This window comes from Phascolarctos cinereus, unplaced genomic scaffold (assembly GCF_003287225.1).
Source record: "Phascolarctos cinereus isolate Bilbo 61053 unplaced genomic scaffold, phaCin_HiC Scaffold_2;HRSCAF=192, whole genome shotgun sequence".
Taxonomy (NCBI): domain Eukaryota; kingdom Metazoa; phylum Chordata; class Mammalia; order Diprotodontia; family Phascolarctidae; genus Phascolarctos; species Phascolarctos cinereus.
In genome coordinates, this window is record NW_027555625.1 from 285,222,461 (window position 1) to 285,294,549 (window position 72,089).

The 72,089-nt window shown below is 43.4% G+C and overlaps 1 protein-coding gene across 2 annotated transcripts; it reads right to left on the reverse strand.

Annotated features, from left to right (window-relative positions):
• Positions 1 to 3,448: 3,448 nt before the first annotated feature.
• Positions 3,449 to 55,142, reverse strand: GPT2 (glutamic--pyruvic transaminase 2). Of its 2 annotated transcripts, XM_020985097.2 has the most exons (12): positions 54,961 to 55,142; positions 54,439 to 54,734; positions 41,079 to 41,168; positions 37,229 to 37,337; positions 28,650 to 28,783; positions 24,900 to 25,143; positions 20,808 to 20,887; positions 19,320 to 19,456; positions 14,742 to 14,916; positions 11,783 to 11,938; positions 7,818 to 7,930; positions 3,449 to 6,227 (listed from the first exon to the last, which is right to left on the reverse strand). In XM_020985097.2, the coding sequence occupies exons 2-12, from the start codon at positions 54,697 to 54,699 to the stop codon at positions 6,137 to 6,139; spliced, it is 1,590 nt and encodes a 529-aa protein (XP_020840756.1). In that variant the 5' UTR covers positions 54,700 to 54,734; positions 54,961 to 55,142; the 3' UTR covers positions 3,449 to 6,136. The 2 variants fall into 2 exon arrangements, with proteins under 2 accessions (XP_020840756.1, XP_020840757.1); XM_020985098.2 differs by lacking the exon at positions 54,961 to 55,142 and having other exon boundaries at positions 54,439 to 54,767.
• Positions 55,143 to 72,089: the final 16,947 nt, after the last annotated feature.

Here is a 72,089-nt window from a genome sequence, read left to right on the forward strand (position 1 = left end):
TGGATTGAATTATCATCTTTATGCTGATGATTCTCAAATCTATCTTTCCCCAAACTCTCTGTGGACCTCAACTGACGTAGGGTAGGTAAAGCATTTTACAAACATGAATCATGTGCTGAACAAGTGACATGCGGCCGTTGTAGATGAGAAGGTAAACTTAGTCCCAAATGCCATCTAAGTTCATGTAGTCATCTGTAAACTGACTCACATCTTCCCTACAACCTCAGCTTTTAACATTTTTTAAACTGACAGTATCTACATCACAACTCACTGAATAATATTCTACGTAGACATACCTTGTAGTTCACAATGTACACTCTCAAACGTGATCTCATTTGATCCTCACAATAGCCCTGAGGTAGGGGTGCACATAGATTACTGTGCCCGCTTTACAATAAGAAGCCCAATGACTTGCCCATGGTAACATAACTAATAATTATGGAATTTGGAACTGGAAGGAGCTGTAGTCCAGTCTAGGGGTCACATATGGCCCTCTAGGTCCTCAAGTGTGGCCCTTTGATTGAATCCAAACCTCACAGGCCAAATCTTAATAAATGGATCTTTTTTTCTGTAAAACTTGGGACTCAGTCAAAAGGCCACATGTGGCCTCAAGGCCACAGGTTCCCCACCCCTGGTCTAGTCTAATTTAGGCAATTCAGTCCCCTTTCCACAAAAACAGAAATCTTCAGAAACAATTTAATTCATCTTGAGATTTCATAAGGGTGAAAAGTGGATGTTTCATTTACAAAACGGTCCACGGCTTTAGGACTTACTGGCCTGAGTGGAAGGTTAACAGGCAGGACAAGATTTATGGGAAGACTTGAGGGAACTAGATAATGGTGGGGAGGCTCAGATTCGGGGCCCAGCTGTTCTAGAACATCCTTCCCCAATGGAGGTAGCAATCTTTTAAGCTAGAGATATTTAACCTAGGGTCTATGAACTTAAAAAAAATTGATAATTGTGTATTAATATAGTAAGTTTCCTTTGTAATCCTGTGTATTTTACTTTTTAAAAATATAATTCTGAGGTCTGCTGGCTCTGCCAGACTGCTAAAGGGATCCGTGGCATTAAAGTTAAGAACGCTTGTTTTAAGACATGACCCACTAAAGCTTTACTCCTTGAAAAGGTCCTCTACAATAGGTGCTTCCACTTTCTCTACCTTTCTCCTTAACCCCTTACTACCCACCTTGCAACCTTATCATTCCACTGAAACTACTCTCCAACGTAACTAGTGATCTCTCAGTTGCCAATCCAATGACCGTTTCTCTATCCTCATTCTCATTGATGCTTTCTTCTCTAGGTTTTCAGGATACTACTGTCTGCTGGTCCTCTTTTTACCTCTCTGATTGCTCATTCTCTAAAGCAACCCCACTCCTACCATCCTACTTCTTGCCACATCCCCACACATCCGGAACCAAGGACAACCTGATGAGGTAAAATCTAAATCTAGTGAAGGATTCAATACAACAAAGCAACATCCTGGTTCTGGCCAATGGCCCCTGAAACTGCTGTTGCTGGCCTAATTAGAGCAAATCTTAACAAATAATGGTGAATGATTAAGACTTTCTCCAGGTCACTCTTTACCATATACCTATGTACAGTTTGCACTGGAGAAGAGGGATTGAGGGGTGGAAATAATCTTTAGTTCTTTGGTTCTACCATCAAGCAGCAGTTGGCCTTCCAGATCTCTCCCACCTCTCACAAATTACTCATTGATTCTCAGTCAAGCTACCTCAGACATCTAACCTCCCTGCCACCTCCCCCCCCAAAGACACATGTACTCTGGGGAAGCAAGGATGTGTCAATGTAGATGTCAAAGACACTTTCCTCCATTCTCTACTGGATTCAAAATACTTATTTTGAAAATACTTTACCACAAAGAAACTATCAGCTATTTTATGGCTGTTGTAGGAAGGCAAGGCAATTTATCAATTCAACTATTTGGGGAGGTAGGTGGGTAGAGTGTCAGGCCTGGAGTCAGGAAGACTCATCTTCCTGAGTTCAAAAGTGGCCTCAGACACATACTAGTTGTGTAACCCTGGACAAATCACTTAATCCTGTTTGCCTCAGTTTCCTCATCTGTAAAATGAGCTGGAGAAGGAAATAGTAAACCACTCCAGTATCTTTGCCAAGAAAACCCCAAATGGGGTCACGAAGGGTCAGACACGACTGAACCACAAGAAAATTCAAGTATTTGACAGACAACTTGGCTTAATGGAGATGGCCAGTGTTGAAGAAAACCTAGGTTTAAGTTCCATCTCTCAAAGTAATGGTTGTGTCACTTCTTCATTGCCTGAGCCAACTCTAAATATTTGAGCACATTAGCATTGAATCCTTGGGTAAGTGCCTTAATTTCCATTTCCTGTACACCTACCTGATAGGGTTGTAGTGATGATCAATTGAGATAACACGCATAAAGTGCTTTGCAAACCTTAAAAGAGCTGCAGAAATGTTAGCTATGGGTGGAGAACATCTCTTCACTGGGAGTTCCTTAAGCCGATGAAATCATCAGGTCTGTCCAAAAAAAAAGTATCCAGATGCTGCCCAGAGGGAGTGCCGGGCCTAGAACCTGGTTAGGGTGGATGGAGGCTTGCGGTCAGGAAAGCCAGGGTTCAAATTCCGTTTCAGAGACTTACTCAGCTATGAGACTCTGGGCAAGTCACTTAATCTCTGTGTCCCTCAGGCAACTAATTCCCTACAAATTTATCTAGTAAGTCATAGATGGGTTGTACTCCTCACTGGTGGAAAGAGTTCCCACACAAGGAAGCCCCTACAATGATGGAAATTTATAATAAACTGTCCATTACACGGAAATCCATGTAGTTTTTGACATTTTCTTGGGCCATAGACCCCTGTCCAAGTATTTGTGGTGAAGCCTATGGACTCCTTGGAATAATATATTTAAAGGCATAAAATAAGAGACATAGAATTACAAAGGAAACTAAAGGTTAGTGAAAATAAAGAAGTAATGTAATATTGTTTTTCTCCATCCAAGCTCATGGGCTCCCCGTAATTTATCAACAGAACCAGGTTAAAACCCCCAATAGTTTTCTTTATTTCTTCTTTTTCTTTTTTTTGGAGGCAATCAGGGCTAAGTGAATTGTCCAGGGTCACACAGCTAGTTGTCTGAGGCCAAATTTTAACTCAGGTCCTCCTGACTCCACGGCTCTATCTACTGTGCCTCCTAGCTGCTCCTCCGCAATGTAGTTTCAACATAATAGGTTAGCTGTGTTGCAGGAAGTGAAATTCCTTCTAGGAGACCACCCTGGGGGGTGGAAGGGGTGGGAGTGGGAATTGAGTTTAAGTAGATTAAAAAAAAAAAAGAGCTGAGACCAAGCCTAGCATTTGTATTTGGATAAAATCTCATTCACCTTTTTAGAACATCAAGACAAAGCCCTGCCTGTTGCATCAGGGGCTTCTGCAACAGACACAGTTAAATACAACCACCTATTTTGCATGTGTTTTATTGTTTAAAAACTTTAACATCATGAAAGACCTTATCAGCAGATCCCTGTGAGAACCCAAACTGGAAACATGCAGAATGAAGTCTGTATTTGCTCTTGGTGGCAAGCTACAGTTAACAATGGAAACAGCTCAACAATCTGGGCTTGCAACTCCATGGACTTACCTCTGAGAGTGGATTTTGTTATGTGTGAGGTTGGTTCCGCTGGCTATGATAGACAGATGTGGTGAAGGACACGGTAGAAAGACTTACATTGCTGATTAAAAGCACAGCAGTTGAGGAACGACCGGCTCTTTCCCCCTCCCCTGCAATTGGTGCCAAAAAAGTCAAGGCACCAAAACAAAAGGTGCATAAAACTCAAATCTCTAAGAGTTCAGTCCTTTCAAATGAAATTGACCTCCCTAGAATAGCTTGTATCTGGTTTTTTTAAACTGTATTTTCTCTGTGTGTGTGTGTGGGTGTTATTAAGTGTAACAAATGTATGGCACCTTTAAAAATCATATAAACCTTGCAAAGTTTTTAGGGCTGTTGTCTGAAGGGAAATATAAAAATCCATTGGGCTCCATAAGACTAAAATATGAACCCTTCCTCCCTGCCCCGCCCCCCATGAAAAAAGCAATTGTTACAAAAATATAAAAATATATACTAACTTCTCCACTGTTAAACCTTTTCTTTCAAAGAGAGCATTATTTAGTTCTAGCCACCTTTTCTAAGCAGCCAATCACAAGTCTCCAGTTACTTTTGTACATATTGCTATCACATACTGCATGTGTGAGTGCAAAAATTCTTAAGCAGGAAAAAACCTTCAACCCTTCCCTTTTGGTATCTATGAACTTGGCTACTTTCTTCAGAATGAATCTGATGCTTGTGAATAATGATAGATTAAAAGTCCTGAATCAAATTTCCCATTGGTTCTCCTCTCCTTGCCCTACCCCCCCTACCCAGTCCATGGCAACACGAAGAGGAAGAGTACTTCTTTGAGGAAGGCTCACTTCTTCAGTCTACTCCCTGACAGTCCCTCTTGGGGGGAGTAAATGATGAGTATCTGAGCTTCCATCCCAGGTTTCTGTAACTATACATCGAAGAGGGTTAGGATTAATAAAAGATAGCTGTGTCGTATGAGAACAAGACAGGGGACAGAGATCACCTACGTGAAGGCCCCTCTCCTAGCTGATTAAGCCTTTCTTGGCTGCCCAACATGAATACCAAGATGACTGAGGGGGGCTGGGAATCAGAGGAGGAAAGTGAGGGTAGATTCCTTGCCCACCAATCCCTAACTCTGGATCCTGTCTACACCTGTCTCCTGGGAGGTATCAGATCTGTGTTTTGCCTCAAAATTTCTCTCCATCCTAATGAGCTCCATCTGGAAATCTCCCAAAGTAAGGGAAAGCAGGTTATATTGTGTGAAGCACTGTCTAAAGGGAATAGACTTAGCCTCATTAATTTAAAAGTCAGACAAGGGAGAAAACAACAACCACCTTGTAATCATTTGGCCTGGGTTTTTTTTTGGGGGGGGAGGGCAAAGTTACAAGGCCTTCGATGCTCAAGACTTTAGCCAATAAAAAGGTGTTGAAGAGCCTACCAAACACAGCCTCATAACGGCATTCTTCTGGGTCCTATTTCCAGTTGTGCAGAGAAGGACGGACAAGTCAGTCTTTTACATCCCAAGACAATTTGCAAAGGAGAAGTGAAGGGGAGATCCTTTTGGAACAGTAAAATCACAGGGTGGCAGAATAGATATTCCCTTAAACCCATGAACTTTCCCAGTAGGAGTGCCAGGGTGAGTGTAACAAGAGTCCCTTAATCCATCACCCCAAAATCCCTAAGAAAAGCCTCCTATAGAACAGGGGTAATGGTCATCTGTGTCCAACAAGACATTTCAGGTTGCCTGAGGCTCTCCATGGGGACAAAATCTGTATCTCATTTTTCCCAAGTGGTATTCTGCTGAGTCAGAGCTCCACGAATCCATCTCCTTCCTCGTCAGCCCCACCCATCCACAAGCCTTCTTAGCCCCCAACCATTTACAGGGTGGATCAGTCAGGCCTTTTCACTTTCTAAACTCCATTGCCATACTTAAGGTAAAGGTTCTCAACAATTTCAACATCCTCAATCTAATCTGTGAATACCCCTCCTCTCAAATGACTGGATTCTTATAAGGATAAGTGTTTTATTTTATAGATAACATCAAGCATAGCCTCAAACCTCAGCTACCCAATACTTACTGAAGTTAAGACATTCTCTGGCACCTGCTTTTTGCCCTAGACCTGAAACCACTTAAAACAACATAACTTTTGTTTTGTTTTGTTTTGTTTTACAAACTCAAATAGGATTTTCAAAAGAAACCAGAGGGCACTGGTTGGCCACGTCTGCTGATCAAGTTCAAGCTCTGTGGATATCAGGGCCTACAGGGCTTTCTGAATTGTGACCAATTCCCAACTTGATTGGAAACAGAAACATGGAAGAGAAGTATTCTCATCATCAAGGCACAAAAAGTCTCCTATGACAAAACCAAAGATGGACATCACAAAGTCCCCCAGGCAAGATGCTTGGCAGAGTTGTTGGGGAAGAATTGTTTCTGGCCGACCAGCTTCCTGAGCCAAGGCTTCTGTGGACCCAGGCAAACTAGAAACACATCGCCAGGTCTCTGTTCCTCGGGCAATGCTGCCTTGGGCCTCAGGCGTACTTCTCAAGAAACTTTATGTGGAAGTCCTTCACCTTCTCCAGGACAATCTTTAGCTTCTCTACAGGAGGGAGGATGGTCATTCTAGAAAGAAAGAAAAGATTATAATAATTCCTGGTTATCCACAACCTTATAGATGTGAAGCTGGAAGGGACATTAGAGGCCATCTGGTCCAATGCCCTCACTTTATAGGGGAGGCTGGGACACAAAAACCCTTAGAGTGAAGGAGGGAAAGTCCTGAAAACTTTTGTCTGTCTTGCTAGTTGCTACATAGAGAGTAGTTTTATGTCCATGATCTCAACAGATCACAGATTAGAAAACAAATTGAGAAAATTCATAGGATTTCAGTGCTAAAAGAACCCTGAGATATTACCTAGTCTCACTCTTTCATTTTACAGATGAGGAAACTGAGGTTAAGGGGGGGGGAGAAGTGGTTTACCCCAAGCCATACAATGAATTAGTAATATAGCTGAGCTCAGGTCTTCTGACTTCCAAGCTTGGTCACAGGAAAGTCAAGTGACTCAACCCAAATTAAAAAGGAAATTACAGACATCCTTTTAGAAAACCAAACACATATGCTCTATGGGCCAAGAGTTCAGCAGAATTTCTGGCACTAGTTGACAAACCCACACTTAAAAATACGTGCTGATTGGCACTCATTTATAAGCAATGCTGCTCCAAAGCCAAACTGCTTCCTCCAGGAAGCCCCCTCTAAACAAACATATCCCACCCTGACCGCTTTTATATTCACTGTCTTTCTCAAAGCCTACAGTTGGTTTATGCTGTATTCAGCCCACAATCCTTGGACTCTAAAATCCAAACACCTGAGTTAGGGCTGCAGCTGCCACAAATTTTCAGTCTCATGAGCAGAAAGGGACCTTAACAGTTATCTAGCCAACCCATACCTGAAAAGAAACCCCCCTTTTACAAAATCCCTGACAAACGGTCACATTCAGTGATGGGAAACCTACTACTTCCTGAAATTCTTCAGTCCACTGTGGGCAGTTATAAATATCTGGAAGTTTTTCCTTCTATTGAGCCAAACATCCTCAGAAATCCAGTTGCATATTTGTGTATCAACAGAAGTAAGATACATATATATATTTTAAACTAGAAGCTATGCAAATGGAAGATGGTATTATTGTTAAGTTAAGAGAATTTCCCATTTCCATAAAGGCAGCACTAGCACCAGGCCTGGAATCAGGAAGACCTGAGTTCAAATGTGGACTCAGACACTCACTATCTGGGCAAGTCACTTAACCTCTGTTTGCCTCAGTTTCCTCATCTGTAAAAAGGGGATAGTAATAGCAACTACCTCCCAAGGTTGTTGTGAGGATCAAATGAGATAATAATTGTAAAGCATTTAGCATAGTGCCTAGCACAGAGTAAGTGCTATATAAAATGTTAGCTATTAGCAATTATTAACAGAGGGCAAAAATAAAGCAAATCACCATCCAGAAGAGATTGAAAATAATCACATTTTTGACATTTCCAGGTATAGGACATACATTCTTCTGACATGAAAAAAAATGGCAGGGGGGTAGAAGATGGTTTTTCTCCAAAGAAAGACCTCTCCCTGGCCTATAACTTCAGCTCATCTTGGGGCTATACATGAAACCACAGTTGCACCCCAAATTCAGAACCATCCCACCAACCACGGAGAGCATGGAGTACCTTAAGTGGTAAGTCCCTTCCCTTTGGCCAAAGCCACTGCCAGGTACCACACAGATTCCAGTTTCTTCCAGAAGCTTCATACAGTAAAACATGTCTGGGGCCATCTTATGGGCCTGAGGAGATGGAGCAGAGTTAATGAGTCATTATTTGCTTTTTACATACACATCAAACCCAAAGGGATACTTCCCTACTCTTACAAGATCGTAGAATTAAAGGTGGAAGGGACCTCAAGAATCCCTTCATCTAATCCAACCCCATCACTTGGCAGGTGAGCAAAGTGAGGACCAGGGAGGGACAGTGATTTGTTTAAAGTCACATGACTGGCGAGTGGCAGAGGGAAGATTCAAACTGAGGGTCCCTGGACTCCAAACCCAGCACACTTCTTTTTGTACCATGCTGTTCCTTCCCACACGGGCAAGTGTTAGGTCCTGGGAAGAGGTGTGGTGCAGGGAGTAAACAGAGCAGAAGAAAACATACGTATATACTCTGTCTCCCAAAGGCATCAATGGGACGCAGTGAGTTACAGTGGAAAGGGCCTTAGGCTGAGTGCCAAGTTCGAATCACAGGTCTGTCGTTAAATATTTGTGTGACATTGGGGCAATTCACTCCTCTCTGGACCTCAGTTTCTTCATCTGTAAAATGAAGGGCTGGGATTAGATTAACCAGTGATCCATGAACTTAAATTTTAAAATAACTGAACTTCGATATAATAGTCTCCTTTTAATCCAAAGCATTTTACTTTGGCCTAGATTAGATTGTCTCTCAGGTTCCTTCCAGCTCTAAACCCATGTTCTTGTGATTTGTCTTCTTCAAGCCTCAGTTTCTCCATCTATAAAAGAGGGAAAGTTAACACATGTCCTACGGACTTCACAAGATTATGGTGAGGCTCAAATGTGGTAACTAACGGGTGGCAAGGTGCCCTGAAAAGTAAACAACACTACCCACAAGTGTACCGTGCTCTCCTATGGCAAGAACTTAGCTAAAGATCTTGAGGTTTCTATGGGGAGGAGATTCTCCATGAAAACAGCAGCCACACATCTGAAAACAGCTCACATGAGGGGCAGCTAGGTGGCACAGCAGATACAACTCTGGTCTTGGGAGTTGGGATGACCTGAGTCCATGTCCGGCCTCACACACTTGACACTAGCTGTGTGACCCCGGGTAAGTCACTTAACCCTGATAGCCTCACCAAAAAACAAAACAAAACAAAAAACACGATCATGTGGGTCGTTAACTCCAACAAGAATTTTCTCCACAGATGAGAAAGTCTGTCAGCTTCGCCGCTGATAAAGAAAATTATCCAGCCCCCAAACATGCCAACACTTTACCACTAGACAACTGAATCACGCCACAAAATAAATGTTATTAACTTGGACTTTGTGGTCATTTGAACAGCTGTGGACTTCTGCATTAATCTAGAAAGAAAACGTCTGTAACCTTGACTCGAACAACAATGCAAGAGGAATGTTTAAATTATAAAAGAAGCAAACCATTTTCAAGTTCTGACAAGCACATCAGAGACATTTATAGGTTCATAATTCCTATCTAGTCACTGAAGTACCACGTGGTCCTCAACTTTCTAAGCCTAGTTCAAGTTACATAAATGTGCATTTCTTTAGAAAAGTTAGCCTGGGAATTGGAGAATTTGAATATCTGAAATCCACAGGTGATCTCCAACAGAATTTTGCCCAATCTCAAACTTCCTCTCTCAGCAAAATTCCCACCAGGACCGTCAAGGGCCCCTATTAACTAGCTGAATTTCATCTCTTTGCCCTTTCCCAAAGGAATTTGTAGTGGAAAAAGCACTGGATTTAGAATCAGAGGACCCAGACTGGAATTCCAATTCAAGATCACTGTGTGTGATCTTAGGTAAGTAATTTGACCTCTCTGGGCCTTGGTTTTTAACTCTTCTGAAATGCTTAAGTATGTTTCCATTATGTATCTACTCTTCTTTCTGGCTTTTTTATTTCTGCCTATTATGGTACTACTTTTTCACTCTCTCTGTATCTGTGGTTTTGTTTTATTTCAATTATGTCCTATTTTTTTTTTAGTTAGCAAAAAAACTGCCCCCCCATTCTATACAAAAGGAAAATAAAACAAATTTCCCCATCTCAGTCACATAAATGTGATACATACACACACACACACACCACACACACACGTTTGTGTGTAGATATATATATATATATACATTTGTCTACTTATTTTTTTAATTTATTTACTGGGGCAGCTACATGATGTAGTAGACACATCACTGGTCCTGGAATCAGGAAGACCTGAGTTTAAATCCAGCCTCAAATACTTACTAAACTGTGTAATCCTGAGTAAGTCATTTAACCCTGTTTGCCTCCATTTCCTCATCTGTCAAATGAGATGGAGAAGGAAATGGTAAACTACTCCAGTTACCTTTGCCAAGAAAACCCCAAATGGGGTCACAGAGAGTCAGACATGACTAAAATGATTCAACATATGTGTGTTTGTACGTAGGTGTATCTATAGATGTATGTATATATGTATATGTCCTCTGGAATTATGGTTAGCAATTACAATGATCAGAGTTCCTAATTCTTCCAAGATATTTGTCTTTACCACACTGTTGTCACTGTATAAATTGTTCTGGTACTGTTCACATCACTACACATCAGTTCATATGAATCTTCCCAGGTTTCTCTGAAAACACCCTTTGGGGTTATCTTTGACTTCCTTTCCCTTCTTTCCTCAGAACAGACCCTGTTGATTCTGTCTCTGCAGCATCTCTTGAATCTGTCCCCTCCTCTAAATTCTCCCCTCTGTCATCCTAGTACATGCCCTCATTACCAGTAACTTGGACTATACTGCAATAATTTCATTATAGTTTCCTTAACTCTACTCTGACATATCTTGTACTTACCCACACACTGCCCTACCCCCAACGCCAGCCTTCTCTACCTTTCTGAAACAGCTACCAAAATAATCCTTCCTATCTATAGATCTGACCATACCTTCCTCTGCCCCAAAAGAGTCAGCGGCTCCTTTCTACTTAATAACTTAAGTTCAAATTGCTTTGGTCTAGTACTCAAGCCCCTCTAGAAATTCACCTTTCCAGCTTTTGTTCATATTATATGATTCCTCTCCATACACGCAGCACCCTAGCCAAACTAGACTACTCTCTGCTATGAACACATGCTGTACTCTCCTGTCACTACGTGAGAATGTACTCTCCTTGAGGGCAGGGGTTGTTTTTGCTTTTCCTCTGTATCCCCAGTGCTTTGCACTTTTATCTCCTTACTAGAAGGCAAGTGCCGTGACAACAGCAACTGCTAACACAGTATTCTACACACAGTGGGTGTTGATTCAATTCAGCAAGGATTTACTGCTCACCCACAGTGCCAAGCATTGTGCTCAGTGCTACATGTATGGTTTATTTCACAATCAGTCTCTGAGAGTTAAGTGGAAAATCAACCTTCTCCACTCCTAGTAAGAGCACCAACCAGAAATTCACGCTAAATTTTAGTTTACTTTCATTTGGATTTGCCAAAATGAGATGGCAAAGTCCTGCACAGAGCCCTGGTTCTGGAAGCTAGCGCCTTCTACTGCAGAGCAAGTATAAGCCACTGACCTGATTCTTAATCCAGGGGCTGAGCCAGCAGAGGAACCCAGAGACCAAGAATAAATACCCTTTTTTCAGGGGTAAAACACACACCCCTGCCTAATAGTAGCACCTCTTCCAGCTACCACTGTAATAATAATAGCAGCTAACATGTATATAGTGCTTACTATGTGCCTAGCACTGTGCTAAGCACTTTACAATCATTCTCACATTTGATCCTCACAATGCTGGGAGGTAGGTGCTATTATTATCCTCATTTTACAGATGAGGAAACTGAGGCAAACAGGGGGTAAGTGATTTGCCCAGAGTCACACAGCTAGTGTCTGAGGCAGGATTTGAATTCAGATAAGAGTCAGAGCAGGAAGGACCAACACACCTTAGCTGTCTCAATTGCCTTCGTTGGGATGAAGATCCTGGGAAAGGCATACATTGCTCCTTGTAAGGGATTACAGTGAATTCCTGGCACTTGGTTAAACAAATCTTCTGTAAGCTTAGCTTTTTTTGCAAGATTGCTCAGGACAAACTCCTTCTCCTGTGGGAAAACAAGAGAGAAAAGAGAAGAGGTTAAGTTCACTTTGGGCAGTCATAGAATGACTAGTCTCTGGAAATGGTTCTTTCTGTTTGAATAATCCCAATAAAAGTCTGGAAGGGGCCTTTTCCTCACAAGGACATAAAGGTTATCATTCTACTGTAAGGTCACCTGAGGTTTAAGAGCTAGAAAGACTTTTAAGATCATCTAGTTATATCACCATCGCCATTTTACAAAGAAGGAAAATAGGCAGGGGAAGGACCCAAGAAGCTAACTGGAACAAGCCCAGAGACACCTAGTGGAGAACCCAAACCAGAATGCATTTGCCATATGTTACTTTCAAAGAAAGTTATTTTCTGGGCTGTCCAGCTCTAGCAGGAATCAAAGAGAAGGCGAGTATGAGGTTTGGGAGGTGATGAAACCATGCCATAGGGCTGTATGGCAGTGACAAGAGCACTAGATTTGGGCGTCCTAGAGACTTCAGTCTGATTCGTGGCTCTGTTCAAGGTCTACTTGACTTTGGGGCAAAGTCACTTCCCCTCTTTAGGCCTCAGTTTCCTTATTTGTAAACAAGGGGACCAGTAGAGGATATCTGAGGCTCCTTCTAGCTCCAAGTCTTCTGATTTCATGGGTCCCGGACTTGCAGGGCTGCAGTGCTGGCCAGGTGGGTTGCTGTCAAGCTTCCTTCCTCACCATCCCATGGCTTCACTCCACTCACAAAGAGGAGTTATTTCTTCATCCTGCTCCACTCAGGATGCCCACATCTTGCTCCTAGCTCTGGAATTTGGGCAGAAAAATCGTGTTTCTCTCCTCCTCTCAGATCTGCAGTTGAAAATGAAGCTACCGGTTTTTTTTTTTCTGGAACAGCCCATGATGTCCCTAGGAAAGCTTCCTGGTTCTCAGTATAGCAACCAGACTCCAGACTCAAAGGGTAAAGCCAGGGATACAGGGTTCCCATCACAGGAAAGCACTGATGCCACTGCAAGTGGATTTGAATGGACTTTGCTCTGAGATTTGACCTGTTCTAGCGTGTAATAGTTCCAAAATCTTTTTCTGTTATTTCTGACTCATAAGAACCACATGAAGGAGACTGCCTCTGCTTTGGAAATGCCCCCACTCCCTGGGCTTTTTCTAGGAAATTCCATACCCTGGCTAGCTCTCCCAATTTGATTCACTAACCAATCACAAACCAATCCTGAACATCTCCTTACTTTTGACAACAGAGAATGAGAAACCAACGGTACATGCCTACAAATCTGCCTTTTTATAAAACCCATGATTTCCTGTTGCCTTGTCCAGGTGCCCTGTAGTGAAGGCAATGGGAAACTGGACATCCTAGGATGTCCACATAGACTAGGAAACCTTGGCAAAACCAGATGTGCCCAATCTGTGGGATGAGTCTCTCAACAACCATCACTGATCCCAGAATCCACAGAATTTGAGTTGGAAAGGACCCCCTCCATGGCCATCCGGTACAAGCCACACACTGTAACACTGCAAATGTTCCATCCAGCATCCAAGACCTCCGAGGAGGGGGAGCCTAGCAGCTCATTCTAATTGTTAGGAAGGATCCTTCCTACATGTGGAGTCTTTTTGGGATGTCCGTCCACTGCCTCCTGGTTTTGCCTCAAAAAGAACAAAACTAATCCTTCCTCTATATGCCAGTCCTTCAAATATGAACAAGTGAATGTGTCTCGCCTGAATCTTCTACAGACTAAACATCCCAGTTCCCTCTGCTGACAAGTGAAATATCAGAAGACCTGGTTTTGAGTCCCAACTCTCACTGTGTGGCTTTGGACAAAGTACTCCATCTCTCATCCCCTGTTTCCTTATATAAAAAACAACAAAAAGACCTACTGGCTCTGCTTACCTGTCTCACGGGGTTTCTGTGAAGCCTAAAAGAGAACAAGTCCCTAAAAGTGCTTTATGACTTGATATAACCCAGGATCTGTGAACTTATTTTTTCAATACAAGTCACTCTCTTTCGGCTTCCAACTGCTCTAGGAATCAAGAATAGGATTGTACGAGGTTTGGGAGATGGTGGAAACCATGCCCTGTGACTGTGCAGGGTAGTGGGAAGAGCACTAGACTTGGGTACAGTGGAGAGTAATGCTGCCCTAACCCTGACTAGGAAGAGGAGGAGTACAGAACAGCACTGAATCCTTCACATACAAGGTAAGCTCATCCTTAGGAGGCATGTCTGCAAGAAGCCTGATCAGGGATGGGGGGGAGGGGTCAATGCTCTATTACCATAGAACAGGATTTTTCCTCTCTGAAGCTAACCAGTCTATACAAAGATGAAAGCCATGATGGCCTTTCTTCCCCAAGATGGAAGCTGTGACCATGGCCTCTCTTGCTCTAACCAAAGCAAATACAATGGAGTTTGGGAACAGGACTGGATTTGGGGGGGTCACAGGATCACAGATCTGGAACTGCAATCAACCTTAAGAGGCCATCAAGTCTAATCCCCTCATTTTACAGATGAGGAGACTGAGGCAGAGAGAGGTTAAGCCACCTGTCCAGGGTCACAGAGCTTATGAGTGTCTTGAGGCAGAATTTGAACTCAGGTCTTACTTCAAGTCTACCACTCTCCCTAGCTGGCCCAGTCCCAAAAGAAGGGATTCTCAGCTCTACTACTTACTGCCTTGTATGACTCTGGGTAAATCACTTCCTCTCTCTGGTCCCTGGTTTCCTTACCTACACAATGAAGATCTCTAAGACACCTAACAGTCCCAGTCTAGGATCCTACTGGCCTAGCAGGACACGGTCAGGACCCCAGAGGTGACGGGGGACCATCTATACTCACCCTATTGAACTGCTCAAAAGATTCCTCTCCCGGCACAGGGGGGTTCACGACAATGTCCATGGCTGCCTGTCCCGACACCGGGGGACAGAGCCGCACAGAGAGCATCTTGACAAGCTGTCCCTTAATCTCTGGATGTAAGTTGATCACCTCCATGTAGCCCCCTCGGTAGCCACACCTAGCCAGGGAAGGAGAAGAGAGCAAAAGTTAGGGGAAAGCCTTGATGCACTGAAATCAAATTTAAGTGTAACCTAGACACCCACCTCCACATTTATTATTCTAATAAATCAATCAACAAACATTTAGAAGGAGTGCCAGGCACTGGGGATAATTTCATGGAATTTACATTTGAATTGGGGATACACCAAGTGCATAGTAAGTATACGCAGAATAAACACAAGGGAGTTTGGGAGAAAGGGCAGTAGCAGCTGCGGGGGGGGGGAAGAGGAAGGAAAGGTTTCACAGAGGAAGAGGTGTCTGAGCTGCTCCTTAAGGGAATGGAGGGGTTCCCCAGGGCAGAGGCAAGGAGGGAGTGAATTCTAAGCATAGGCACAGCCAGGGCAAAGGCATGAAGGCCAGAGATGGGAGTCACGTGTGGCAAGAGCTGAGAGAAGGTCAGTATGGCTGGTTTGCAGAGTATGGGAGGGAAATTGTACATATTGAGGCTTGAAAGATCAGCTGGAGCTAGACTGTGAAGGGTTTAAAAGCTAAAGAGGAGCTCAGAGTTTACCGCAGAGGCAATAGGGGGCCGCCAGTTTCCTGAGTAGGAGCGTGATATGGTAAGAGCCAAGCTAAAGTTAAATCCCTTGGGCAGCAGTGTGGAGGATGGACTGAAGGAGAGGAGAAACCTGAGACAGGGTTACTGCAAAAATCGAGGCAAGGAGTGATGAGGGCCCAACTATTGAGTACAGAGAAGGCTCCAGATGCTGTCCAGGTAATTTTTAGGTTCTAAAAACCATCTTCCAAGAGATATCCTAAGTCAGTCCACATCTGGCCCAGTCTCCTAATTTTCCTCGATCTCTAGCCACAGGCCTGAAAGACAACTAATGTGCAGAGGGCAGACCCTGAGACTCAGAATGAACGGGGACAGATCCTACGATGGTGCATCAACTAACCTTTCTGGAACAGGAGATGATGTGGCCGTCCCTGAAAGATTTTTTTAGTAAAAAGTGTTGAAACTGCCCAGAAGAGCCCATTCTTGAGCATCCTAATTATTTGAGGTTTATTATGATAATAAACTGACTGTAACAGGCTACAATTTGTAACAATGAAGCTGACATTGCTCATTAGTTTTAAATTACATAAGGTAGGTCAGAAGGAGCTTCCTCCCTGTAGGTCTCTTATCCACTGGTTTTTAATATTAATCAAATCAATAATACTTTTTTTTTGGAGGGAGGGGAATGTTGAGGGGAAGGAAACTTAAAATCACATGGAAGTTTGGTGTAGACACAACTGTTAATACAAGCAGCCCATGGGGCTTGGAACAGTTGGGTGTCCTCTTCTTCCCTCCACCTCATATGTCACAAGCTCCTCCCCATCATATTCTATCCACCACGACCCAGCTGCTGTTCCCAACTGGCAAGCCTGAAAAACAGCCAAAGCTATCTCTGACTGCCAGGGGTTCTCAAGTGCTTGCTAAGACAGCCTTGTGGCTAGAACACAACCTTCTACTGAACTACTTTGTATTTATTCTCTTTATATAGGGTGTCCCAAAAATCTGAGTGCAGTTTTAAGCCTAAATGACTCCTTGTATTTATTCTATCTCTCCTGTTAGAATGTAAGCTCCCTGAGACTATCCAAACTGGCTTCCTCTCTGTTCCTCACTCATGACACTCAATTCCTCCATCCCATGTTTGCACTGGCCATCCCTCGTGCCTGGAATGCACTCCCTTCTTGCCTCACAGCATCCTTCTCCTCCTTTATGATGCAGCTCAGGCACCATCTTCTGCATGACATCTTTCCTGATCCCCCAGCCGCTGCTGCCCTCCCTCCCAAACCTACCTGGGATTTTGCATGTGTGTGTATTAATTTTTGAACAATACTAGCATTTACATAGTACTTCGAGGTTTGCAAAGCACTTAATATAAGCTGTCTCATTTGATTCTCAAAACAACACTGTGAGGTCGGTGCTAGTACAAGGGCATTTTGTTAAGGGGATTTGTTCTGCGAAGTCTGGATTCAGTCAAAGAGCTGCATTTGAGGACCTAGAGGGCTACATGTGGCTAGTATTATGGCCATTTTATAGATGAAGAAACCGAGACTGAGAAAGGTTAAGTGACTTGCCTATGGTCATGGAGCTCATAAGTGTCTGAGGCAGGATCTGAACTCGGGACTGCCTGACTTCAAATTCAGCACTCTACTCAGAATGACCCTCATACCATCCAGACAAGTGGCCATGAAGCTTCCGTCAAACCTGCTGCTTTCCAAGGTGTTCTTCCCCATCTTTGGAAAGCAAGCTGTGCTAGGAAGTTTTCCTTTCAATGGAGTTCCAGCATTCCCTGTTCTGTCCCCCAGGGTCAAGCAGAACACATCTAAGTCTTCTGCCAACTCGATCTAAGCTTTCTCTTCTCCAAAGCTAAGCACCCCCATTTTCTTCAACCCATCCTCAGTAGTCCACTTACTATCTTGGTTAGTCTCCTTTGCCTACACTCCAGGAACAGTCCAGGAGTCAGAAGCACCACTGGCTAAAAGGATTCACAGCTGCCATGGGTCTGGGTCTTCCTTCCCATGTCCTGGCTTCTTTGAAGTGTGGCTTAATTGTGCTAGGGCACAATTAAGGTTTCTATGTAGGAATGCTCCAATATACAATCTCATTTCAGCCCAATCTACTTCTGGGAGTAAACACAGAATGGCTGGTCTGGCCCCTCAACCTGGCTGCTCTGCAGTTTCTATACATAATGGCCCTAAAGAGTCATCAGCAGCCTCTGCCCTGTCTTGGGAGAGTGGAGCCCTTCAGCAGGGACACATAAGGATTCTTGGCTCCACAGCTCACTGTTCTTAGGGTCATCATCTCTGCTGCTGGGTCTTGCCTGATCCTGGACCCCCAAATTTCTAGTAACTGGATCCCCCATTTCCATATCTTGAATCCCTGCTCTATAAATCAGTCCTTCCAGGACCTAGGTCCTCATTCCATTCTCCAGTCCCAGGTCTTGGGTTCCCACTATGGCCTGCCAGAACTTGTGTCAACTAAACCTGCTCGAGCCTTTGTCTACTGTGCCCTGCACATAGCAAGTGCTTAATAACTCTTCAGTTGAATTCATCTATTGCCTGTGACAAGACACTCTAAGATGAGGCCTAGTACTCACTAGCCCAGAGATCCCCATCCCCACGTCGCCCTAGGCTAGGCAGTTTCCAGCTAACATGTTCCACTCACATGGGTATGTCTAGTCTCCAGAATCTACTAAAGCTATTCCTCAGTTATAACAGTATGGAATTTTAGCCTCATGTACATGTGTTTTTTTTCCCCTCTTACATCTATAATTTAAGAGGTAATACATGGCACTCCAACTCCCACCTTAGGGCCGTAGGCTCTTGATAGCTTTGTCATATATACCCAACGGGGCTTCCATGATGCACTCTGACCATCTTCCTGCCATGCTGCCATCCACATACCTGTCTCTCCTCCTGCTTTCTACTTCTTGCTCTGGGAACAGTAATCAAAACAACACTACCATTCCTAAAAAGTACGTCAGATAGTTTTCTATAACTCCTAGCCTCTACTTTACTGGGACTGTCTTCCTTCATTAGAATATAAGTACCTTGAGGGCATGTATTGTCTTGCTTTTTACATTTGTATCTCAAGAGCTCAGAACAAAATCAGGCATATAGTAAGCTTTTAATAAATTCTTTTTCATTCATTCATTCATTAATTAGTGAAGGGAAAGAACTTCACTAAAAGCCTCCTTTGATGGCTCACAAAATTGTGGAGGGGATTTTGGATTCTCAATGGCTTCATCAGCAAAGAATGAGCTCTGGTACCTACTTATTGTTGCTATTGTTCAGTCATTTCAGTCGGTTTCAACTCTTGGTGACCCCATTTGGCATTTTCTTGGCAGAGATATCGGAGTGCTTTGCCATTTCCTTCTCCAGCTCATTTTACAGATGAGGAAGCTGAGGCACACGGGATTAAATGACTTGCCCAGGGTCACACAGCTGGTAAGTTTTGAGGCCAAATTTAAACTCAGGAAGGTAAGTCTTCCTTACTCCAGGCTTGGTACTCTATCCACTGCGTCACCTAGCTGCCCTGGTATCTACTACCAAACTGGAAATGCCTTAAATACCAGACTAGCAACGACCTATAGGTCTGTTGTCTGAGGACAAGCCTATGTAAGTTTGGGGAGGCTCATTATCAGGTCAAAAAAACTCCAAAAGACTATGGTATTGCAATGTGCATTAATGAAGGGAGGGCTCATACTGACGGAATCACAGATCTGTAAAGTAAACACAACTTTGTGAATTATCAGGAGCACAAGATTAGTTGATTTGTCCTATGTTCAAGTGGGTCAACCCTAGGACAGTACAGGTGAATTAGTTTCTCCACATTCTTGAACAAACAGTGAAAAAAAGCCAATGTTGACCTACTCGCCCATGTAGCCTTTGGAGGTGGAATGGAAGGATGCAAGCTCCACGTTGCTTGAGTACTCTGGGCCCATCTCATAGAGAACCTTCTTGAAGGAATGAAATTGGCAGTCCTTGGGATATACGTTGTCCTGGTACACCTGAGAAATCAACCAAGGGGAAGCAAAGTTACGTCTGTGTGTGAAACGAGCAGAAGCAGAACAACTTATATACAATAACAACACAACTCCACAGACAAACAACTTCTGAAAGATGTAAGAACGCCGGTCAGCTGGAACCATGATTCCAGACGACCCAAGATGAAACATGCCGCCCACCTCCTGACGGAGCTGGCGGACTTCAGGCGCAGACCGAGGCCTATCTTTTGGACGTGGCCAGCTGGGGAATTGGTTTTGCTTAGTTATGCATATTTGCTATAAGGCCTTTATTTTTTTTCTTTCTTCAAAGGGAGATGGAAGGCGGCGAGGGGGAGGGAAAAGCTAGACATGCGTTAATTGAAAAAATAAAATATGTCTGAAAATGGAAACACCACAGGATCACAGCTCTGAAGCTGAAAGGGACTTCAGGCACCCTCTTGATCCAGTTCCCTCATTTTACAGATAAGAGAACTGAGTCCCTGGAATGTTAAAGGGCTTGCCCATGGTGACACCACTGAGCTCTGTGGAGGCTGTGTCCTGGTAAGGCAGGTTGGGGCAGCATTGCTGAGGTGGGAACTGCCGCATGGCCAAGTGGGAGGCCTTCATAACAGACTGTGAGTCCTGCAGAGGCCAAGTCAAGTGTCATAAAGACACAACATAGAGAACATGAGTGGAATAACCAAATCTAATGTTTACAGAACAGCCGTAACCTTCTAAGGCAAGAGCAGGTCTAAGCTAATGGAAGTACTTCTAGGGTTAAATTGAGTAGGACCCAGAAAAACCTGGGGGGAAGGGAAGAAGACTTGAGATACCTATTTCTTTGGCTACACAAGGGGCTTTGGGAACACACTGAAAGAACCACAGAAGCCAGGCTTCTTTACCACTTTATCTAACAACCCAGCAATTCATTAAGTTTCTGGTGTCCAGAAAAGACACTGGAACGTGGTGGTCAAAGGACCTGGGTTCCAATCCTGGCTCTGACACAAGCTGTGTGACCCGACAAGCCACTTAACTTAAATTTGAGCCAGAAACTCTCCTTGGGTTATACCTGTAACCACTGGGTTATCCATTGTGACCACAGACAGCTCCCTCACAGGGTGGTTGTGAGGAAAGGACTTTTACTGAGGGCCATAAAAGTGCTAGCAGAAATATGAGTTCTGAGCCTCAGTTTCCTTATCCGTGAAACTTTCCAGGGTAAGAAGCTCTGCCCTCCCTATTTCATAATAGTAACACAAAATAATGGATGTAAGATACTCTGAAAGCTGGAAAGTACTGTACACACATAATTAATTTACGTGGCTCCATCCACACCCAGGACCCGTCTGAGAAACAGAAGTGTCCAGGCTTCTCTTACCTCGTCAGCCAAGAGGAAGAGCTTCTCTTCCCAGGCAAAGTGAATCACTTCTTCAATGCATTTTCTGCTCTGGACCTGACCTGGAAGGACCCCACCCAGCAAAAGAAAACAAAACCAAAAATCGATTTAAATTTGTTTACACTGGCACCAGGCCCAGCTGTCCGCCCAGAACCTCTGTACACTCTTCCAGTTACGACAACGTCCTGGATCTACCCTCCTCGCTCCAGTCACTACCACGCCAGAGTCACTGTGGTTTGCCTGAGATGATGTGCCTTGGCGGCCCCCAAAAAGCAGCCTTTCTTAACCTGCCGGAGCACAGCTCCCCACAGCAGACAGAGAAGAGTAAATGACTAGTTAGACTGTCACATACTTTTTTGGAATAGGGAGAAATGTCACAAACAGCAGGAGGGGCATAATTTGAGGGAAATGAATAAATTAACTCAGCTATTTTCTTGTCAAGCCTCACCAAGTCATATGGATCCCCTTATGCCCGGGCAACTACAAACCAACCCATAATCAGGAACAAATTATTACAGCCCCCTGATCACTGAGTTTGGGCATCAATCCAGGAGTCTCTTCTGAAGGTTTTAAGTCCTTATTCGAACCTAATCTGCCTATAGTATTACCACAGGGGAGTGTTCCAACTCTCAAAGAAGGTGCTCAGAAGTCACATGGGTCTGTTGTCTGCCTTTCATGATTAAACCTATTTCATTCATTCATTCACTCACTCACTCACTCACTCATTCATTCAATTGTTTGGTGAGGTGACTGGAATTAAGTGACTTGCCCAGGGGCACACAGCTAGCAAGTGTTAAGTGATTAAGGCAGGATTTGAACTCAGGTCCTCCTGACTGCAAGAGGTGCTCTATCCACTGCCTGCCCCTGACCTAAGCTATTTATCAAGTATAACTTTTAAAGTTTGAAAAGCCCAGGCTTTCCACAACCCATCAATATTTATTTTGTTGCAATTCAAGTTGCTTGGGTTGCTATGAAGAATCAGAGCTCCTACTGAGACACTACAGATGGGGTGTGGGGGTGATAGTTTCTGAGGCCTGCTTAAGGGCATAGAAAGGTGGTCTTTGGAGCCGCTGTTTAAAGAAAAAAAAGCTACAGAAACATGTGGCCAGCATATCCTTCCTCCTAAAGGACAGGTGATCTTAATTTTAAATGTAAACCAAGTGAACAACCCATTTCTACATCTAGCCTGTTTTTCTCAGTTTCCTCAACTGCAAAATGGGGATGATAGTAATAATAAAACATAGAGACCAAATATTTGTCAAGTCCTTAGCACAGTACTTGGCACACAGTAATGGCTATGTAAATATTAGATATCATTAATATTCCCAGAATCTCTTTACAAACTCATTTGATTCCCCTCCACCCCCCCCTTTCAGGTAGCTGTGGATAAGGAAAGTATTTTCCCAAGTAAATTGGTTAAAAGCAACTGCATCATAGCCTTCTGTGGTAGCAAAGAACTGGAAACCAAGTGGGTGTCCATCAACAGAAAAATGACTGAATGAACTGCCGCACACAAAAGATAGGGGATTTATTGTGCCATAAGAAATGACCAATGGGAGGAAGTCAGAGAAACACAGTAAGACGAGTACGGACTGACTGGGGAGAAAGAACAATAAACAAAAAGGCCATAAAACGAAACAGAAGTTATTTTTACAACCAATCAGCTTTGCTTTAACAGCTTTTGTTATCGACAGTAGTGACAAAACAAAGCCCCACCAAAAAGGAAAAACACACCAAACCCCAAAACTTCAGGATGATAAAATAGCTGCGCAGATCAGGAATCCAAATGGTGTTTTCACCTGGGTGGAGCAACAATTTATGCCCCAGAGAAAAAAGATTCCAGAATGAACTCAGACCTGTTTCAGCAGCAGCACATTTTATCTCCAAAGGGAAAGGGAACAGTACTCATTTAATGGATTTTTCAGGCTGAATAAAAGGAATGTGAAGCTAGCAGCCAGAACAGACTCAGGCAGTGTTGTGTATAACACTGTTGTTTAAAACAACAACAAAAGAAAAATATATACTATTCATGTTGCTTTTCAACCCATGAAAAATCTGATTCTTTTCCAAATCCAAAGCCCTCCTCTACCCCCTCTCACCCATACAGTTAAATACTTTTGTAATACTGAGAGGGGAAATACGTTACACAAAATCCACCAACATAGCAAACACATCAGACTGGTTATGCAACATTCTGCACCTGTAGTCCCCCACCTCTCTGGAAAGGAGACAAGTCACATGGCATTTCTTATTCAGGTCTCAAAACACACATTAGGTTCTGGCCCAAGGAGGGGACACATACCTTGGCTCATAAAAAACAAATAAGAATTTGAAAATGGCAGGAAAAGCATGTAAATCTTTTAAACAGCCCAATGAGATTATGCCTTAATAGATAAGTTTTTCTGCTTAAATTGTTTCCAATTAGTTAACTGTTTCTAAAGGCAGACAAATCTCAAAACCACAACCTTTTTCTGAAAAACATCCCTATCGATTTGCTCATAGTGACTTAATGGGCATACAGAAGCCCCATCAAACGAAGGTATCCCCGCTGCTGGTTCCCACACGTACTAATGGTCTATCTGACCCTGGAGAAGTCATCTGGCCTAAGTGAATTTAAGTCCCACCTAACTTCCAACCTTCTATAGGAAGTCTTCCCCAACCCCTCTTAATTCCAAGTGCCTTCCTTCTGTTACTTATTTCCTAGTCATCCTGTATATGGCTTGCTTTATACACGTATTTGTTTGCATATTGTGTGTCCCCTTCCCATCAGATTGCAAGCTCTTTGAGCGTAGGGACTGCCTTTTGCTTCTTTTTGTATCCCCAAAGCTTAGCACAGTGCCTGGCACATAACAGGTGACTAATTAATGTTAATGTTAATGTTTTTTTTTAAAGCATCTTCATCTGCAAAATGAATCCAATACTTCGACCTTGGACAAGTCACTTGACCCCAGTGCCTAGCAAAAACAAACAAACACACAAAAAGAATCCAGTATCTATACCACATATCATATGGGCTTGTTTGAGGAAAAGGCTTTCAGTAAACTACGAAAGGCTCTAGAAATGTGCACTGTCAGTCAGGATGGATTTTTAAAAATCACTTAATCTCTCTATACCACAGATTCCTCATCGGTAAAACGGGAATAATATTTGTACTGCCTACCTTACAGGGTCAAACACTGGATCTGGAGTCAGAGTACTTGGATTTAAAACTCAATTCTCCTACTTACTCAGTTATATGGTCCTGGAAAAGACATCGAGACCCTCTGAATCTTAGTTTGCTCAAGTGTAAAACGGGATGTGAGGGGCAACAAGGTATAGTATCTAGTACATAGCTGTTACTGACTTTATGCACAGTAGGTGCTTAAAGTATAAACTGCATTTTTTAAAATTATAAAATGACATATAATATAAGCTTTTGGGGGGGGGAGCATAGACCTATGACTTCATTTCTGAGAGAAAATTTTCTCTACCGATGAAGATTGCCTCAGCCCCTGAGAGATCTTGGGACTTAGTATGTTTCAGAGACAGCACTTGAAGCCAGGTAGGTCATCTTGACTCTGAGGTTAGCTCTGCATGATTCATAACCTCACACTGCCTTTTGAGGCTGTGAGTTATTATAATTATTATCCTACCCACTCCAAACTCCCTTTTGGTAAAATAAAAGGAACCTCCGGCAGCATCAGGATTCTAGGCCTATTATACTGTTCTGCTGTTGGACTCTGAGAAGCTTGGTAGCATCACAAAGGACTATTAGTGAATTAAATACCACCTTCTGCTAAAACCTCCACATGAAACAATGGAAAGGCCTTCATAACTTGCTGTTCGTGGCTGCTGGGCCTTCCTGATTCTACTTCATACTCCCCCCTTATCTGTTCTGTTTTAGACACCTCCATTAATCCTGAGACCCTCATCTGATTTCCCCCTTCCCTCAAAGAGTATAATAAACATGTTTAACTTCACATAGCACTTAGACTGGGTTGAATACTTCCTCTATTATGCCCATAAGAAGTAAAGCAATGCTTTGATTAAGCTGAAAATCACTGCTGTCTGGGTGATTTCTTCAACACCATTTACCTGTAGGGTTCCCAGGATTGATGATGCAGAGGACTTTGGGGTTACAGTATTCCTTGGCTTCAGTCACTGCACGTCGGAGCTCATTTACATCCAGAGCCCAGCAGTTTTCTTCATCCAGGTAATAGTTCACCTGGATGGCATCCAGCTCCGAAATGACAGCTGAGTACAGAGGATACTGGGGGATGGGGATCAACACTCCAGTCCGGGACTTTCCTCCACCAGACACCAGAATCTTTAGAATTGTCTGCAAGGGGAAAAGGGAGGGGGAAGTTGAATTAGGCTTTTTTTTTTTTATCACCCACCTAGTCCTGGTTACCTTTCCTACACAAGGCCTAGGACTGTACACAGCTCACAGATACTAGAGATAAAAGGGTCTTTGGAAATCATCTAATTCAACCCCATCCAGGAAACCCTTAGGGCTTGGGTTGACCTTTTCCCTTTCAGAATCCATGAAAAGACAAATGAAAAAAGCCTTGGCTTCAGAGCAAAAGTGGCAAATTTAGTCCCTGTGGAAGGAAAAACCTCCTCTTAATAGCAATAGCATTTATAAAGTGCTTCAAGGCTTGCAAAATACATTGTCTACATCATTCCATTTGATTCGGAAACAGAATGTGAAGTTGTCTTCCTGATTCCAGCACTCTACCTCTGCACTCCCTTAACTGCCTCCCTCAGGAATTAACTGTCTTGGGATGAGGAGGGCTCCCCCTCAGTGGAAGCGTGGATCAGAGTGAAAGTTGTGAGCTATATTGTAGAAGGGATTCTTTATGAGGGATAGGCGGACACAAATAACCTTTTATGTCCCTTCCAACTCTGTGGCTCTGTAAGACTTGGATTCAAGTCCTACCTTTGCTGTTTGCCACCTGGAAGACCTTGGATAAATTACTTCACCTCTCTGGCCCCATCTATAAAATGAGAGGGGAGGGGACACAACTGGATAATTTCTAAGGTTCCTTTCCACTTAAAACCTTATGATCTTAAATGGAAAAATAACCCTGAGCCCTCAACCCCACAGCACTACCATCCTAATCCACCAGAGGGAGCTACAACCTCTGTTTTCCAAGCCAGAGAGCAACGTGGGCAATGTGGGCGTCAGACACGTGCTGAAACCATGTGGGAGAAAAATCCCTAATTCAGGGTCTTCCAGGGGGTAGATAATTCATTCAGTTGAGGAGCCAAAACCACATTTCTAGTGGAACAACCTCCCACTCCGTACACAGGCCTGTGTTCCCTTTTGTTCCTTCCCACATTGACTGTGTAGAGCTGGAACTTCAACCATGAACACAATCTATCAAAGGGCCATGCGTGACACCAGGTGACAGGAGACAGCTGTCTTCCTTGTCACTGCCTACTCAAAACATCTCAGATGAAACAGGATATTCCTGACAGCACAGAGTTAAAAAATAAGCCTCAACCAGGAGCCGTGGGTTCTTGTTCCGGCTTGGGTACACACACACTTGCTTTGTCATCACTGCAAGGCCTCTCTGGGCCTCCCTCACTATAACATTTCTTTTCTTTCCCTAATGTTCTTCAGAGAATTTCAGGAAATCTGGATTCTAAGGCCCTGGGGTTCTGCCATATACCTGCTCTGTGACCCACGGGCAAGTGATGAGGAAATAGAGTCAGCCAGAGGTTAAGTGACTCGCCCAGGATCACAGAGCTAATAAATGAAAATGAGCTCAGGTCTTCCTGACTGCAGGATGGCTCTATGGACTGTGCCACCAACTGCCTAGAGGCAGCTAGGTATACAGAATGAAACAGGTCAGAGGCTTGAACCTCCATCTAAAATGCCAGGCGCATTATCTTAGCTGGGGGCTCCAGGCTTCTAGAGAATTTTGTTGACAATCATTTTTTTATAAATATACAAAGTAGGTTAGGGCAGCTAGGTGGCAGTGGAGAATCATCTTCCTGTGACTCTGGGCATGTCACTTAACCCTGTTTGTCTCAGTTTCCTCATCTGTAAAATGACCTGGAAAAGGAAATGGCAACCACTCTAGTGTCTTTACCAAGAAAACCCCAAATGGGGTCATGAAGAGTCGGTCATGACTGCGAACGACTGAACAATAATAAAAAGTAGGTTAAACTTGAGTGGGGGTTTTCAAACAATCCCAGGTTCAAATGAGCCAGGGAATCACTGACAATCTGGTGAAAGAGGATGGGAAGTGGTGAGGTACAGTGTCTTAAACATGGTTTTTCTTCTGTGAGGGTGGTGCCTAAGGAGTAGGTTCTACCCTGCCCTCTGTCCAGCCCCCTCAAGAGAAAGCTGTGTCTCTGTAATTCCAAAGATAGTGACTAGAGGAGAAAGTATTTCCCCCTTGTGTTTTCACTTTCCACCTCTTATCCTATCTTGTCCAATGCCCCCACCAAAGAGTTACCAGAGGACCAAGAGCTGGAATATCTTTGGAAACCAAGTGCCACCCTCTTCGTTCACAGATGAGAAAAGTGAAGTACAGAGAGACTGGGTGACTTGCCAGAGTCTCACAAAAGCAGGTCACTTCTGTCTTTCCATCCTCAGCACTTAGCCCAGTGCCTGGACCACAAGAGGTAGGTACTTAATAAAGGCTTGCTTATTTATTGCTGGGACTGGGTAATCTCTTAAAGTCATTCCATCTCTAACATTCTGTGGCCTGTGGTCCTATTCTCTCCCCTGGGGACCTGGTTCGGGCATGCACTTTAAAGATGCATGCAGGTAGCAATTTATAAAGCAGGAAAAAAAATAAGACCAGACCAAGTAAAGTGATATCAGTGTGTTTTTACTTACTGTCTAAGTAATAATCACTGACATTCATAGAGTGCTCTAAAGTTTGCAAAATGAAAATAAGTATATCCCACATTTAGAACCTCCTGAACTAGTTTTCTCATTCATTTATAGAATGAGGGAGTTGGACTAGGAAACCTCTGTGATTTATGAGATCATTTGATTCCCTGAGGTAGGTACTATTATCACTCCCATTTTACAGATAAGGAAATTGAGGGCCAGAAAAGTGAATTAAGGGACTTACCTAGTGATGGGGTTGGGATCTGGACCCCAGAAAGGAAAAACCCTGGACTTTCCCACATGGCCAAAGGCCATAACCCCAACAACTGGCCTTTCATTGTGGCTACAATCTCCCAATTCTGTTACCCTTAACCTAGCCTAGCCCTTCGTCGTCTCACCTCTCTATTACTCCTGGCCACTTCCCACCCTTAATCCTAGCTAGGCTCCATTCTCCCTAGGTTACGTCCAGGTGTCTGGCATTCTATTACCTCACAGTCCTGCCCCCCTACCCCTCAAGACTGCTTGGCCACTCCTAGATCCCTCCCACAGTCTTTCTGTATATGAGGTCCATCTTGTCTCCATAAAGGTGCTCAGATTCTTATAATCCAGACAATAGCTCACTGACGTTCAGACTCCTTAAGAGTCTGCCCAATGTGGTAGATGTTCTAATAAACCTTGTCTGTTGCTGAAAGAAGGCTTGGGTCAAATTCTTTCTGGCAGGACCCACATATGTCCCAGCACCCCTAAACCTCAAAATTCAGGTTATACATCTAGTTAAGTGTCTGAGTGAAGACTTGAACCCAGTTCTTCCTGAGTCTAAGGCCAGCCCTCTTTTTCACTGCACTATGCTGTCTTCAAACTCTTCATTCTCATTTGCAAGGATGCTGGGACAGGTTGTGCAGGTGGGCAGATAGTTTCTTTTCTCTCCCATCAGCCTCCCTTGTTCCCTCTCTCCCTCCTCCCAACACACAGTCAGAAACAAGGCCAGCACCTACAGAAATGCCGTCGCTAGCGCCAGTCGTCAGGTAAATGTTGTCTGGGTCTGCAGGCACACCGCCATCTCTCCTCTCGATGTACGCTGCCACGTCTTCTCGGATGCAGTTGACACCCTGGCTGGCACTGTAAGCCCCTGGAAGACAGCCACCAAATGCTATGACACAGGCACTCCCACCACCCTGAAAGCACCGCATGTCTGGGCCGCTACAAACCAAACCTCACTGGTCGAATGGAAAAAGCAACGGTCTAGTGGTCAAGGCCACAAGTTCTAGTCTTGACCCTCCCCCACTCACCCAACTGGCTGAGTGACCCCGGGTAAATCTCTGGCCTTAATATTTTCACCTACAAATTTGGGGATAATAATACCTGCCACATTTACCTCCCGGGATAAAAAGACAATATAAGTTGCCCTATATTGTTTTCTAATCAATTGAATATAGACACATGAGAACATAGAGACACAAAGACAGAAGTTAAACAGTCCTTACCCTCACGGAATTTACATTCTACTGGGGTGGGGGGAGGAGGGGGAACCCAATGACTGGGATTTTATTGGCCTGACCCCTGGGAGTCGGATTGGCATGGTACAAAATCTGTAAATTCAAACATAAGGAATCGAACCTGCCAGTAAGCAGCCTGCACAAAGAGTGTCAAGTCTGCCCTCTGATACTGGCTGTGTGAATCTAAGCAAGTCACTTAACCTCAGAGGAACAAGTCAGATCTGCATTAAGAGAGGGTGCTCCTTCCACTGGGTAATCCCCCATAACAAAGAAATCACAGATTCAGGACAAAATCATTTTTTTGACAGCATTGTCACATGACAGGTACTAGTCTCATCACCTCCACTAATCCATAAGCTCCTCGAAGGCAGATTTTATATTTTCTCCTATTCCTATAACCCCCCAGCATCTACAACACCTGACAAGTAGTACAGTGGTCAGTGCAGACATTGACTGGTTGGGTCAGTTCTGTTTATTAGCAATAGGAGAGGAAGAAAGGTTGTTTCTAACCTTTGTCCTAAAGAGTTTACATGCCCTTAGATAGCCAGACATGTTAGGAGTTTCTATGGTATTAAAAGATAGCACTCATGTGGTCCAAAGTGTTCTTCTATCACACAGTAAGTAATATATTATATTACTTTATCAGCATGATATAGAAAAGGCAGAACAGCGCACCGGGGAAGGAACAGGTATTGGAGCCAGGAAGGTCTAGATCCAAGCCCCTCCTTTTGACATATACAAGCAGAACTGTGGGCAAGTCAAGCAACCCCCACCCCCCAGCCCCAGCTGTGAGTTAAATCTAAAGAACTCAGCGAGACTGTCTGTCCACTGGGAGCTCCTCACTATCTTTTTTTTTTAATGATTAATTTATTTTTAGTTTTCAACATTCACTTCCATAAGATTTTGAGTTTTACATTTTCTCCCCCTCCTACTCCTCCTCCCTCCCCCAAAAAAGGATATAGGCTCTACTTATACATTCACATTAAGCATATTTTCCCATTAGTCATGATGTAAAGAACAATTAGAACTTATGGGAGGAACCATGAGAATGAAGCAATAAAACAAAACAACAAAGGAAAAGGAGAGCAAATAGTATGCTTCTGCCTGTATTTCTTTCTCTGGATGTGGATAGTATTTTCCATCATGAGTCTTTTGGAGTTGTCTTAGAGCCTTGCATTGCCGAGAAGAGAGAAGTCAATCAAAGTCACTCATTGCACAGTGTGGCTGTTACTGTGTACAATGTTCTCCTAGTTCTGCACATTTCACTCAGCATAGGTACATGCAGATCTCCCCAGGTTTTTTTTGAAGTCTGCCTGCTCAACATTTCTTATAACACAATAGTATTCGATTACATTCATATACCACAACCTGTTCAGCCATTCCCCAATTAATGGGCATCCCCTCAATTTCCAATTCTTTGCCACCATAAAAAGAGCTGCTATAAATATTTTTGTACATGTGGGTCCTTTTCCCATTATTATCTCTTTGGGATATAGACCTAGAAGTGATATTGCTGGGTCAAAGGGTATAGCCCTCTGGGCATAGTTCCAAACTGCTCTCCAAAATGGTTGGATTATTTCACAACTCCACCAACAATGCACTCATGTTCCAATTTTCCCACATCTTCTCCAACGTTAATCATTTTCCTGTTTTGTCACTTTAGCCAATCTAATAGGTGTGATATGGTACCTCAGACTCATTTTGATTCGCATTTCTCTAAGCAATAGTGATTTAGAGTATTTTTTCATAAGACTGTAGACAGCTTTAGTTTCTTCCTCTGAAAACTACCTATTTATATCCTTTGGAGATTTATTTATCAATTGGAGAATGACTTGTATTCTTATAAATTTGGCTCAGTTCTCTATATATTTTAGAAATGAGGCCTTTATCGGAGACACTGATTGTAAAAATTCTTTCCCAGTTTTGTGTTTCCCTCCAATCAAAATTACACATTTTGTATTTCACAATGTTCTCTATCTCTTGTTTGGTCATAAATTCTTCCTTTCTCCATAGATGTGAAAGGCAAACTATTCCTTGCTCTTCTAGTTTGTTTTATAGTGTCAGTCTTTATATCTAACTCATGAACCCATTTTGACTTTATCTTGGTATAGGTGTTAAGATGTTGATCTATGCCCAGTTTCTGCCATACATTTTTCCAGTTTTCTAAGCAGTTTTTGTTAAACAGTGATTTCTTATCCCTGAAACTGGAATCTCTGTATTTATGAAATAGTGGTTTACTATAGTCATTGACTACTGTGTCTTGCATACTTAACCTATTCCACTGATCTACCACTCTATTTCTTAGCCAGTACCAAATAGTTTTGATGATTGCTGCTTTATAATTTAAGATCTGGTACAGCTCGGCCACCTTCCCTTGCATTTCTTTTCATTAGTTCCCTTGATATACTGGACTTTTTATTCTTCCAGATGAATTTTGTTACTGTTTTTTTCTAGCTCTATAAAATAATTTTTTGGTAGTTTGGTATGGCACTGAATAAGTAAATTAATTTAGGTAGAAGTGTCGTTTTTATTATGTCAGCCTGGCCTCCCATGAGCAACTGATATTTTTCCAATTATTTAGATCTGACTTTATTTGTGTGAAAAGTGTTTTATACTTGTGTTCATATAGTTCCTGGTTTTGTTTTGGCAGGCAGACTTCAGCCCCTCCCCCTATCAAAGGAATCACAGGTCTAGTGCCTAGCTCTTATCTTCTTAACCTTATAATGTGACATATTTCTAGAAGTGCTTTCTTCACAACTCTCCGAAGTAGGTAGTATATGCACAGTTATCCCTATTTGCAAAATAGGGAAGAACAAAGAGGCCTACAGAAAATGAAGTAACTTGATCATCTGCAAAGCCCTTTCCAGTTCTATAACCGATGATGCTATAACTTGCTCCCAATCACAAAGATGGTAAGGACCACAGGCAGGACTAGAACCAAGGCCTTCAGATTATAAATAAGGCCAATGCTTTTTTTCGAGTGGCAACTTGAAAAAAAATGGAGAGAAGTCCAAGACACCAGTCTTACTTAAGAAGCCTGGGTTCAAATCCTGCCTCTGGTACTTACTGGCCATGCAAGCAGGAGAAAGTTATTTAATATTTCTGAGCATTAGTTTTCTCATTTTAAAAATTGGGACCTTCAGAACCAAGAGAACGCTGTACACAATAACAGCCATGCTGTGCAATGACTAACATTGATAAACTTAACCCTTCTCAGCAATATAAAGATCTAAGACATCCCCAGAGGCCTTGTGATGGAAAATGATATCCACATCCAAAGAAATAACTATAGAAGCTGAATCGCTATCATTTTTTTTCTCTTCTGTTGAGTTTTGTTTCCTCTTTCTAATGGTTCCTCCTATTGGTTTTAAATTTTTACTTACAACTTTACTAATGTGAAAATATGTTTAATAGGAATGTAAATGTGCGCTGTCTTGGGGAGGGTGGTGGGAGGAAGGGGGAGAAAAATTTTAAACTCAAAAGCATATAGAAGTGATTGTTGATAAATCAAAGTAAATTACCTCTACTAGGTCTATATCCCAAAGATGGCAAAAAAAAAAGGGGGGGGCGGGTATAGGACTTATTTGTACAAAAATATATAGCAGCTTCTTTTGTGGTGACTCAAGAACTGGAAGTTGAAGGACTGCCCATCAATTGGGGAACAGTTGAACAAGTTGTGGTATATGATTGTAATGAAATATTATTGTGCTGTAAGAAATGACTAGCAGCATTTCAGAAAAACCTGAAAAGACTTACATGAACTGATTCACAGTGAAATGAACCAGGAGAACGTTATACACAGTAATAGCAACACTGTATGATGAAGAACTCTGAATGACTTAGCTATTCAATACAATGGCCTAAGACAATCCCAAAGGACTGATGATGAAGCATACTATCTGCCTCCAGTGAAAGAACTGATATTGGTTGGATGCAGACTGAAGCATGCTATTTTTCACTTTCTTTCTTTCATCCTTTTTGAGTCTTCTTGTACAAAATGACTAATATGGAAATATTTTATATGACTGCATGTGTATAACCTACATCTCATTGCTTACCATATCAGGGAGGGAAGGATAGAATTTGGAACTCAAAACTTTTTTAAAAAACACTTGTTTTAACATGTAAATAGGGGAAAATACATATATATGTATTTATATATCCTGTAGATGTCCTGTAGAATGCTGACTCACTTCACAAGGTTGTTGTATGGCTCAAAAGCAATGACTATGAAATCGCTGTGTGTACTCTAAAGCCTTAGGTAAGGGTCAGCTATTACTACAACCATGCTGGCTTCTTAGATTGGCTTGCTTTTATGTCTTTAATTACAGGTGTCGAGCCAAGGACCAACTGAAGGTCAAATACAAGAATGATCTGCTCTTCAAATGAAGAAGGAAAACATTTTTACTGAAGAGAAATAAAAAACATAGGCTTTGTAAAAATATATCCTTTGTCTCAACAGAGAAAAGTCATAATCCTGGCTCAATCAGCACAAGGCACCAGGTACAGGGACAACTGTCTAACAATAGCTGGAGACATTAATAAATTTCCCATCTGTCTTGATCCAAGAGTCCTCCAGGCTGATAAGCCTAAGTTAAACAGGTAACATAGGAAAATAGGATAAAAGAGCTAAAAGGGGCTTTGAGAGATCAGCTGGCCCAAAGCCTCTCATTTGATAAGGGAGGAAAGAAGTGACTTGCTCATTGCCACACAGTAACTACAACTGCTGTTTTCTGTGAAGGAGCTGGGCCAGCCTGCCTTCATCCTCTTTTTTGCCCTGTTGCTGACTTTTCAACAATCATGCCTCTACTGCTATCTCACCCTAGAGCTTCCCTCAGCATCTAGGGCTTCCTCCCCTCAAACATGCTATACCCCTGTGGCCTACTCATCATGGAATATCCCTCTGCAAGGCCAGCCCTCCATTCTCCCATTAGTGAGTTGCTCCTGGAGCTTCCATTTCATGAAGGGACCAGGCCAGCCTGTTCATTCTCCTTCAATACCTATTCCTAACTTTCTGGACTTCAAAATCATGCAACCCATACCTTCACTCCTTCTCTACCCACCTCTCCCCTCCCCTCCATCCCTTTTTAGCCCCCTTTTGTGCCTTGTCTTTCCCTATTAGAATGTAAGCTCCTTGAGGGCAGGGAATTTTTTTTTTCTTTTTGCTTCTATGTGCATCCCCAGTACTTAGCACAGTGACTGGCATCTAGTAAGCACTTAATAATAAATGCTCGCCTTCTTCCTTTCAAGTCCTCTAACCTCAAATCCAGTGTTCTTTCTGATACCTGTGCTGTGCTGCCATAAGTAAAGCTCTGTGGTTAGAGGGGGTAAAGTCTTCTATGGGGCAGAATCTGCTCACAGAGACACATGAACTATCCTTTCCATCCCACTTCCCCTCTAGTTCCCTCAAACCTGAGAAGCTAGCATAGCTCTGCAAAAAGCCATTTCAAAAGCTGGAGTTCAGCCACTGAGCAGAATCACTTTCTTCCAACAAGTATGGCTCAGTGAAACAAACATTCAACCTGGACTCTTCCAATAGTCTCTTACAGGGTCTTCTCACCTCTCTTCTCTCTACTCTTTGTCGTCCAGCCTTTTCAGTCATTTCCAACTCTTCCTGATCCCATTTGGGGTTTTCTTGGCAAAGATGCTGGCATGGTTTGCCATTTCCTTCTCCAGCTCATTTGGCAGATGAGGAAACGGAGGCAAACAGGGTTAAGTGACTTGCCCAGGGTCACACAGCTAGGAAGTATCTGAAGCCAGATTCAAACTCAGAAAGATGAGTCTTCCTGACCTGAAGTGTGGTGCTCCATCCACTGCACAACCCACTGCCCCTCTCTCCTCTAATTGATGCTTTATACATTGTCAGAATAATCTTCCGAATGTGTCATGTCACTCCTCTACTCAAAACCCAGCAATGGCTCCAGATTGCCTACTGTTCAAATTCCTGGCATTCAAGGCCCACAACAAACATAGCGATACCCTAACTTTACCTTCCCAGGCTTACTGGCCATTGTGTTCCAGACAAACTGAACTACTCCTTTTCTCTGAAGATTCCTTGTATTTTTCCATTTCTGAGGCTTTGCTTATACTGTATTTCCATTCCTGGAATAACCCTGTCTTTCTGGCTCTCACTGAACGTTTACACTGATCACCTACAAGTATGCATTCCAGTAGCCAGGGTATTTTTCTTCTAATAGACTGCAAACTCCCTAATGGCAAGCTCCACATCTTAGCTTTGTGTTACCACAGTGTTCTTTACCCAACAAGCTCTTGATGTTTGCTGAATCGGGGTGGCAGCATGATTGAATGGACACGTTTGTAGCCCGAAGACCCTAGTTCAAATCTAGCCTCTTGTTATTCACTACCTAGGGGACCTTGGACCAATCAGTGACCCTCTCCGGGTTCTTGAGATCCTTGTCTGTGAAATGAGGAAGGACAGAGGAATGTGTCACTAAATTCCATAAACAAGGACAAACTTCTGTTTCCCTTGCAAGAAAACCTCAAGTGGTAAAAGACATGCTGTGACAGATGGAAGAGTAGGCAGAAAGGGAGTACAGATGTGTTCCTATTTGGGGAAAATATCTCTGCACAGAGTTACAACTCTACAGACCCAGAACACACATCTGTGAGAAAGAAAAAACAAACATCTTGTACAGCATTTCAAGGGAACCCCTAGAAGTACCCCTGGAGTTCCACAGGGGCCCTCTAGGGAGTTCTGACTTGCAAGGGTAACTTGGCCTTCACCAAGTTCCTTTGTAGTCAGGGCTGCCTGCAGGATACTAAAGAAAGAGAAGGCACAGTTTTTCCACGACCCAGGGCCTTGAAGTAGTTTTTCCCCTGCCTGTGGTCTGGACATCAACATTCAAGGTCAGGACAATGTAGAAGGGGGTCAGGACAATGCAGAATGGATGGGAATGAGAGAAAACACAAGGGCCGGGCTGCTTCTGGAAAGACAGTGAGTGTGAAAGACAGGCCTAGCCAGTTTAATGACCAGAGGGCAAATGGAGGAAGTGGTAATTTTTAAAAGGTAATGAGAAGAATGGAAGGGGGGAATGCCAAGAGACTGCAGCTCATATTCAAACAGCAAGAAAGCTCAGTCCTCCTGAATGTCCTGGTTGACATCATGCTTGTGGAGAAACACGTGGATTCTGGGCTCCTTTTCCCTGCTGCTTCTACTCTACTCTAAAAGAGGAAGTTGGAGAACACCTGGACAGAGGGGATAGGGCAGGCTTTGCTTTCACACATAACTGCAGGGTCTTTCGCTAAGAGGGACCATAGCAGGGGAAAAAAAAAAAAGACAATTCCCAAGACCTCAGAGGCTGGACATCAGCCTCCAATGTGAGGAGCTGGCTGGTTATGCACTTTTTTCCCAGTAGAGAAAGCGGAAAAGAGTATCATTTTCACCCCAACAGCTCAAGGAGCCAGACTCCTTGCCCTCTACTTGTGGTGTGTAGAATTCCCAGGCCCTCTTACAAACTGACTTTCTCAATAAGGACGAAGCAGAAAGCAGGTCATGAGTGGCCCTGAGGTGGGAGGAACTTCAAACTCAGCGAAATGGAAAATTTAAGTGAGGCTAAAGATATACTCAGTCCAGAAAAGGAAGACAGAAAAAAGGACAAAAGGAGATCTGTGTGTGTATAGTCAATAGAATTAATGCCTGAGGCAAAAGAATAATTAGCAAAGCCAAGCAGTATCACTACTTCTATTTACTCTATTCCCAAAACTAATAGCTAAATGCCTTCAATCTCCTTAGAGCCATTGACAAATGAAAGCTATTTAGAGAACCTGCCTAGGTGGTAAAATCCAAGCTTTATGAACCAACACTTTAGTCAACTGCCCTATGAAACCTAAGGAAGACTTTACCTAAAATAATTATCTTTGAATACAAAAAGTTAACCTAAGCAAAACCAAGGCTGTAGTAATCAGCTTTCCTCCTCTGGGAACACTACCCAGAATTTGTTTTGTTAATCATTAACATGCACAATTTAGCCTACAGCCTTTTATCCCCTCCAATGACATACACCAGTAACCCCTCCCCACTCCCTCCCATCTCAGGCACATCCCATTTAAGGGCTCACCCAGGCTGTTCCCCCCACACGCCTTTAAGATCCTCCTGGCTCGGTTCTTGGCATCTTCTGGGAAGCTAGGGCTGTCCAACAGGTTTGGATATGTGCAAAGAGCCACCACCTAGAAGGGGAGAAAGGTGTATGGGCCTCTTTCCCAGAACCTCAACTTGTTCCTTGACATATGATCTTAAGTCCCAAGAGACAAGCTATGGAGGGAGGGATAACTCTCTGAATACACACACACCCGTCCATGTACACTTCCACACACGCGCACGCACACACACACACACACACACACACACACACACACACACACACACACACACCCCTGGGATCTATTCCAGAGATTACAGCAGTTCACCTCTCCCTGGGACATCTGCTAGAGCCCAGCTGGTGCGGAGGGGGTAATCAAATTATAATGGCTCACATTTCTATAGCATTTTAAGGTTTTAAGATTTTTTTAAGATTTTCTCATGATTCTGAGACAGTACAGGAATTATCCATTTTTAGAGATGAGGTTGCAGGCTTGAAGCAGTTAAGTGATCCGCCAATAGCTGTACAGCTAAATACGGTGCAGAGCCAGGACTTGAACCCATACCTCCTGACCCCGAGTTCCATGTTCTCTTTCTATTCCATCTCATACTTTTTGGAGAGAAGGAATGAGAAGGGAAATGCAGACAGCCACTGAGCTCCACACACTTTCTGAATGGCCTAGAACTTAGGCAAAACGGGCGCTAAAGAGGGAGCTGAGAAGCACGGTTTCATTCTGTAATTCCTTTTATGAATAGGAGCTAGGAAACCATTCGTGGAGTTTCCTGTGCAGAAACAGGGAAGGCAGAAAGAATTACGGAATTTTTTTTTTTCTTGTGTCATGGACCCCTTGGACAATCTGGTGAAGCCTACGGAGCTCTTCTCAGAATAACTTTTTTAATGCATAAAATACATAGGCTTATAAAAGAAACCTATTGTATTAAAATAAGTAAATATTTAATTTTTTTTTTAAAGTTCACAGAGCTCCAGTTAAGAAGCCCTGCCTGAGTTAGGGGCTCAAACTGCACGTTTTCATGAAAGGTGAAATCAAGAAGCATAAGGCACTGGATGGAGGTGGACCAAAGCTAATTAACATCTTTCACAGAAGATGTCCCCCTTCTGCCTTCAGAATCTAAGGCTCCTCTTCCTTTTGCCCTGCTCACTCTTACTGTCCTCCTAACCACAGCTTTCCAAGTTGGAAGACACGTAGCCAGAAGGAGCAGCATTCAGCAATGAGTTGCCAGATGAAAAAAGCTGAAACAAGACCAATCTGTGTCCTGCAGCTTTCCAGGCTACTGGGTACACCGGGTAGATGTGCAGAGAGGGTCTATCTGAGGCAGAACCATTTCAAATCCCCTCAAGCTAAGTTTCAGTCCACTTAATGAACGCTTTGACTTTTTTTTCCACCCTCTACTTCTCATTCCCACCCTCCCTGGCCCCCCACTTTGTCTGTTTCTTCCAAGAAATCTTATTTAATGATTTGACATGCCCTGGGACTCAAATCAGGGATTTTTCTGATTTCAGCAGCTTGCCCCAGCAAAAGTGAGGCCAGTCCCTGTTTGAAAAGGTCAGCAGAATAGTCTGCTAAGGTATGTGGGGAAGAGGGTATATAGACAAAAAACTTCTCCGTCCCTCAGTCGCTTTTCATCTCCAGACCACCCCTTACCCACTCCCACAGGGCCTACAACATGACCGGGCAACAGCTGATTAAGAGTCGTCAGAGTCAAGCTCCCTTTTTTAGGACAAGGAAACTATTTTTCTCCTGTAACACATATACCCTCTGCGATGCTGCAGACAAGACTCAGGAAACCTAGGTTCAAATCATAGTTCTAACACTTCCGGAGGGACCCTGGGGGAGTTGTTTTGTCCAAGTGACCATTTCCTCTCAATGGGGACAATAATGACATTTGCATGGATTCATCTCACAGGGTTGTATGGAAAAGCACTTCCTAAACCTCCAAGCACTACAGAAATGTAAGCTCTTTATTGTTATTATTATTATTGTTGTTGTTGTCGCTGCTGCTGTTATTAACTCAAGCCCAAGCTAGTCACTCACCTACAAGCCTAGGGTAAATAAAAACAGTGGTTGCCCAGAGAGGAGGAAAAAGGAACAGTGAAGTCACTTGTTCTCAATGCCAAGACTCCCTCGGTGGGGGAAGCCAGGCAGGCTGTGGAAAAGGGCATGTGGGGGCAGGTCAGTTTTCTATACTTGTTTACAAGGCTGTCCTGGTCTCACGAACTGTCCATTTGAAAAAAGAAAAATAGTGACTATGCTGTTATGCTAAACAAAAGCAGGTCTTGGGGCACCTTTCTGGCTGTATTTTATAGGGCAAAATGAAAAGACTCCCAGTGAGGACTGAGGGCTCCCTGGGGACTCCTCCAGATCCTGCTTAGGCCAGGTGTATTCAGAGACAGATAACCCCTCCCAACAGCAGAACCCAGCAGGGCTTAATGGAGCACTGGAAAGAGCTCCTTTAGAGAGAATATTTAAAACAAAGCAATCCCCCAGACTGTTTCTTCCTCTTGCTCTTTTAGCATACATGGTGTTCTGATTATCTGTATGCCTGCTTACAGAACCACAAAGAGACTAGTCTTAACTGCTACCTCCTCAGAGAGTTCCAGAGCTCTGTTTCTATCTGTGCATCTCTGTCCCCTGCCCCCCCCACCAGGGTTATAAGAACTGCCTCCACATGCCCCTCAGATCGCCTTTCCTCCTATGACCCTCTTCTCCATGACCTTGGTAGTGCTGAACATGGACCTCTAAGGCACTACACAGGAATCCCTGGAAATGTCAGATTCCTATCCCTGTATCTCCAAATCTGAGAGGCAGAAGGAACCTCAGGGGTTTTCTAGTCCTCCCTGTATTCAGAGAGAGGATCCTTTTTACGAGACCCCTGAGAAGTGAGCATCAAGGCCCCTGATGAGACTTAACTCATTACCTCCTGGGGCAGCAGATTCCACTCTTGGACAGTTCTAATTGTCTGGAAGTGTTCCTCACACTGAACTTAAAACTGCCTCTTTGCAACTTCCAGGTTTCTTGATCTACCCTTTAGAACCAAGGCAGACAAAAAGTCTAATCCCTCTCCTGCTGAGAGCCTTCTAAATACCTGAAGGCTACAATCGTGGCCCCTACCACTGTTACCACCACACCAAGGGAAACAAGAGTGGTACTGTGGAAAGGGTGATGGATGTGGATGCAGTCAGGATCAAATCTTGACTGCCACTTATGTGTGTGGCCTTCAGCAAGTCCCCCAAACTCTACTGGGACTGTCAAATGACAGGGTGGTGTGACAAGACCTCCAATAGCCCTCCAGCTCTAGATCCGTGATCTTGAATCTCCTCCAGTCTAAACAACCAAGCCCTATAAGCATCAGACTTGTTTCCTCCACGAAATCTTATTTAAAGATCTGCCACATCCTAGGGATTACTGCAATTTCAGCAGATGATTCCAGCAACAGTGAGGTTGAGCCCCTGCTTGCAAAGGCCAGCAGAACTATCAGAGAGGGTCAGTGGGGCTGGGTGGTGAGCAAGGGGAAGGAGATGGAGGTTATAGAGCAAGAGCAGAATGTTGGAAATTGGAGATGAAGGCTCCCATTAGGCAGATGATGCAAGCAAGTTCAAAAGCACATCTATCACAGCAGTTGGGGCCTGCTGCTTCCCAGGAAGAAAGGAGCTGAGTGGTCACAGACTACACAGCATGCTAGAGGCTGGGTTTTTTGTTTTGTTTTTTGGTTTGTTTGTTTGTTTTTCCCCACAAGCCCATTCCCATGTAAACTAAACAACATTACTTTTCTCTTACCCCATCAGAAACAGCTTATGCCTGAGCCCTTACCTGTCGGAGGAAGGTGATTGGCTGCTGGCCCATTGCGTGGGCATCACCAATGTTGGCTTTTATGACTTCTGTGAAAGGTTTTTTGATACCCTAAGGAGAGAACACAATGCACTGGCAGGTTATTTATAGGATAGAGGCAGTGTTTTACAACACAAAGAACAATGACTCTGGAGTAGGAGGTCCTAGGTCCAAATCCCACCCAAAACTTAGTATCTGTGTGATGGTTGGCAAAATACTTAACACCCCCGGACCTCAGTCCTCATCTGTAAAATGAAGGGGCTGGACTCGGCAGCTTCTGAGGTCTCTATCTATGATCCTATGGGTAGGCAGAGCCCAGATTTTAAAGAAAATTTTATTTTCTCTCTCCCACCCTTATTGAGAAGGAAAGAAAAACAAGACCCCTGTTACTAACATGTATAGTTAAACTAAGCTAATTTCTGCATTAACCATGTCCAGAAAAAGTATCATTTGGTACTCTGAGTCCTTCACCTCTCCAACAAGGAGGGATTGCTTGTTTTCTCGATAGTCCTCTGGAATTGTGGATGGTCATTACATTGATCAGAATTCTCAATTCTTGGGGCAACTAGGTGGCTCAGTGGATAGAGCACCGGCCCTGAGTTCAAGTCCAGCCTCAGACAAAACACTTGACACTTACTAGCTGTGTGACCCTAGGCAAGTCACTTAACTCTACTGCCTAGCCAAAAAAAAAATCCCAATTCCTTCAAAGCTGTTTGTCTTTACCATATTGTTGTCATTGTATAAGACGTTCTGGTTCAGTTCACTCTACCCTGCATCTATTCAAATAAGTCTTCCCAAGTTTCTCCAAAACCAATCCCCTTCATCGCTTATTACAGTACAATGGGTGTTCCATTACATTTATGTACCATCACTTGTTTAGCCATTCCCCAATTGATAGGTACCTAGGGCTCAGATTTAGAAAGACTAATGCTGAATGGCATTCTCACAAGAGACCCATGCTCCTGAAAGGCTACAATAATAGCTTTGTAAAGGATATAATCACTTCTCAGAGTACCCAGAAGCAACCAAGGTATACTTGATTTGAAAGTTCCTGAGGTTTCTGACTCCCCCCAGAGAAACACTCTCACAGCAAAGAGGAATTAGGAGAAGACACACAGGGAACAGAGGAGGATCAGGTCACACGTGCCCCCTGGAGACATTTACTCTCATTGGAAGTCTATCAGTGAAGGTAGCTTCATCTTTGCCTCCAGAACAAATAGCTGGGATTCTTCAGACTGCTCTCCTCCCACCCCCTCAAGAGGCAGATGTAACTACACAGGCCCCAAAGAAAACACCAGCAGTGGAAGCTTCTTTTCCCAACTTGGCTAAAGGAAAATGTATGTAATCCTCCACTAACTTGGAAGAATGGTCATATGGCGGGGGGAGGGCTATTGAAAGAGGGAGGGGGCATTCAGCAGAAAAGGCTCTTGAAATGCCAAGGAGGGGAGAAGGGAAAAAAAGGTTTTATTGAAAGCTTATGATTCTAACTCAAGCCCAGGGTTACACAAACAGTGTACAGTTATCCCTTCCACATAGAGGGGGTCAGAGACATGGTGCCCCCACACTCTAGAAAATCTACATAAAATTTTTTGGTCCTCCCTTTGTACCACAGAAGTCTGAATTATTTTGGTATTAAAAGATAAAATATGTTGATATTATATAATACTATACAACATATATTTTATGTATTTCTGAATTTCTAACTTTTCCTGTGTCATCTGCTGGCCTTCATGTGTCATTTGCAGCTTCCACAAAAGTCCCCCAAAATTACCATTTAATTTCTTATGCCAATCCACAATATATCAAAACCTGGATCGGGAAAGGTCACAATATGGAAAGGATAACTGTATAACAAAAGCAGAACTGGAACCCAAGTCAGTTATTAACACTGACAAATCACCTCTCTATTATCAGAAGGAGATGCACACCATTATTAATATTGCAATAGAGAGCCCTGAGGTCATCACTGGGAAACATAAGTTAGATAAGGCACAGTCTCTTAGCATGAGATAAGACAGCACAGATAAAGGTGGAACGATATGGTGGGAAGAACACTGGCCTAGGTCCAAATTCCAACTCAGTTACTTACTAGCTACCTTAAGCAAGTTACTTATTTTTTTACAGGTCTTCCTTGGTTTTCTCATATCTAAAATGAAGAGTCTGAAGTAGCTGGTCCATAAGGTCTTTTCCAGCTCTTATCGCTATGGCCCAATGCTGCATAAAGGAGGTGTTTTCAGTGATCACCTCTGTGCTTTAGGTAACTATCAGATCTATGTGTTCAGCCCTGACCTCTAGGCTCACATCCCCAGCTGCCAATTAGACTTCTTGAACTGGTGTCCCACAGACATCTGAAACTCAACTCATCATCTTTTCTCCCAAACCCTGACATCTTCGTAACTTCTCCATTACTGTCATCAAAGGCACTACCACCCTCCCAATCACCAAGGCTGCCAACCTGGGTGTCACGCTCAACCCTTCACTCCCTCATTTTCTACACCCAATCAGTTATCAAGTCTCAGTTGTTTCTCCTTTTGAAAGGTCTCATACAGACCCCTTCTTTCTTGATACCTCTACCACCCTGGTACAGGTCTTTGTCACCTCACACCTGGACCACTGAAACAGCCTCCTTATTGATCCCAACCATCTCCACTCCCCCAATCCATCCTCTATTCACCTATCAAGATGATCTTCCTAAAGAAAAAGTCTGAGGGCAGCTAGGTGGTGCAGTAGATAGAGCACCAGCCCTGAAGTCAGGAGGACCTGAGTTCAAATCTGGCCTCAGACCAAACACTTGACACTTACTAGCTGTGTGACCCTGGACAAGTCACTTAACCCCAATTGCCTAATAAAAAATAAGAAACAAAATAAATAAATAAAAAAGAAGTCTGACTGTCATCCCCCTAGTCAATCAAGATCAGTGGCTCCCTATTCTCCCCAGGATCAGATATAAGACATTGTTTGGCTTCTAAAGCCCTCCATAATCCTGCTCCTTCCTACCTTCCTGGCTTCTTATATCTTTCCCATGTGTACTTCGCAATCCAGTAACAGCAGCCTCTTTGCTGATCCTCAACAAGACCCTCCATTACTTCATCTCCATCTCCTGGTTGTCTCCCCCAGGCCTAGAACTCTCTCATTTGTCTCCTCGCTATAAATTTGTATTACATATTGTGTATGTACACACACACACACACACACACACACACACACATTATATAATTTGTATTATATGTCTCCTAAGCTATAAAGTCCCATCTTCTACAAGAAGTGTTCATAGTTCCTGGCACATAGCAAGTGCTTAAGATATGCTAGCTGACTGATAAGATAACCCTTCAATCCCCTTCCCTCCAAAGCTCCAAAAAAGAACATCACTAATAGCATAGACACAAATCTAGTGCATCATAAAAAAACCAGGTACCCTCCACTAGAAAATGGCAGAAGGAGGGTCACTCCTTGGTTCTCAGATCCCTTGTCTCACTCCAGTAGAAGGCTACAAACCTGAGACCTCCTTCTTTCTGTTTTGGGTCAGCTCACAGAAGGAGAAAAGTTACATTTGCTTCAGGGTCCCCAGAAATCACTTGGGGAAGACCCCCACCACCACCAAAGGATTTCCTTTAAGGGATCTCAGAGTGACATGGAAGCCAAACACATCTATCTTCCGAGAGCTGGAAGGAGAGATTGGCAGGAGAGATGCCTAATAATCCAGGCCACGTCTCCCTCGTCCCAAGCCCAGCCTGTGGGGAGGTGGGGGAGGGGTGGCAGCTATGAAAGAGAGCCAGACACATGGGAATTGAGTCCAGTCTCATGGAGATGTTTAGGAACCAGAAGAGAGAGATACTAAGAGAAAGGGGCAGGGGAGTGAAGCGAGGGAGATAAACTGAGAAGAGGACAAATCAGCAGACTCTCCAGGGAACTTGTTCCAAAACTACGTGGTCAAGGGGCCGGCCCTGAGAAAGAAGCCTAAACCCACAGTCCCATAGCACCTTGGAAACCAGCCTGGCTTGCTGGCACAAAGATCTCTCTGTCAGCCTGGCCCACTCCCATGGGCTCCCCCGGCACAACCAACTGAATGAAATTTCCATGGCTCCAAATTAATATATGCACTGGAAGGAAGCAAACCTGTCACTGGCATGACAGCAAGCAACCAAAACACAGCTGTACAACTTCACTGCAGGCCCATTATCCTGCATAAGAATAACACTTGGGAACAACCCCACCCCCCTGCCCCTAGCCCTCTTCCCCTGGCCAACTTCTTCACTCTCTGTTTCACCCAATGGATTCAAAGCTTGCTTTGTAGGGGGCTTGGGAATGTTGAATTTCTCTTTTCTGTGTGTCCTTGAGACAGCCCAATGATAGATGGTTTTCGGAGCAGGGAAGTCAGCCACAGAACCTTCCCCCCAACATCTCCCCTCCAAAGCATAGCTATTTCATTTCAAATAGCTATTTGAGTCCTTTTGAGGGGGGAGAGGTACACCAGGCTGCCTAGCTACTGAGGCAGGGGCCAAGACACAGAGATGCAAATATGAGGTTTGGTTTTCCAACAAGGGAAGGGATGCTTTCCCTGGTAAACCCCTGGGGATCTGGCAGCCATGGGAAGAAACAATCTATTAACATACCCCCACCCCCAAATACTTGTGTCTACCTATGCTGGCATATGAAGATCAAGTCCTCAAAGGTAGACTACAACCCCTAATTATATACATCTTACCCCAGATATTTGGGAGACAATTACCCTTCTCCAATGCCCCACACCCAGCCTGGTCTAAATCTATCCACAGCACTCACCAGGTAGCCCTCCCCTTCACCAACTTAGAGCAGTAAAGCCACAGATATTTACAGGGCTGGGAGGATCCCTCCTTGCTGTAATCCTACCCCACCTCCACCCCCCACCCCACTCTCCAATCTAATCTCCCTCTGCTTAACTAATATCCTATCAGGTTAGGGGTGGAGCACTCGCCATATATACAAGTGCGTCTCTCTCAGCCCCACCAAGATGATCCAGCAGCAGAGTCAGCAAGGAAAATTCTTAAGACTTCTTAAGGAAGTTAAACTCTCTTCCATTTCTACCTCCTAACCACCCCCCCCCCAAAAAATTCTAAGTTTTTTCTTTGTTTAAAAAAAAAGAAAGAAAAAAACCCAAACTTTTCAGGGCAAGTAGGAAAGCTAAAAGGTCCTGGCTTGGGAGTCGGGGGATCGAAGCTCTAGTCTCAGATTTAACACCATCTAGGAAAAAATTTAGACAACGCAAACCAGAAGATGCCAATACAAATGTGTCTTTACAAAAGAATTTATCTAGCTATCCAATCTTGAAGGAGTCTTCTTGCACCTTGGTGCTTACGGTTCCTTTTCTGCCAAATGGGGATGACAATTTCTGCCCTACATGCTTCATCCCAAGGCTGTTTGCATGTGAATGGGCTTTGACAAATGTAAAGTGCTAGGCAGAGGCAGAGGCAAAAAGTTGTTGTTATTATTGTAGTCGTTATTACTACTACCAGAGTATGGCCTCAGGTTAACTCCTCTCCAATCCACCCTCCACAGATGCCAGGTCTGACTATGCTTCAACCTGGTCAATAAACTCCCATAACACCCCATTACCTCTAGGATCAAATATGAACTCCTATTTGGGATTTAATGCCCTTTGCAACTTGGCTCCAAACTACCCTTCCAGATTTGTTACACATTATTCCCCTTCTGGCCTTCTTGCTGTTCTTTTCATACAATATTCCATCTGCCATCTTGGTACCTCTGTACTGACTGTCACTAACTTTTTTTTTTTGCTTTTTGCTAGGTAATTGGGGTTACATTACTTGCCCTGGGTCACACAGCTAATACCTGTTATGTGTCTGAGGCAAGATTTGAACTCAGGTCCTCCTGACTTCAAGGCTGGAGCTCTATCCTTTGCGCCACCTAGCTGCCCCCCTGTTACTAACTTCTAGGATGAGCTCCTGACTCACCTCTACCTCCTAAAATCCTTCAAAGCTCAGCTCAAAATTTCTCTCATGACTTTCCCAATTTCTGCCCCCTACCAGTTGCTAATTCTACTTTCCTTATTTCATATATATTTTGTGTATGCTTATCGGTATACATGTCTCCCCCAATAAAATCTAAGTTGCTAGAGGTCAGGAATGGCTTAATTTTTGACTCTGTATCCCCAAGGCCTAGCAGGGTACTTGACATAGGACAGGAAGACGATAAATGTTGGGTGATACCTGTGGTTACTGCTCACAGTGAACAAAGACAGTTTGGATTAGGACAGACTGCCCAGGAGAAGGGGGAGCTGAATCCACAAGATACTAAGAAGGAGGGACGTGCCCTCTGGCTCCTGTCTCTTGATCCTTTCTGCAAAAGCCCTGGTTCAAAAGCCTGTTGCTCCTGACCAAAAGGATCACAGACTGCGGGATGAAAAGTTAACTTGAGACTCTTGTAGAAACCCAAGAGTCACTACAAAGGGGAACCTCATAAACTCATCTCCTAAAAGCCTTGGCCCTGGCAACCTCCTACCAACAAATACTTCCAAAGGACACCAGAGAAGAGAAAGCTTCATGACAAAGCAGTGGCAGTCAGGCTCAGGGCTACAAATACAGCCCCGAAGGACACCAGAAACTTAGCAGGGGAAGGCTCAATATCTTAAATCAAAATCAAGGGGAAGAAACAAGACTTTGGATTATATAAGTTCTCCACCCAGTCCTCTCCAGGAAGCCAGAAGCCAGAAGCCAGAAATAGCCCGACCAGGTTATTAAGAAGAGATTATAGATCAGGGCTCCAAGTGTCTAATTGCCTAGTACACACCAAACTCTAGCAGCTCCCTGTCTCCAGGGGAAGACTGCTCAAACTGTCCAGTTGTTGAGATTTTTTTGTCAATGATAACTGGAAGGATCTGCTGTGGCTGGGCACCTAAAGTCCAGCTGCTCCCAAAAGAGTGACATCTGCACCCACAAGATAAGGCTGTGGAAAGAACACCAGATACAGATGTCAAAAGACTTAGGTTTGAGTCCTGGCTCCAATATTTACTGGCTATATAACCTTGAGTAGTCCACGCCTATGAAACTCAGTCTTCTCCTCTGCAAAATGGCCTAATACCTGCATTACTTATCCTAAAATGTTGTTGTGAGAACATTTCTACTGTAAGTAACAGCTGTTCCTCCAGGGAAAGGGACTGGTCAAAAAGACCAGTGGCCCAGCTTTCCAGGAAGACTGCTATGAAGAAAATGCTTTATCAACTATAAAGTATTATATATGCAACTGGGAACCAGTCCTCTTGTTATCTATATCCCCTTTCAAATTTCATGAGCAAAGTGCTCGGACTTAGGGAAAGAGGGGAGTCTGAAGGAAGGGCTAACCGAGGGCGGAGGAGCCAGTGAGAGAACCAAGAGGAAGTGAAAACATACGTGTCCATCAGATCAACAAGAAGTTAGCAGCCAGGGTTTTCAAGAAACTGCTGCATCAGCAGCAGCCTATGAGGAGCCCCACAGCGTCAGCCCGCTTTGCCCAAGACTGAGTGGGGGAAGAGGAAGAGGTTTCAGGGCAAAGGTTGAGGAGCACCAATCTTCAGCATCAATTACATGACATGTAATGCCTTAACTCAGTCTCTCCAACAAGCAACCCCTATTGTTCAGGAGAAAGGAAAATCCAAGCTTAACTAAAATAAATGATTCTTTGCATTTCTGCACTGATTACTGCTTTTCTGAGCCTCTTTAAATACACGGTGTCAGGTTAACTTCCCAACCGTGACCTGGAGGTCAGAAGGCAGGTACTGCTATCTCCATTTTACAGATGATGAAATCAAGGTCCACATGTTAAGTGAGCTGTCCAAGTTTTACACAACAACTTGAGGGCAAAACCACACCAGTCAGGCAGTCAACAGGGATTTACTAATTGCCAGGCGCTATGGTAAATGCTGGGGATGCACAGAAGGTCAATGACAATGTTCTCTTGCCTTCAAAGTTGTATTCTAATATAACAATATGCGAATGATTATGTACCTACAAGATACATGAATAGACAAGAGTAATCTCAGAGGGAAGGCACTAGTAGAGGGCGGTTTGGCAAAGGCCTTCCAGCAGGTCTCCCAACTCCCCTTTCAAAACTGAATGACCACGGGCAGCTAGGTGGCTCAGTGGATAGAGCACCAGCCCTGAAACCAGGAGGACCCGAGTTCAAATGTGGCCTCAGACCAAACACTTGACACTTACCAGCTGTGTGACCCTGGGCAAGACACTTAACCTCAACTGCCAAAACAAGCAAACAAACAAAAACCTGAACGACCAGAACCAGATTTGGTCTTTATTTTTCAGATGGTCCAAGTTTCAGGCATTAAGAGGGAGGGGGAAAACCTCAAAAAAACATGAAATCCTCTTCACCTCCCACCTGGCATATCAATATGTACCAATCTTAGTTCTTAAGTGCCATTGTAGCAAAGCTGGCTAAATAGACACTGAGTAAAAAATGAGGCAAGATGGAGAAAAGCTCAGGTGGGGGCCTTCTCCCTTAGTTCCCACAAAACACTTTTTGATTTCTAACTTTATAATGCATATCTCATAACATACCCTGGAGTGTCACAGAAATGTGGTATATAATGTAGGAGGAGCTCAACAAATGTTTACTGACTTTGAATCAGCGTGCTCACATCAGAAATGTCTTACCTAAATACTGTATCTTCCCCAGTGTCTAGCACAGGGAAGTGCCTCATAAATGTTTATTATATTTGTGTTTTGAAATTCCTGTTCAAGAACAATTACTATACACGCTACTCCTAGTACCTATCTGTCACGGCTGAAATGCTTCAAGGTGGCAAAAAAATTCATAGAGAAGTAGGGAGTCAGTGTGGGAATCAATTCAACATTTATTGAGCACCTACAGAGCATTGTTCGAATCAAAATCAGATTCAGTCTACTGAAGGCCTACTATAGCACAAAAACACTGAGCTAAGTACTGGAGATATATACATTAAAATAAAAGCATCCTAGCTCTCAAGATGCTTATATTTTGGGGAGGGGCAGGGAATAAAAGATGGAGGGATAGAGAATATATCCCATGAAAAACAGATAATTAAATGCAAGGCAATTTGACAAGAAAGAGAGAGTACTGACAACTGAGGGTCTAGTTAGGGAATGATCATGAAAACTTAGGACTAAGCCAGATTCTTGAAGGAAGAAAAGAGGTGAAAATAAGGAGGTAGAGCATGTAGATGTTGGGGCAGGGTGAGGGGAATTTGTGTGAGTTTGTGAAAAAAGGAAATGTAACATCAAGTTTGGGTAACAGCTGAAAAAAAAAATACCACCATTGTGCTATGGAAAGACTGCTGGATTTGTGGTCAGAGGACTTGGGTTGAAATAGCAGTTCTGCCACTTGGGAAACTTAGGAGAAACCAACTTCATTACTGAGTCTTAGTTTCCTCACATGTTAACTGTAGGGGTTGGATTAGATAAATTCTACGATCCCTTCCAACTCCTAAATAGGTGATTCTATAACAGGCCAGTTGGCTGGAAAACAAAGATGGTAAAGAGGAGAAATATGAAATAATCATAGAAAGGTAGGTTGAAGACAGGCTGTGGACAGCCTTAAAATAAGCTGGTGAAGCAGCTAGGTGGTGCAGTGGAAAGAGCTCTGGCCTTGGAGTCTGGAGGACCTGAGTTCAAATCCGGCCTCAGACACTTGACACTTATAAGCTATGTGACTCCAAGTCACTTAACCCCAACTGCCTCACCAAAAAAAAGCCAAAAAGAAAAAAAATAAGCTGGAGAGTCTGAATTTTATTCGTACAGGCAATAGGGATTCACTAAAGGCCTTTGAGCAGGGGTGTAGAAACTTTCTGGCTTTGCCTTAAGGAAATTACAAATATAATGGAAGATGAATCAGAGGGAGGCAAGATTGGTAGCAAGGAGAATTATTAGGCATCTCTTGCAACAGTTCTGGTTGGGGGAGAAGAGAATTGGCTTAAAGTAGCAGCACAGCTGCCCTCTTGGTAGTTAGGAAGGGTATTAGTTCCCATAATATATATTCAGATTCAGTTAACTTCCCTCCCATCCCCTCTCTCCCTGTATCTCTTCCTCTCCATTCCCCACCCACCCCCAGCAGTTCAATGCATGGATTTTCTTCTCTTCAGTCAGAAAGGGCAGAGCCTCCGGGCTCTTAAGGCCGGTGGACAAATTCTACTCTCTGTTACCTACTGAAAAGAATGAGAAACAACCATCCATATCTCAGCTGGATGCCAAAGTCAAGTTTCAAAGAACAGAGAGGTGGTCCTCAATAAGATGTCTGCAAAGAACTCAAAACTGGGCAGCAGTACAAAGCTCTCTGTTTAATAAGAAAGCATCTAATGTTGCTAGGACATCCTCAGGTGAAGAGTCACAGATATACTTCAGGGTAAAGTAAAAAGAGCGCTGGATTTGGAATTAGAAGACTTAGTTTCCATCCACCTCTACATCGATTAAGCTATAACATAAGGACATTAAAACTGATCTTAGTCAAATCTCGTTTTACAGGAGAAAACTGAGGCCTAGAGGGACTTGCCACAGAAAGCTAGTCATACAGAATCATTTATTTGCTTCCAACGAGTCATTGTTAAGGAGAGTGAAGCCCCTTATAGCAGTAGTGTATTTTTGTCACAGATTCAGAGAAACTAAAGGAGGTTCTAAAGAGAGCAACAATGATTATTATAATAATGGCAAATAGGGACTATAGAGACAGGTTAAAGAACTGGGGCCATTTAAACTTGGACAAGAGGACAGTGATGTAATTATTGTCTTTAAGGGAATGAAGAATAGCTCTTATAACAGTGATTGATATATATATCTATATACAGATAGATATAAAAATAAAACAATGATCAATTTTCTCTAGGTTCATAAAAGGACTGAATGTAAGGAAATGGATTTAATGAAAAACAGGACAAGACTAGCTGGACCATTAGGAAGAATCTGACTGATGGGGTTGAAACATTGGAAAAAACTACAGTAAAAGGCATATCTGTCCATAAACTCTTCAAAAAGAGATGACTGTCTTAAACAGATTAAGCATTTCACGGAAAATTGGTGAGAAGGAAATTAGAGACCATCTAATCCCCTCACTTTATAAGTTAGGAAATCATGATCCAGTAGAGAGAGTGCTAGATTTGACATTAGAGAACTTAGGTTCAAATCCTGGCTTTCCTATTCATCACTGATATAATACTGAAATGTTTTGGGACCTCAGTTTCCTTCTCTGTATGTAAACTGCAGATATTGTCCTAAATGGATTCTGAGGTCCCTTCCAGCTCTAAATGTAGGAAACTGAGACCCATAGCAGTTAAGTGAGTTGCACAAGGTGACACAGTGACAGTTGCTGGCAAAGCCAGGACTAGAGCCTAGTTCTCTTAATTACTAGCTCAGTGTGCCATCAAGATAGAAGAGGTTAACCTTGAAGTCAGGGAAACCTGGATTCAAGTCCAACCTTGGCCAAATGCCTAGCCACCTGACTCTCAGCAAATAGTTTAATCTCTCAGTGTCCTAAGTAACCCTCCAGTTACAGAGGAGTTGCCAAATTCAAGGAAGTTTCTATACTGGGAGTGCCCTACACACCTATGAAATCATATTTAGCAAAGACAGGATTGACCAATAACAAAAAGTTAAAGGATATTTCTATCTGGTTTATTGGGAGTAAAGATTCAAAGAGGATTGTTTCTGGCATTCCAAACTACGAAAGAGAAGACAAAAACTACTTATTTCCTGCTCTGTCCCTTCCTACCACCAAGGAGACAGACACCTGGTTTAGGGAATTAAAAACAAATGGAAGCAATTCTTGCCAGAAAGCAGAAGTGATCTTTCTAAATGCCTGGAAGGAGACAATGATGATGACACCTCAATGATGAGACTTGTACTTTGAGTTGCTGTGTTAGTTTGACTCAGCAGAATGGAGTATCCCCACACATCTTGACCAGTATTATCATCATTAATCTTTGCCTGATCCCAGGTGGAGCTGGGGGTCAGCCGGTACTGCCCGGAAGAGAGTGCCCTGCCGAGAATACAGAATAGAGCCAGCCTGGTGAGAAGGGACCTTTCTATAGAGGCTAGGAGGACTGACATCTCAAATGAAGAAGGAGAACATTTAGGGCCAGGAGTGTAGAACAGACAGGAAAGGAACAGAAAGTCATTGGTCTTCCTGCTTCACTTATTCTAACAAGCCTTGTTCTCTAGAGACAGAAAGTCATTATACCATGGTGCTGCTTTTGATACTACTCTGGATTTCAACCACTGTGAACTCAAACAGTACAACCCAAACTTGTCCTGGTCACAGAAAAAAAAAATGAAATGCAGAGCTGTTGGGCTCATTTTACCAATGCCAGAGAAATCAACCCTAAGCAGACCAAGAACACAGAAAACTAGAGAGCCTGAGAGCAGGGGAAGAGCATCAATAAAAACTTGGAAGACAACCCAGAAACTCCAAAGATGACAAGCTCAGGCAGGGAAGAAGGAATTCTAATGTACTCTTCTCAGCCCCACCTATTCCTAAACCCAGCCAACATCAAAGTGGGGGGCAAGGAGTCCTTCACCAACAAATTCACAGAATCACAGAAGCTCGAGTTGGAAGGTACCTCGTAGGTCATGGATAAGATCACCTTGCCAAACTCTTCTAGACAAGGAGTCTTCTTTACAATAACCCAACAAATGGTCATAGCATTTTTGCATGAAGACATGCAAAAGACCACTAATTCACCGTTTTCAGAGGTTTTCATTCTGGTTTTGGACAGCTCTAAGTGTTTTCCCCTATATGGACCTGAATTCTGCCTCCCCAAAACTTCCAAACTCTAAGAGGGTAGGGCAGCCAGAAGAGAGAGGTCCCTCCAGATCAAAGTAACCTTGCCTCCTGAGGATGGAAAAGGGATAAAAAGACATCTCTTGTGCCAAGGGTCTCCTATGAGGGAGGAGTGACAAGGAATGGTCTTGAGGAGCCACTCTGAGAGGTCAAGAGAAATGATGATCTTCATGTTGGACACCGGAAACTGATGGGATTTCTCAGACTCCTACTCTGCCCAGGTGAGGTTAGACCCAGAGAAACAGGTCAGGATTTGGAGCTGGAAGACCAAGGCTCTAATCGGTCTCAGCCACTTATAAGGATTCTGTGCCTCATTAGGGGAGTCACTCCCTTTTTCTGGGCCTCAGTTTCTTTTTTTATAAAATGAACTTGGTGGATGGAGGATCTCTTCCAACCGGCCCCGACATTTCCATCTAAAGCCTGGGTGTTCCTACGAGGCTCTGCCCCCTAGCTCCTAAACTTCAGTCCATGAACACGCACTGGGGGGCAGGGCAGAGATGGCAGCGTTCTGCGCGGGCTGGCGCCCCCTCCCCGGTGCCCGTCTCCCCCTCACCCGCTGCAGCTCCATCTCGATCTCGCCAGCTTTGAGCAGGATGGGCCCCCGCACCGCGTACTCCACCGCCTTCACCAGAGGGTTCATGGACTCGGGCGTCAAGATCCGCTGGCGCCCGTTCTTCTCCGGCCTCAGCTTCAGCACCGCCGAGGCCTCGGCGGCCGCGCTGCTCCAGCTCCGGCCCCGGCCCCGGCCCCAGCTTGGGGAGCGCGGGCAGCAGCCGGCGCGCAGCCCCAGCACCAAGCCTGCCGCCCGCTGCATGACTCCGGCGCTCGTCTGCCCGCTAGCCCGGGACCCTAGCAAAAACAAACGCGCGATCAGCACACCGCCCGCCCGCCCCCGGGCGCCGCCCCCTGCAGTCTCTTCCCCCGCCCCCGAGGCCGAGCGGAGAGGTTATTTCATCAGCAGGGGAGCCGGGTCATTGGCCAGCGCTGCCTCCGAGGAACTCCGTGCGCTCGATCCACACCAGCTGAGCCCAGGTACCCGGGACTGGCAAAGAAGGCGGCGCAGGATGCCACATGCCTGTCGACTCCTTCTCCTCCCCGCGCCTAACGCCGGCGCGCTCTCCTCAAGCTGGCCCCGGATGCAGGCGGCAACGGCGGCCGCGGCGGCAGCAGCACCATCACCCGCGTCGGGCTCCCGGCTCCGGGTTCGCGGATCCCGCAGTCGCCAGCCACTCACAAGACCGGCCTCTTAGCCTCCCACACCCACCAGGAGAAGAAACCAGGGAGCCGGCTCTAAAATGCCGCGCCACTTACTGGGATTTGTAGTTCTCGGAGCGGCTCTGCAGCGCAGGTGCGAGATCGGGGAAACTACGATTCCCACTATGCACTGCGCTGAACCGGTGGGGGTGGGGGGCAAGGGAGGGAGCCAGCCTGGCCCTCCCAAGCTAGAGGCAAGTTCTTGGTGGGGCGGTAAGGAAAAAAGGAAGAAGGGAATCTGGGGAGCTCGAGGCACGTGCAGCAGTAGGAAATGTGTCCTTGCATCGTTTCCCCTCCTCCCTCAACCTACAAAGTGCAGCTATTTGTATATTCTGCTCCGCCCCCACTCTGCGCCTCACCGGCACACCTGCGAGGATGCTCAGTTAGTTGGGCGGGAGCGCAGAATCTGTTGCAGTCGCCGCGTTGATTTCATCATCCTCTTCCCCTAAGCCAGTGAGGACGGCGCTTAGCCGCCTAAATTCCAATGTTCCCCTGTGCCCTGAGGGATTCGTCACAATAAACCCAATAAACGTTTACTGCCTTACTATATACAGAGTAATGCACCTGGTACTCAAGTATGCACAAACTAGAAATTACAAAATCCCTACTTTCTATTAGTGTATAGCCTAGCGGCAGTGATACTCACGACCCCGGCCGGCTGTGCTGTTAAAAAGTCCCGGATTGAGTCAGAAGATCTGAGTTCAAATGTCACAACCTTGACTCGGTTGTTACCTGGTTCACCTTGGCAAGTTACCTAACGTGTCTGAGTGTGTTCCTTACTAAGATTTGCTGGTTGGAAAGGACCTCAGAAGTCACCAACTTGCTCATACACATGAGGAAATTCAGGCTCCAGAGAAGTCACCCACAACATAACACAATTCACACAAATACCAGTAGAAGAGGGGTAGCTAGGTGGCGCAGTGCATAGAGCACGGGCCCTAGAGTCAGGAGGACCTGAGTTCAAATCAAGTAATGCTTACAGCTGTGTGACCCTGGGGGCAAGTCACTTAACCCCAATTGCCTCACTAAAAAAAAATTTAAAAAGTGATTACTTGTTGAGCTTATGTAAACTCAATAAACAATTATTTTTTAAAAATAGTAGTAGAAGAGCTGGTATTAGAATCTGGAACTTCAGATTCCAAATTAAGTGCTGTTTTCCCCTATACCATCTTCACAATAATTGCTGACATTTATATAGACCTTAGTTTTCAAAACACTTTACATACATAGTCATCTGTGCCTTACAATACTTCAAGGGAGGTCTCAGTGAAGAGACTGGTTGACCTGAAGGACAGGTGACTGAACCCGGAGTCAGAAAGACCTGGGTTTGACTCCCACCTCAGGCCCTTATTATCTGTGTGACCCTAGTCAAATCATTTAATCTTTCTGTGGCTCATCTGCAAAAAGAGGGAATTAGACTCATTGGCCTCTAAGGTCCCTTCCAGATCTAAATATACAACCAATGACCACCAGTTCAGATTGGCACTCTCAAAGCAATTTATGTCCTTAGGGCGGTGCCTGAGGCAATGAAAAGGGAAGTAACTTGATCAAAATTATGGAGCCTGTATTCCCCAGTGACAAGACTTGAATTCAGATCTCCCACATTCTAAAGCTGGTCCTCTAGTCGCTAAGTAACATTGTCTCTCTACAAACATTTCACTGATGAGCAAACCGAGGACCAAAAAAGTCCGATAACCTGCCCATGGTCACAGATTTAATAAGTGTTAAAGACAGAATTTGAATCCAAGTCTACCTTACTCTAAATCCAGCTTTCTTGCCCCACCCTCACAACCATGCCACACTACTACTTTCCAAGGTTTCTTCCAGCTCTAAATCTTGTGATGCTGGAAAATACTAGCCAAACCAATGTTTATGCGAGCCTTTGGTACATGGTCCTACCCCTGCTACTGTGCTATGTGTCAATAATTTAAATTCGAGTCAAAATGATTGCTACAAACTAAAAATCCCTGATAATTAAAATCATTAGATTTAGAGTTAGAAGGGACTTTGGAGATCACCTAGTCCAACCCCCTCATGCTACAGCGGAGAAAATGAAGCAATTTTTCTATGGTAATTGTGAGGAAATCGATAAAACCTGTGTGTTCTGTGAGCTTGGGGAAAATATCTTCTCCCCCAAAGAATAACCTTGGAAGTCAAAGAAACAGAGCTTCAAAGTTGTGTAAATAGAGATCCTCAGGCTAGCTAGGGTAGGATGAACCTTACTGTTTTTCTGTCTTGAAGTAGGTCTCTACTATCTTTGAAATTTCCTAGCCTAAGAGGATATTATGATAAGACTAACTTCAGAAAAATGCATTATCCCACTGGGACAAACCTGATCTCTGCAGTTCCTGAGACCTAACACACCCTAACCCCAAGGTTAGCACATTCTCCACCCTTTCCCTATGACTTTACCTAAACTTCCAAATAAGAAAAATGACAGAGGCATCTCATCTGATGGGTTCCTTTTGCTGTCTAGATATGATAGCATTTGTGTAATGCTTTAAGGTTTGCAAAGCACTTTACAAATATCTCCTTTGGAGAAAAAAAAACAAAAAAAACCCAAATATCTCCTTTGATCCTCACAACAATCCTTCAGGGTGCTGTTTTTATCCCTATTTTACAGTTGAGGAAACTGGGACAGAGGTTAAGTGACATAAGGTCACACAGCTAGTAAATGTCTGAGGTTGTATTTGAACTCAGGTCTTCCTGACTCTTGGCTCAGCACTCTTGTCCGTTGTCTTTATATAAGGATACGGATAAGAATCTTACAGGATGGACAGGCATTGATGGGTTATGCTCTGTATTATTGGCCAGACCATCCAAATATGAAATCATTGAGATCACAGATCTATTTGAGTGCATGTGGTTTCCCACTGGGGAGAGTGTAAGCTCCTCATGAGCAAAGACTTGTATCTCCAAACTTAGCATGGTGCCTTATATCTTCCATTTTTAAAATTGGACATGTGATTTCATTGATATAAGAAATTCCTGATGAGGAAACCCCCTGTGTAGAAGTTTTGGGGTGCTGGAACCCCAAAATCACAATAAACGGGTTCTGTCTGAAAGAATTCGATCCAAGCCTTCTTTCAGCCAAAGACAAGGTTTATTAGGACATCCTTCATATTGGGCAGACTCTTAAGGAGTCTGAACATTAGTAAGCTATTGGCTAGATTATAGATTATAAGAATCTGAGCATCTTAATGGAGACAAGATGAACCTTACATACAGAAGGACTGTGGGAGGGATCTAGGAGTGACCAAGTAGTTTGGGGTGACTGGAGGAGGGGTCTAAGGAAGATCTGGATGGGAGTGGCCATTAATTGGGATGGACAGAATGCCTGGGACCTAGACCTGGAGGCCTAGGGAGAATGTAGCCTAGGGAGAATAGGATCAAGGGTGGGAAGTGGCCTGGGGCCTTACCAAAGGAGGTAAGACAATGGAGAGCTAGGCTAGATTAAAGGTAACAGAATTGGGAGATTGGGCGTGGCCACAATGAAAGTCCAGTTGATGGGATTATAGCCTCAGGCAAACTCCAGAGATTTGGCCATGTGGGAAAGTCCAGGGTTTTTCCTTTTTTGGGGTCTAGCTACCATCCTCATCACCCTCAACTAATGAAAATCAACAGCTTCTCCCTAACTTGCAGAGTTGCCTTAGGCTGTGAGAAGTTAAATGACTTGACCAGAATCACAAAGTCAGAATGTGTGAGGGGCAGGACTTGAACCCAGGTCTTCTTGAGCCCTAGGCTCACGCGCTTGACTAAGCAGCACTGCCTTTCTTGGAGTGTTGTCCATAATACACATAATGGATGGGTACACATAAGGGATGCTTAATAAATGTTGTTTGAATTAAATTGATATATCTGGCAGGACATTTTATTTCATCCATTTGCATAAGTCCAGGAGACTTAATTACAGATCAGAAGGTTGCATGGAGAGTAAAGAATTAAAGAACTAGGAATTGGATGTGATAAGGTTTAGGGGTTCAGGGGTCCTAGGACCTCAAAATCACAATACATGAGTCCTGTCCTAAAGAATTCAATCCAAGCCTTCTTTCAGCCAAAGGCAAGGTTTATTAGAACATCCATCATATTGGGCAGACCCTTAAGGAGTCTGAACATTAGTTAGCTATTGGCTAGATTTTAAGAATCTGAGCAGTAGCTAGATTACAAGAATCCCAGCATCTTAATGGAGACAAGATGGACCTTATATACAGAAAGACTGTGGGAGGGATCTAGGAGTGGCCAAGTAGTGTGGGGTGACTGGAGGAGGGGTCTAAGGAGATCTGGATGGCCAGTAAACTGGGGTGAACAGAACTCCTGGGACCTGGACAATGGAGCCTAGCTAGGATGTGGGAAATGGCTGGGGGCCATAAGGAGGCTAGGCTAGGTTAAGAGTAGATTGATTGTAACCACAATGAAAGGCCAGTTCATGGGATTATAGCCTCAGGTGAACACCAGACATTTGGCCATGTGGGAAAGCCCAGGGTGTTTCCTTTCTGGGGCCCAGATCCCAACTCCATCAGATGTTCTTTGGGGATGTTTTCATCAGTACAGATGAGGGTGTCAGATCCTTCTTCTCTCTTAAGGCCATCCCGAGATCTGTATCTTCTCTAAATTTTGTTCCTGCCCTCACACCTGGTATAGTGCTTTGTGACTGGGTGTGGGCCCAAGCCGAGACCTTTGCTCCTTACCCCAAAAAGAATTTGGGTCCCATTTGTCTAAGGGGTTCTCCTTGAATTCTCCCACTTGATCTAGGAGCTCTCTGGCGTTTCCCTGAGGCTATAGTCCCATCAACTGTTACCTAACCCAATCTTCCAGTTCTGTTAAGCTTAACCTAGCCTAGCCCTCCATTGTCTTACCTCCCTATGGCCCCTGGCTGCCTCCCACCCTTGACCCTATCTAGACCCCATTCTTGACCTCCCAGTCACTCCCATCAAGATCCTTCCTAGATCCCTCCCACATTCTTTCTGTATATAAGGTCCATCTTGTCTCCATCGAGGTGCTCAGATTCTTACAATCCTAGCCACTGCTCACATTCCTTAAGAACCTAGCCAATTGCTCGCAAATGTTCAGATTCCTTAAGAATCTGGCCAATACGGTAGGTCCTTAATAAACCTTGTCTTTGGCTGAAAGAAGGCTTGGGTCAAATTCTTTCAGACAGGACCCATGTGTGGTAATCTCAGGGTCCCAGCAACCCTAAATCTCTAGACCTCATCACTTTGCACACTGTAGACAGTTAATAAACATTGACTACTTGACTTTTAATGCTAACTTTGTACCACAGCACCCTCAGGCATATAACAGCACACCCAGCAAGTAGGGACAGATTTCACCCCCCATAGTTCTTTCCTAGTTTGTCCTCAAATTATGCATATATTATACATTACTGTTATACATATCATACATGGGCAAGTTCTAAACCTGTGCTCTCTAAGAGAAATACGTCTCAAAAATACTATTTTGATCAACTAAATTTATTGCTGATAAAGAAGATAAATAAGCTGTAGAAAAAATTATAGTCATTGATGCAGAGCCAGAAAAAAACCTCAGAGAAAATCTAGTTCAACTCCTTTTTTACAGATGAGGAAACTGAAGCACAGGGAGGCCAAATGGCTGGTTCCTCTGTCTCCCAATAGTGGAAAACTGGGCTGAACCACCTAGGATGCTAAGAGAATTGGGCCCATTTTCCTAACCAGACATTTTCATTCTTCTTCCAATAATTCTTTTCCCTATCTCTGACACAGGTCCTCCTTTCTGTACTGTTTCTTAGCTTTCATCTCAGTGGTCATATATTCAACTTGTTTTGAGGAATTGAAATCTCATTGGAGTAGACAATCACAGAACCTCAGTGTCAGGAAGGATTTCAATTTGCATTTGGTCCAATTTATAGAAAGGTAAGTCCCTTCTAGAGTTCAGCAAATTTGCAATTCATAAAGGGCAAGGTGAGGAGGCACTTACAGAGAATGAACCTCCTTTATGTGAATAGATAACTTCCTAATCAAAGTGAGGCTTTGTGTAGCTTGTTTGCATCTGAAAAGGATGGGAAAGCCTCCAAGAGCTTCAATTTAACATTGGGCCAACAAGAGAGGTCAAAGGGAAAGGCTAAATCTCTCTCTCTCTCTCTCAATTCCTGCTTAGAAGACCTCAAGTCTCAGAGCCAAGGCCCTGAGGGAATAGAATTGGAAAGACTTCTGCCAGTCCTAGGCCCTTTCAAAATGAGCATATCAATATCCCAATTGAAGATTACACCTGAACCTATGGCTAGAGATACTAGATGATGCCAGCCCTCTGAGGAATGAACTCAGGGAGTATCAGGGTAGATGACCCTTTCTAGCAGAGATACCCTGCCCTGTGAGAAAAAAGCCCAGCTTAGTCCCTCTCCAGCACAGATGGCACAACCAACAGGGAATTTTGTGAGGACACCACAAAGAGAAAAGGGATATTGTGGCTCTGAAAATACTGTCCATATTTTTTGTGTGTCTCACTACCAGTGAACTTTAAATTTGAGCCCACTCTTCAAACAGAAGCTGTATGCATTAGTGGGAAAGTATGCCCCAGTATTATGGGGAAAATGTCTGTGTGTTTACTGCTTTTACCATTCTGTCCTAGTAAATACCTTTGCTTCTGTTCAAATCCAAGGCAAATCATTCAGCATCACAGTAATGCAAGCCTATGCTCCAACCATTGATGCTGAAGAGGCCAAAGTCGATCAGTTCTGTGAAGGCCTATGCCATCTTCTAGAAATCACACCAAAAAAAGATGTCACATTCATCATAGGGGATTGAAATGCTAAATTAGGAAATCAAAACATCATTGGAATAACAGGCAAGTTTGACCTTGGAATACAAAATGAAGTAGAGCACAGACTAATAGAATTTTGTCAAGATAACTCGCTGGTCATAACAAACACTCTTTTTCAGCAACCCAAAAGGTGATTCTACACATGGATATCACCAGATGGTCCATACCAAAATTGGACTGATTATATAATTTGCGGGCAAAGGTGAAGAAGCTCTATACAGTCAGTTAAAACAAGATCTGGAGCTGACTGTGGCTTAGATCATAAGCTTCCTATTGCAAAATTCAGACTTAAATTGAAGAAAGTGGGGAAAACCATCAGACCACATCGGTATGAACTAAATAACATCCCTTATGCATATGAAGTGGAAATGAGAAATAGATTTAAGGGATTAGATCTGGTAGATAGAATGCCTGACGGGCTATGGACAGAGGTTCACAATTTTGTGCAAGAGGCAGCAACAAAAAAACATTGCAAAGAAAAAGAACAAGAAAGCAAAATGGCTGTCTGACGAGAATAGGAAATGGAAGATAGATCCAACTGAATGTAAAATTGCAGAGAATAGCCAGGAGACATAAGAAGGTTTTCTTAAATGAGGTATATAAACAAATAGAAGAAAACAATAGATTGGGAAAGATCAAGCTCTTCAAGAAAATTAGAGCTATCAAGGGAATATTTCATGCAAAAACAGGCATGATAAAAGACAAACATAGGAGGGACTTAACAGAAGCAGAAGAGATTAAGAAGAGGTGGCAAGAATATATAAAAGAACTATACAGGGGCAGCTAGGTGGAGCAGTGGATAGAGCATGCCTGGAGTCTGGAGGACCTGAGTTCAAATCCAGCCTCAGACATCTGATATTTAACTAGCTGTGTGACCCTGGGCAAGTCACTTAACCCCATTGCCTAGCCAAAAAAAAAAAAAAAGAACTATACAAGATCTTATACTCAGCCACAGTGGTGGGGTTATCGATCTAGAGCCAGACATTCTGGATATTAGATATTTCTATTATTTTCCTACATATCTTAGATATCAGATCCTTATTAAGGATACTTAATATAAAGATTTTTTTAAACCATTCAATAGCTTCCCCTCTTATCCTAGCAGCACTGATTGTATTAGTGAAAAAAACTTTTCAACTTTATGTAATCAAAATTATCTAATTTTTTCTTTCGTTATTAATGAAAATCTGAAACATCTGAAAGATATATGGTCAATGTGAACAGGCTGCAACGTATAATCACTAAGAAACTCTGAGGAAGAACGGAAGTTGAAGATATCAGGGAATTAGACGTTAGGAAGAGAAGATGGGCTGGTTACGTAGAGAGGGTAAGACATGATAGGTGGGCAGTGAGAGCACTCTAGATGTCAGGAGAAAGCAAGTAAGGCCTCCAGAACACTGGGCAAATTTCTTATGGTGAATTTATGGTAAAACGTGGAGAAGAGTCACACACAGTAGAGAGGTCACTGGTAACTTTGGAGAGAGCAGTTTCCATTGTGTGACAACGTTGGAAGCCAGATTGTATAGGGTTTACAAGAGAGTGAGGAGAGGAAATCAAAGTAGTCAGTATAGTTGGCTTTTTTCCAGGAGTTTAGCGGAGGAGGGAAGGAGAAATACAGGATGATTGTTAGCAGAGAAAACAGAAAGTTCCCATATAGGTCAAGATAGTCATAGCAGCACTTTTTGTAGTAACAAAGAATTGTAAACAAAGTAGATGATCAGTAATTAGGGAATGGCTTAGCATATTTTGGTATGTGAATGTAATGGAATATTATTGCACTATAAGAAATAATTAATATGAAGAATTAAGAGAAGTGTGGAAGAAGTAAATGAACTGGCACAAAGTGCAGTAAGCAGAACTAGGAAAATGTTATACGCAATGACTATATAAAAATGTAAATGGTAGGAATAGAAAACAGAAACTGTAAATATAATGACCAAGCTAGGGCCCAAAGAGGAGAAAAGAGAGAAGTCCCTCTCTTCTTTGCAAAGATGGAACACTATATAAATATAAATATAAATATAAATGTGGAACATTGTACATAATAACCAACCAATCAGCAAGTATTTATTAAGGGCCTGCAATGTGCCAGGCACTGGGGCAGGCACTGAGGATGTAAGTACAAAGAGTGAAGCAATCCTTACTTTCAATGAACTTTCATTCTAATGAGTGAGACAAGTAAATGTAAAACGTATACATATAGAGAGAGATTGAAAATAAATATAAAGTTTATATACATTTACGTATATATGAAAAAATATATATCTACACACATTTAAACAGAGTAGTTAAATACAAGGGATTTTGAAAGGGAGGCAGGAGTGTGCTGCTAAATATTTAACAACTGGCTTTCCAGGAAAAATTGTACCCCAGACTTGACACACTCTTAAGCTTAATGTGTATTACTAACATTTTCTCCAGCACTTTTTTTAAGCCTTGACAATCAATTAAATAATAAATCAAGGCCTGATCAATTACCAGATTTCCAAGGTATAAATGCTCACACTGAAAATTTAACAACCAGCTCTCTCAAGCTAGCTCTGGGACCATTGGAGAGCCAAAATTAGTAGTTGGGATCAGGAAGGAGTTCATGCAGGGGCATCTAGGTGGCGCAGTGGGGTAGAAGACCAGCCCTGGATTCAGGAGGACCTGAGTTCAAATCCGACCTCAGACACACATCACATATTAGCTGTGTGACCCTAGGCAAGTCACTTAACCCCATTGCCTAACCAAAAAAAAAAAAAGAAAGAGTTTACGCAAAAGATAGTGCTTGAGCTGAATGTTAAAGGAAGAGAGGGACTCTAAGTAGAGGTGCAAAGGGAATGCATTTCAGGCATTGGGGAAATATCCATCATACAGGTTCAGAGATGACAGATCTCAAGTGTCTAGAGTGAGGAACAGAAAAAGCTAATTTGGCTGGATCTCAGAGTGCAGGCGAGGGAATAATAACCAGATAGCTTGGAAAGGCCGCTTGGAATCGGGTTGTGTAGGACTTCCAAAGCTAAACAGAGGAGGTTACATCTTCTAGAGACAATGGAAGTCACTTGAACTGCTTGAGTAGAGTAGCCACACGGCTGCATCTGTGCCTATGGAAAATTAATTTGGCAGCAGCGTGTTACGTGGGCTGGACCGTTCTTAAGAGATCCGCTAAGAGGCTGTTGCAATGATCTAGGTGAGAGGTGATGAACACCTGCACTGAGGTGGTAGTAGTTTGGATGCGAAGGAGGAAACAAGAAACCACCGCTTAACCATGTAGGGTGAGGGAGAGTAAGAAGACAAGGTCAGTGCAGAGCTTGTGGACGTAAGACACTGAGAGTGCCTTTGATAGCAGTAGGGATGTCTGGAAGGGGGGAAGGCTGGAGGGAAAGACACTGAGTTTAGTTTTCGAAAAATTAAAGTAGCATCTGTATGAATATTGAAGTCACTTACTATAAGGACAGGTCTTGGGGAGGAGAGGAATATGGTGAGCCAGGTGCTGAATTCCTTGAGAAAGGAGGGAGGATGACTGAGGTGTTGGTATATTATGCTTATCATAATTTTGATTGATTAGGAATTTTTAATTGTGTAGACCTCAGAAGAAGAAAGATTAGGAAGTGGAAAAAAAACAAAAACAAAGAAAGAATGATGATAGGGGACAAAGTGTTCAGACTTCCCTACAGGACCACTAGGTCTGGCTTGAGGCCGGGGAAGTGAGAGAAGGCACTGCCAGTGTTGGGGAGGGTAGCTGGAGATGCATTGTCATCAGAGGGGAACCAGTTCTCTGTGAGGGATAATAGACTGAAAGAACGTGGGAGAAAGAGTTCTAGAATGGAAGAGAGTTTGTTCAGTATGGAATGGGAATCCCAGAGGGTACAGTGGAAGAAGTGAGCAAGGTTGGGTTGAGAGGATGGGGATGACAGAAACTGAGGAGGGGACAAGGAACTGTTTTCTCTTAAATGACCTCTGGTGGTTGTTGTTGTTCAGTTGTTTTCAGTCATGTTCAACTCTTAGTGACCCCATTAGGGGTTTTCTTGGCAGAGATACTGGAGTGGTTTGTCATTTTCTTCTCCAGCTCATTTTACAGATGAGGAAACTGAGGCAAACAAGGTTAGTGACTTGCTCAAGGTCACACAGTTAGTAAATATCTGGGGCCAGGTTTTTTTTTGGCAAGGCAACTGAGGTTAAGTGACTTGCGCCGGGTCACACAGCTAGTCAGTGTCAAGTGTCTGAGGCAGGATTTGAACTTAGGTCCTCCTGACTCCAGGGCCTGTGCTCATCCACTGGACCACCTAGCTGCCCTCTGGGGCCAAATTTGAATTCAGGAAGATGAGTCTTCCTGACTCCAGACCCGGCACTCTATCCATTGTACTACCTAGCTGCCCCAAAAGATTGATTAAGCATCTAATATATTCTAGGCACTTAAGATAAACAGACAGAAACAAGATCCTGCCCTCAATGAACTTACATTTTATTTGTTGTTCAGTCATTCAGTCATGTCCAATTCTCCATTATCCCATGGACCACAGCATACTAGTCCATGAGGTTTTCTTGACAAAAATACTGGAGTGGTTTGCCATTTCCTTCTCCAGTGGATTACGGCAAAGAAAGGTTCAGTTATTTGTTCAGAGTCATGAAGCTAGTAAGTGTTTGAGGCTAGATATGAACTCAGGTCTTCCTGACTCTAGGCCCACAGCTCTATCCACCAAGCCATCTAGCTGTCTTCTGTTTATTACAAGGATAACTTATATGTTCTGGCTCCTCTCCCAGATCCAGGGTGCTGCATATGCCCCTCAGGATTCCAGTGGCTTACCCTGAGGGGTTGGGATATCTTCTACTGCCATTGGTTCAAGCCCTCATTGTCTGTGCCACTCTCTTCCCACATTGATAAGGGCCAGTTTCTAGAACCCCAGTTCCATTTAACCACTGAATACCAATTAGCTTTTACAAAGATATATTTACTTCAAAGATACATTAAACCAAACATATATTTCCTCCCTCCCAACTTGGGAGACATAATCTCCCCAAAACCATCTTAGTGTCTGGGGAGTAGGTTTGAAATTTATCTCAGTTCCTACAAAGCATTGCTCCCACCAAATTCATGTCCCATTGCAGCATGACTACCCAGTGAGGCCTTCCTCCTGGGTGGCGGTCCTAAAGATCACCTCTGATGATCACTTGCTGCTTCTTGGAACACTAGTACTGTGCTGGCTACAAAATTCTGTTTGGATTCAGATTTGCCCTCCTCACCTTTCAAACTCACCACAGTCAGAGACTCTACTCCCTTCACCCAGAGCAGAATAGAAGAAAAGGCTAAGGCCCAGGGGCCTCAGAAGGGAAGAAGGCCCAAGGTCTTTCCGTTACAGCTTGGTCCCTTACCAGATGACTTGAGTGCAAATCACTTCTCCAAGAGCAAGCCAGGCAAAAAGTGAGGTGGTTGATGTTGACATTCCCCCATAGCCAATCAGAAAGCCTCTCCTTAATCAAGTGATTAGCCAACTGGAAGTATAGAATGTCTATGCATGCTCCAAATTAATATCTTAATGATTCTCCTAGAAGCAATCCTCCACGTGGAAAGTTTGCATCAGACAAGCAAGCTGATGGGGTCTATGCATGAGCCAGACCTCCATTACATAGGGACAGAGAATGAAACTGAGAAGCCATAGGAATAGGGGTGTGTTAGGGCATACAAATTGGCAAATGGTGAAAAACAGGGCTTGATTTATTGCTTCACTCATTGTTTAGATTTGAGAAAGTGATAAAGAAAATGTGAATAATGCAAATTAAATTTAAAAGGGTGTCATGCATTTTTTTTTTCCAGAGAGCTGGTTGCTAAACATTTACTAATGCACCGCTACATAGGAGTATTAGTAGATGGCAGATGAGGAGAGAAGCTTACAATTTCCAAAAGGTGATGCAGAGAGAAGTGGGCAGAGCCTGGCATCTGTTCTTTCACCTAGGAGGCCAGAAAAGAATTAGTGGCTAGATCTGAGTCTGGGTTAGACTGTCATACTAAGTTGATGTATTTGATTAGTTTTGCTGAACTGCTTTCCCCCTTTTTTTCTCTTTTATTTTTTTGTTACAGGATTAGCTCTCTGGGTAGGGAATGGGGGAGGGAAATGTATCTAAAAATGAAAATGATATAAAAATAGAAGATAACAATACAGTTTTTTAAAATGGAGATAATTGATTAAGACTATTAGAGAGTTTGTGAGAATGGAAATTAGAATTAAACCCAGGACCTGCAGCGATGCTACTAAATGTAGTGACCAAGGTGCAGACACCCTGTGCCAGCACATGCCTCTTTCTGTGTGTCTCTGTCTCTTTTTCAATCCTTCTCTTTCTCTTTTTTTTCCTCTCTCTGTCTCTTATCCATCTAATTGCAGCACTTTACTAGTCCACCAATGAATTGGACTATTGTTTCTACTTTGCTGTGAGACCAGATTCTCAATCCCTGACTAACCTTTTTTTTTCTTGATGAGGTAACTGGGGTGAAGTGACTTGCCCAGGGTCACACAGCTAGTAAGTTTCAAGTATCTGAGGCCAGATTTAAATTCAGATCCTCCTGACTCCAAAGCCAGAGCTCTATTTACCTTGCCACCTCATTGCCCCGCTGACTAACCTTCTTGCAAAGACATGCTCTAGGTCCCAAGGAAGATTGGGTGGGAAGGTTTTGACAGATCGGTACAAATCCATCTCTGCAGTTCTCTACAAAAACAACTGAAAGCACACATCACATCCCGCTGATCAATAGTTATCACCTTCTGTACACAAAGAATAGTACAGCCACACAGTGTGCTGGGCATGTTCTTTTTCAGTGTTTTCATCATAGTTTACGAGCTGTTGTCAGGCAGGGACTGGATCTATGTCACTCTCTTTGTTTAGCATTCAGCAAAATGTTCCTGCCACAGGCATCAAAGTACTGAAAATACCCTTTGCTGGTGATGATGGTAAAGGTAATGGTGATAGTGGGGATGGGGATAGGGATGGAGACAACTGGTGATGATGGGAGGAGGGGTGCAGCTTTTATAAACTGTTATTTATCTTCCAAGGGAAGGCTAGGCCACTAAGTTAATGGTCCTTATTTTTAGTGATGAGCCTAGTTGAGAAGCAATATGTAGCCCCAGTTTAACTACACCAACAAAAAAGATCTGAGGTACTGCTCTACAGAATACTAGCTGACATTTATACTGATCTTTCCATCCATTGCTTCATTTGATCCTCCCAACAGTTCTGTCAGGTAGGTGGGGTAGACATTATCTATACTTTACAGGTAGGGAAATTGAGGCACAGAGAGATATTCAATGACTTGCCCAAGATCACACCAGAGGCAGAACCAGAATTCAAACCCAGGTCCTCTATTTATAAATCCAGCACCCCATCCACGACGGCTCAGCTGTGTCATATACAAACATCATGACAATCCCTACCTGTCGCCACTATCTTTTTTTTTTTTTGGCTTTTTGGTGTGGCAATTGGGGTTAAGTGACTTACTCAGGGTCACACAGCTAGTAAGTGTCAAGTATCTGAGACCGGATTTGAAATCAGGTCCTCCTGATTCCAGGGCCAGTGCTCTATCCACTGCACCATCTAGCTGGCCCCCTGTCACCACTATCAAGCAGGACTGGGACCAGTTGCCAGGAATGATGTCCCTCCCCCCTCATCTCCTTCTTTTTACTGAATCCACCTTCAGGCTGCCTTTTTGTAGTATCTCTTTTTCCTAACCAGTACCGTCCTTGATGTTCATTTGATCAGGTTTGAAATATTTTTAAAAATTTAAGGATGGTTGAGAGGCAGGACCACTCACACAATGTGATTTGTCCGTGGCTACATGTCTAGAAATGGCCCCACCTTTTCAGAAAGGGAATATTATGTGGATGGATATGGGGCCTGTTGTCTGCCAATAGGATGGAATGGTCAAGTGATGCTGGACACTATAGGATGTGGGTAGCTGGAGCTAGATTCTAAAATTCACAGAGGGGATCTTAAGACTTAGGAGTCAGCAGGGGCTGTAGAGGTCAATTCAGGGGCAGGAAACCCATGGTCCTGAGGCCACATGTAGCCTTCTACATCCTTAAGTATGGCCCGTGGACTGAATCCAAACTTCACAGAACAAATCCTCTTAATCAAAACATTTGTTCTGGAAAACTTAGACTCAGTAAAAAGGCTGCACCCAAGGATCTAGAAGGCCACATGTGGCCTTTAGGCCATGGGTTCCCCACCCCTGATTTTAGTCTAATGCCTTCATTTGGCAAATAAGGAGACTGAAGCCCAGAGAGGGAGATAGACTTGCCAAAGGTCACACACAGTAAACAGAGCTGGATCCTCAACTTTTTGTTGTTGTTGTTGCAAATCATACTCTTTTTTTAAATTAATTTATTTATTTTTAGTTTTTAACATTCATTTCCACAAGATTTTGAGCTCCAAATTTTCTCCCCATCTCATCCCTCCCCCTACCCCAAGATGGCGTGCATTCTGAATACCCCTTCCCCTAATCTGCCCTTCCCTCTATCTCCCCACCCCTTTTCTTATCCCCTTTCCCTTCTGTTTTCCTGTAGGGCAGGATAGTGAATCCCAAATTTAGGACCTGTGTCACAAATCCAAGGATTTGGCACTAAACCACTGCTGGACAAAAAATAATAATACTAATACTGTACTCTGCATTTAGGCATCTGGCTGTCAGAAAAGATTTTATTTAATTTAACATTCATCTCTATCTGGGCCATTTCTATAGGATTTCTCATAGAGAGATGTTCAAATTGGCATCATTTTCTATGCCCTCTGACATGACTCTTTGCCCCAGACAGAAGTAACATTTATGTGAATCATGAATAAGGAAAAGATATCTTAAAATAAAGTCTGGGTTAACATTTCAAAATTGAGAGAAGAAATTATTTTGTAATATGTCAAAAAAAACTAAAAAGGAATTTTTAAAACTACACTTCCACACCATGCTGCTTCTGAATGAGAAGAGGGACTATCTTTTACTTTTGTGTCCCTAGTGCTTGTCACAGTACCTTGCACATAGTAGACACTTAAGTGATTCTGATTGACTGACTACATGCTGAGTGCCTTAAGCATGCCCCAAGTGAAGATTAATATTCTCTTTATTATTGGTCAGTCAACATGCATTTATTTTTTTGTTTGTTTTTTTTAATTAATTAATTTATTTTTAGTTTTCAACATTCATTTCCACAAGATTTTGAGTTCCAAATTTTCTCCCAATCTCGTCCCTCCCCCCACCCCAAGATGGCATGCATTCTGAATATCCCTTCCCCTAATCTGCCCTCCCTTCTACCTCTCCCCCCCTCTTATTCCCTTCCTCTTCAATTTTCCTGTAGGGCAAGATAGATTTCTAGACCCCATTTCCTGTATATCTTATTTCCCATCAACATGCATTTATTAAGTGCCTACTATGTGTCAGGCATTGTGCTAAGCACTGGGAACACAGAGAAAGGCAAGAAACAGTTCCTGTTCTCTAGGAACTCACAATGGGGAGACAAAATATGAATGACTGTGTGCAAGCCAGACACATACAAGGGAAACTGGAGATAATCTCAGGAAGAAGGCACTAAAATTGAAGCGGCTTTAAGAAAAAGGCTTCTTGTGGAAGGTGAAACTTTAGCTGAGAGTTGAAGAAAGCTAGGAGGCCAAGACGAGGAGGGGGAGTCCTGGCATGGGAGATAGCAGGACACTTCTTTTTCTTTTTCAGATATGAAACATAATTCCCCCCTTTTACCCTACACAAGCCTAAGCAATAAAAAATCACAGAATGATTACAATCAATTGAGATACCAGTCTTCAAGATGTGTTGGGACATATGCTATTCATCAAGCTAGCTCATTACTGAGTGACTTGATTAATAAAATGGAAGAGCTTGAATTTATTTATTTTTTTGGGGGGGTTGGCCTCAGTTTCTTTACCTTTTTTAAATTTTCTTTTAAAAATTTATTTAGTATTTTATTTTTCCCCAATTATATGTAAAAACAATTTTTTTAAAGGTAATTGGGGTTAAGTGACTTGCCCAGGGTCACACAGCTAGTAAGTGTCAAGTGTTTGGTCTGAGGTCGGATTTGAATTCAGGTCCTCCTGACTTCAGGGCCAAGTGCTCTAGCCACTGTGCCACCTAGCTACCCCAGTAAAAACAATTTTTAATGTTTGTTTTTAAAACTTTGA

What these genes read in the sequence shown, in the direction of transcription:
- GPT2 (XM_020985097.2), bottom strand. Translation starts at nt 54,699, where the DNA reads ATGCAGCGGGCGGCAGGCTTGGTGCTGGGGCTGCGCGCCGGCTGCTGC. An exon ending in TCCAAAGGCTACATGGGCGA is followed by an intron (nt 14,917 to 19,319) that starts GTAGGTCAACAT and finishes TTCCCTGGCTAG; the next exon opens with GTGTGGCTACCGAGGGGGCT. An exon ending in CTTTTGAGCAGTTCAATAGG is followed by an intron (nt 11,939 to 14,741) that starts GTGAGTATAGAT and finishes GTTTTCCCACAG; the next exon opens with GAGAAGGAGTTTGTCCTGAG.